Here is a 72,089-nt window from a genome sequence, read left to right as displayed (position 1 = left end):
GCCACTTAGTCCTTTTTATTGTACTAATACCGAACTCACAGAGCCTGGCTTTGAAGTCAATAGCTAAACATAACTTCTTCGTAGTTTATCACTCCCACAGGCCCTGGCATTCATGCCCTCTGCTCTAATCTGCACTGTTTTCCCCAGGAGAAACTCTGCCTTATACCTCTGTTCATAGCCCACCGGGAAACCTACAGCCCCCTTTCTCTTGCTGGGGTGCAGCCCCTTCCCCAAAGACCTCCCAAAGCACGGATCCCCTCTCGGAGCTGAACCGAATGCCGAGTTTCCACCTGCGCACCCCATTCCGCCAGCGCTTCCTACCCAGCTGCGGACATCCCCCTGCTCCGGGGGCCCGCCTGCCTTTCCGCTCTCCCCAAACCTGGCCCACCTTCCGCCTACATGCCGTGGGTCCCCTGGACGCCGCCCCGAAGGGCACACACGGCCGGCGTGCGGCAGCTCTGCCCGGCTGCTGGTGCCCACTTCCCATGGCTGCGCTGACCCCGTCTCAGCTCGCGGGACGCCCCGGGCAGAATCGCAAGGCGGCAGGTGTCTGTGCTCTGCCCGGCCCCACCGCCCCGGGGCCCCGCGCCTCAGCTGCCTGGGGGTGCAGACTCAGGCACGAGCGGGAAAGGAGACGGGGGCCCCAGGGTGCGGCGAGGCGGCGGGGCGGACGAGGCCCTGCTCCCCTCGGCCCAGGCCCCAGGGAGCCGGGTCTGGGGGCCAGAGCCCAGCGCACACGGCCGTCGGGGGTGATGCCGGGGTTCTTGTTCACGAAGCCGAAGAATGAGCTTCACAAACACTCAAGGTAGGAGAGCAAAGGACAGACTTTTATTTAGAAATAAAATGAGAGAATAGAGCTCCCCGCTCGCGCCAGGAGGGCACAAGAGAGCCCGTGACGGTGCGTTGTCCAGGGGGTTTACAGGCAGTTGAGGATTTTTCGAGAACATAAAAAAAAGGCTTAGGGGGTGTGGACTTGTACCACCTGCCCTGCCCTCAGAGTGGGCTGGGTCGCAGTCTGACTGCCGGGCTGACAGCGGGGTCACGGGGTGTGCTGATACCCTTGGGGACACTCACACATTCCAGGCCAGGTTGCTCCTGACCTTTTGACCTTTAACTGATCGCCCTGAAGATGTCTATCGTTACCCCAGAGAACTAGTGTGACCTTGACTTGGCATAATGCTTGGCACACGGCTTCAGTAGGGACTTCTTGGTCCATTGTCACACTGTTCTGACTGAATATTCCGCCCTGCTTTTCCCGAGGGCCTCCCCCTACTCCGACGACACCCTCGGTCCCGTCTCAGGGGGGCGGCAGGCCGCGCAGGAGCCCAGCCCCTCTGCTCCCCGTGCCCCCGGCCGCCCCGCGGAGGTGCGGGCTGCTCCTGGGCCTGCCTTTGGCTCATGGGCCCCGGCGGGTACGGGCTGGGCAGGAGCCGGAGGCAGGGGGGCAGTGCGGCGCCAGCAGATGGCCGGCAGGCCGCGGGCGCGCGGGCAGGACGGGCTGGTTGGTAGCGGGCGGCAGCGCCTGTGGTGCAGAGGGGGCGCGAGGAGCAGGAAGGACGCCCCCCATCTGCGCAGCCCCTTCGGGGGGGCAGGCCTGGTCCCAGCTGGGGAGAGGGAGGGGGCGGCCCAGAGCCCGGGGAGGGGCATGGGCGGCGGAGGGCCTGACGCACCTCTGCCACCTGGTCAGAGGTGGCTGCACCGTCGGGGGCCCACCACGCACCCGGGGCCGGTACCCAGGCCCAGGGCCCCCCACCCTGCACCGGAAGCCGGTCCCCCCGGGGCTCCCCCAGGCCCTCCTGAGGAGGTTCCCACAGTACAGGAGGCAGAGCAGCCCCCCCAGCCAGGAGCAGGGCCCTGCCCTCTGCAGCCCCAGGGCCCCAGATGTGACATGGCTGCACCGATGCGCTGGGCAGGGATGCTAATGGCCGAGGCAGCACCAAACGGCGAGGAGGCCCTGGAGAGGGCTGCTCACAGGGGCGGAGGCGGCACCAAGGCCGGGCGGATGGCTCCACGGCGGCGCGGGAGGCAGCGGGGCGGAGGGCGCAGCACCGCGAAGTTGGGCCGGTGGCCTGGCTGTGCGGGGAGGCGGCGGCGCCGAGTGAGAAGCCAGACTCAGGGGAGGGGAGGCTCACCTGCCCTCTGCATTTCTGCATTTCGTCTAATGACAAGAGTCCATTAATCTTGCTTTGCTGAGAGCTCACTGTGCGCAGCCCATTACTAAGGTCTCTTGCACACAGACCCTTGCCCCCCTTCTGCTCAGTGTCACTCTTCTCCTAGGAAGCTGTATAAACGGAACGTGTTCACCCTCTCGGCCTCCATATGACACATACACAGGTATCGCGTTTTGCCAGTTCTTCACTCACAATCCATCCCAAATTTGTTTCCTTTCATAAATTCCTTTCAATTACCACTACCATCATCTAAAATTAGTACTTTATTACCTTTTTACTGTGGTTCATGGACCACCACATATAATTAAATATGCATAAAATATCAACACAAATATATGTATATCACTATATGCTAAAGGAGTTTGAGGAAAATGTGTTCACATCTGCTTGAAAGGGGTGCTGGGGACAGCAGGAGCGGAGGAGGCTTTGGGTGAATCCCAGAATGTGGGTATTGCAGTCACTTCTGCGTTTCCAGTTTCTCTTTTCTCCAAGTCACCCTCCAATCTGCCATCTGATCAATCTTTGTGAAATATCGCTTTAGTTTTGCAAATCAAGACAAAGGGACAGATTGCTTTTTGCTAGATGCTAACTGAGGCATTTTTATTTTTATTTGAAAACAACCAGAGTCATTGTCAAAAAATAAATAGACATGAAACAGAAATGTTGAGTGAAAAGAACGTCTAGAAATCCAAAGATTTGCACCCTGCACTTGGATGACTTGAGTTTTCTGGAAGGAATAAATAAATATGTGTGTGTGATGATTAAATAAAAATGATTGCAATAATATCAATGTAGATTTTCTAATATAGAACCAATTCTGGACAAAACAGTGAATCAGTGAGCTTTATCTGTAACACCTTGAACTTGACTATTTGTTCCCACTTTGGGTGTCCCTATCCCAACTCAGCTACTGTGAATCTTCATATTTTACTATAACTCCCTTTAAAATCCTGTTCTCATGTGCTTTGGCCATGGTGAGGAGTCCTGGTGATATCAGTTCAAGTTAATGAACATCCTCCCAATAAAACTTGCTGGTGAATACATATAAAACCTTTTATTGGTGCTATCTTTGTATTTGTGGCAAAGATCCTGGCTTTCATTGAATGAGAAAATGCAGGAATAAAAGAATAAGAGAAAAATAAATGATTGGATGACAAGTATGAAGGAAAAACTAACAAACAAGATGAATAGAAAGACAGACTAAGGGGAAAAACAGAGAGTCCAACATTGAAATTTCTGGTATTGATCATTGAGTGAGGAAAGTTATGGAGGGGTAGATACTGGTGCCTTCAAATATCTATTTAACCATATGCATGGCCACAGGTCGTGATGATGGTTAAGCTGTAAAAGCAATAACGCATAGTAAAGGATTCAGGGAATAGCCCCGTGTTTTCTAGTTCTTTAATATTTTTGTGTGAGGCACCTATCTGTGAGATATTATAAAACAAGTCATCACCTAAAATTAGATGGCATTATCATTAATGCTGTTACAATTATGTACACATACTGATTATATAGCTATACCTATATACAACTGGAAGCAAATGATTGAATATAATAAAGGAACTAGACATTTTTACAACAGTTAAAAGTCCCTATTATAAGTCAATAGAATTCTGGGGGGGAAATCTTCTTGATTTAATTCCATCATTAAACAAATAAATTCTGAATTTTCAAAACGGAATGTATGTGATCACTGATAAATAATATTGGAATAAACAAGTATCCATTTTATCCACCTCATAATGAAGATGACTAAGTAACAAAGCAGGCTATACAACATGGAAAATTTTCTTCTACCTTTTGACTTAAATTCATCCAAAGACTTGCCTAGACTAGAAAAGCTATCTTTTTTTTTTAAAGCCTTCCTCCTCATGTCTTATTCAGCACAGCGCACACTTTAAGGACAGCTGGAGAAGTCCCTGATGAGTCACATTAATAACTGACGACGAAGAATGATGGGCGTTCCTAAAGGTGAGGGAGAGAAAGACTAAGAATATGCAGATGGTGCGTGCGGCCAGGGGTGAATTAGCACTGAGTGTGATGCAACTAAGGTCGGGATGAAGATGGGGCAGAACGCACGCCCGTGAAGGGGAGTCCTAGTGCATGAGCAGCCCTGACATCCTGGCGTGCCACTGCCCAGAAGCCCCAAAGCTTTCAGTTCAGTCACTCTACGTGGAGAAGAATGGAAGGAAAAACTCAAATTTACTCTTGTTTGTTTACCTCTAGGAGAACTGTGGTTAATAGGAAGCCTGTTTTATTTCACAAGTTGGGCAATTTAGAAGTCAGTGTTCATTATCTAAGAGAGCACATGCAGACGGTGAAAGAACTTAAAAGGAAAATGAACTTGATATTCCATGGAAATTGGGAAAGGAAAGCATATGAGCAAGGACTTCACTTAGATTTTCCACTGTAGTCAACATTTAATAAGAAAATGATAATCCCTTATTAAGTGATATAAAAAAATTCTGGTTGAATTCCAATCATTCATAATAATATTCCTGATTCACAAGCCCTCACAACAAGTGGGAAATCTGAAATCTGAAATATGTATCTGAAGACACCTACATTTTTGGTATGGAATAAAAGTGAATGGCTACCTACATATACAGTGTGGCAGAGCTGGGAATAATTTTTTACAATATACCATAAAATCATCATAAGCATAGACAATTGGCAAAAGATACATTAGTGCATTTCAGGAAGTCCTCAAGAATGTGATAAAGTCTTTCATGTGCTAGCTTGATCAGGAGATATTAGGAGTGGAATTTCACAATAACCAGATAATAATACGAATATGACAATAGGAGTAAAAGGAGAAAAATGTCACTTAGTGAAGGAGAGACTCAGGAATTTCTAATGAGAATTGAAAAGATGAAAGTTGGGAAACAAATGTTATCACAGATCTATAGACAAACATACCCAGGACAGATTACAAAGTAAAAAACAAAGGAAAGGAACCTCATTAGATGCCATTGGAGAGATGCAACTTGGATTTGAATAAAATAGACTAGTAGTGGAATCCATCACTAAAAAATATGCAATATTTAAAAATACCTCCTAATATCATCCTTTTCTACTATCTCAGTGAAGGACACCAACTCAACCCATTTATCAAGCTAGAACTTCAAAGCCCTCTTCAACAGCGCTATCTCCCTATTCCTTCCCATGCCTAATCTATTATAAAACTTGATTTTATTCCTTAAATATACCTTAAATCTCTCCAATTCTCTTCATATTCACAACTGCTTCTACAGTTCAAGCTTAAATGGTTATAAAGTATTCAACATGTATTACTAAGTTTCAGATAAGTAAAATACACACAATTTTTTAAAATAACATGAAATTATGTGCCATTTTCTTAATCTTAGGAAAAAAAGGTCTCTAGCAATGAGCTTCCCAAGTACAGTTTGTGGGAATATACCAAATTCAACCAAAGGCATCTTAGAGGACACTATGTAGTTAAAACAAACATATTAAACTGTATTTTATTAGAAAACTGAGCCTTCAGACAGGGTTTATTCTTGTGTTTGGTTGCCAAACATTTTCCTGTTACCTTGCTAGAGGTGGGGAAGAATTTGACTAGAAGAGGAATGCGGAAGAGAAGATATCAGTGAAGCTCCAATACGTATCTCTGATTCTGACAGTAATTTTTGGACATGTTCAGTTGCCATCTCAAGAGGTAAATGTATACTGAACCGAAGGAGAATGGATACTTTTTGAAGGAAATCCCATGAACAACATAATCCTTTCCTCATTAAATGGCATCATTCAATGCAAAAACAGGCAGCACAGACGTAACAGGCTCTGGCTTCTGCACTCCCCCAGACCACTGACCATTCAATAAAAACGAGTGATGTGGAGGCAAAGACCAGCCATAAGGCAAAAAATAGTGCCACCAGCTAGGAACACCCCATGTGAAAGCTGGCAGACTTGGTCTTTGGCACATGTGAAATATACCCTTGGCAGCCCCAAAGTGACAGATCCTTTTTGTAAAAGCCAAGGTAGATTGCTTCAAGAAGAAACAACCCTGAGTTCTCAGTGACCCAATAATAATGTTTTTTATTTTTTCATGATCATTCTACAAGCCTACGACTGTTGTCATCCTCCAGATGTGCAGGCTGAAGGAGCCTTTTGCCATTGCTGAAGCAGGAAGGGAAGATGACAAATAGTGCCCTGACTCTTAAAGTCTATTCCCAGAAATGACATGAATGATGTCTAGTCACATTGCACTTTCTAAAGAAAATCCCCACAACAGGAATGGGGAGATGTACTCCTACCTTGTGCCTGGAAGGAGGAGTATGGTGCACTTAGGGAGCAGGCTCCATGGCAACAGTAATGCCCGCCACAGCTGCACAGAACACTGGGGTCCGGGACCACATGCGGTGGCAACACCCTATGAAACACAGGGAGGGCGAGAGTTTACCCCGAGCGTTCTCCGGGTGCTGCCCACACACCAGGACCTGCTGCAGAGAAGGCAAGACCAGCATGCTGATAGCCTGAGCTATAACCACAATTGCTTGGTACCCATGAAATTAAAGCAATGGGACTTAGTCACATGGCTCAGCTATTCCGTGACTTTCAATGGTGACCTGGAGCATCTGGCGCGCTATGTCGCCAAGGATGTGACGAGCCAGCACTCGGCATTGTCTCCTGGGCCTTTTGTGCCTTCCTAGCCTGGCTTTGTGATTCTCTGTCTTCTGCAAGCTCAGTGTCTGGCCAAACTAGTTTCAGACCAGGGCCTTCCTTAGATACAAGAACTTAGTCCTTTGGGTCACCATCTGATGAGGCACGTCTGGGAACGGTTGTGTCTCCCTAAAATTCCTGCACGTTTTTTCCTCCGTAGTCCACATACTCGACTTTGAGTCATACTCAGGATTCAGGTCTGTTTCCCTCATTTCCCAGTGACTGAGGAGCGCCACATGATATTCTGCGGTTCTTTCTCCCTTGCGACTTTCCTCGGTCTCCTGTGACATCCGCCAGCATTGCGTATGCCGTTATTTGCCCCGTTTTTTAAAAGCTTCTGTTGATTCCCTGTCTCTCTCCATCTACTGCCCCACTTTTCAACTCCTTATCATAGCGAAAATCCTGTATTTCCTGTCTCCAGTCACTCTCATCTTGATGACACCAGCACCCTACTTGGAAGGGCCATCCAGGTGAATAGAGGGACAAACAATGAACATATGTAAAATACTAAGAACTATTCCGACGCGTGTAGAGCGTGTCATGGAAGGGCTCACCAGCATTATCGTGGACTAAAGCCGAGGCCGCCCAGAGGAAGAACACAAGTAAGTCATCCTGGGGAATCAAAAGGACTTCGGAAGGGAATCTGAGAAAGGTCCTGAGGAATAATTAGAAAACGGGCGGGACAGATTTAGGAGAAGGGGTGAGATGCATTATGGGTAGAAGACAGTGTGTGCAGAGGCAGATTTTATAATACAGTTTAAAGCAATAGTAATTCATCACAGAAATTTAGTGTAATTAGAAAGAGAGACACAGAAATAGAACACAGAAATTTAGTGTAAGAAGAAAGAGAGCAGGAAATTACACTGAGAAGCAGAGAGCAGATAGATGGAGCACATGATGGATGAGGCTAAGGAGAACAAATTTTATTTTTTTGGTAAAGGCACAGAAGGTGTCTGAGCAGGAGGCATGCATGTTGACTCAGTCAGTACTCAGTAAGTGTTTACTGGGCCTTTTAAGCCATGGGCATACGGAGGTTAGTAAGTGGGATCAGGTCCCTTTTGTTCAGAAATTTGCATTGTAGTGAGAGGCAGGCAATAAACAGTGTGCAAATACACTAAGGTGATTCTATATCATGTGATTAGGGAGCCTGGTACGGCGGAGTCATGGGACATTGGAACTTTCTGTATCCGGGGTCCGTCTGCCACGACCCGCTTCTCCTTTATTCTGTGTCGTGTTTGTGCTATGTTATTAGCAAACAGGTACTTCAGCATAGATGTGTCTTAGTCCATTTGAGCTATTCTAACAATTTACCATAGGCCAGGTGACTAATAAACACAAGAAATTTATTTCTCACAATTCTTGAAGCTGCAAGTCCAAGATCAGGGTACCAGCCTGTTGGACCCTGGTGAGAACCCCCTTCCTGGCACACACGCAGCTGTCATTTCACTGTGTTCTTACATGGTAGGAGAGAGCCTCTCTGGGGTCTTTTTAATAAGGGGCCTAATCCTGGGGCTCCACCCTCATCACTTAATCACTTCCCCAAGGCCCCATGTCCTGACGCCATCCTACTGGGGGTCAGCATTTTAAGACATGAAGTCTGCGGGGCACAAACTCAGTCTGCGTCAGAAGGCCTAAGGAGATGGTTGTCTCCTTTTTCTTCCTTGAAATCTCTAGAGGAGAAAGTGGAAACTAAAGAAAAATCCATTTATCTTCTGATGTCTCTTATCTACGCTGCTCCTATATCCCATTCCTATAGGCCCCTGCGTCAACGACACTCGGTTTTAGGAAGCCCCCCGAAACGCACCACAGTCAGCACACGCCCTACGTCCCACTCCAGGTCATCGTTAGGACTCTGTACGCAGACAAGAGGGAGAAGAGCATCTTTACTGGCTCAGGATTTCAGTTTTGAATGTTCATCACAAAAATTATCTGGATAGAAACACATATACTGTTAAAGCACAACTAGTGACTGTAGAGAATCAAAAATGTCTGGGGCCCAGTCACGTTCCTAAAATGTCCTACGCATATAAAATGCCCATGAGAGACCAAGCAACTGGACTTCAGTTCTTCTGTCACTCATGACAATTTAGCAGTTGGCTTGATTTTTAACACGTGTTTGAAAAGCGCAAGGTCAGGCCTATTTTAGAGCTGGTCTGCTTTTGGAAGACAAAGGGGCAGAGGAGTCTTGCAGCACGACCCCTTACCTGCTGAGTTTACAGGGTCTACTTCCTGCCTGGAACCGGAGAAAGGGCAGCTCTTGCGGTCAGGACGCGTCAGCACACCCCCTGCCCCACTGCCTTTGCGGCATTCAGCTAGCATTTATTGGGCACCTTTTACTCCTGGGGAAACCTAGTAAAAAGTTTTGCACAGGAGAATCTGAAGTAGAAACCCGCAGGTGTCCCTCTGGGTGCCTTTGTAGGATAGTTTCTGGGCTGCTGTAACTTTTCTTAGCAGAAGAGTTTCAGATCATTAAAAAGTTCTTGTTCACGTTGTATTGTTTGGAGACCCAATTTCTGAGTTTGCTACCGTGGGAGCTGCAATGACTTTTGGTGAAAACACCTGCCACCTTAGCTCTCAAGTGAAACATTTGAATCAGGGTTAGAAGTTGTTAAATATTGCTGACTGCTAGACCCGATTCAAATGTCTGGTCTACAGTTTGGGTGACTGTTTGCCAAGCAGCCTTTAAAAAATTAGTACTGTTGATGTCAATACAAAATTGTGACGTGAACATTGATATTTTGTCATGGTTTTATACCCCATAGTTTTGTCTCTCTAACGAGACTGTAAATACCAAATGTCCATTAAGCACAGGCCATGTCTGACTTACTAGAGCAGGGCTGGGCATGCAGGAAGCTGTCGACAGATGCATCCATCCATTGACAGACGAACCTCTAACACTCTAGTCCCACTTGTGTTGCTCTTCATTGTAGGCCTAAGTCTATACCCACATTGGAAACTCTTTGAAATATTTATCTTTTCTTTGACAAAGTGAGCACTTTGGTTTTGGACTTCAAAGCAGAACAATAAAGTACATCCAGCCTTACAGTCACCGTGTTCATAGAGTATCAACACTCTGCCACCAAAATCCTCGGGCAGTAACGACTGATAAGAAAGGCATTTCCTGGCAGCTAATGATTAGCATGGGGGGGGGGGGGCCTCTGCATGCAAAGCCAGCAGCCCCCAGCCCAGGGGCTACCATCTGAACCGGACATGCCAGGCCTCCCTCTGAGGTTACTGGGTATTTATTTGCAAACTGTTAGTATTGTAACAAGAAATGGAAAATGAAGTAATGTTTAGGTGCTGCAAAGTTCAAAGTATCTGCAGGTTTATTATGACACTTAGCTCTTGCAATTGTGTGGCCCAGATTTTTCTTCCTCTGGAAGGGTGATAGGATATCGAGTCAACATTTAGACCCTGGACATTACATGAAGTCTGCTCTGGAAGGCACACAGGAGCCATAACGCACTTAACAACAATAACAATAGAGCGCTTACTAGGCATTTACACAGGGCCAAGGTCTGCAGTAAGCACTTTATATGCATTAGATGATGAATCCTCAGAGTGACTGTGCAGGGGATCTGTTTGCACAGAGAGGAGAAAGCAGCCTGTTCCGAATCCATACGTAGGAAGTAGCAGAGCCTGGATTTAAGGCAATGAATCCACTCAGATTCCTTGGCGCTAACTGCTATTTTGTGTCGTCGCAGCCCCCACAATAGCAGAACAAAACAAGAATGCTTTTTTCTTATTATTAACAAATTGAGAACAAACAACAATCTTACATGCATTAGGTATATTGTTTATATATAAGACGGCCTCAAATGTTCCAACAGAAAAATATTTGCAAGTTATGAAAATGTTATCTTCCATTAACTGAGATAACACCAGACCAATGAGATAGAATAAACACATTTTAAATATTAAAAGTAAAAAGGGGCTATTTTCAGAGTCTGTGAAGATTCTGTAATTTGTATTTCGGTATCCTAATTCTTCCAGAAACTTACCACCAAGAATGAGACTTAGGGGGACACTGGGGAAGTTTTCTTTCCCAGAAACATGTCCCTTATTGCCTGAAAACTTCCCTCAGCCGTCTTCCTGCACCTTCTGTACTGACTGGCAGGCCCCCGGCATTGACCAGTCGCCACTGTTGAAATGCAAGTGTCCCTGGAGAGTGAAGTAGCCTCCTCATTAGGTACTCGTTATACCAAGGTAAAAATACCTCGGCGATCTTTCTCTTAATATCCAGCTTAATGTCTAGCCCTGGGGTGATCTGGGTTGTAAATGGTAGTTGGAAAGGGAGCTGAATTATTTTGGAACAGGAGAATCTGAGTGGGAGTGGCTGTTGTGAAAGACCCCACCCCAGGAGAGCCTCACGCAGCATCTGGGAGGCAGATGCGAACTAAGAAATGGAGATTGGAGGGAAGATTTCATCCTATTTGCAGCACTGTGACCTCCACGTACACTTAAAGCAACGGCTTACATCTAGTCCAGACGATCAGCACGGAGAGACAGGGGACAGCAGTGCCCAGGGCTGCGGAGGTCTACGCCTCAGTCTGGCCCTGTTGGAGTAGAGCCGAAGCCGGGTCTGCTTCTCTCCAGGACCATCCACAGTGCCCTCTGCCCCCCGCCACCTGCTGCAGCCCATCAGGTGTTCTCAGTCTGGATGCTTTCAAGGCCCAAAATAGCTGGCAGTGGAGTTCAGCACCTGAGAACGCTATCCCTCTTTCTCGGCATGTGGGGCTCACAAAATTCACAACAGTCTTACCTTGACTCAGAGCAGTCCGCAAGCGCTGCTCAGGGGGTTTTCTGAACCTTAAATGCGGCGCTGATAAAACGCAAGCACGCCGCATTCACTGGTGCCCGTAGCGCCAAGAAGGGCCTGTCCCCTTACTCGGTGTTTTAGCTACAGGGCCGCCACGCTCTGGTTCCTAATCTCCACTCTGTTGCCACATATGTGATGGACGAGGGTCCCAGGTGCATTCTCGCCCTATGGGCACACTGGACTCACAAACAAACCAAGCAAATGCATTCATACCAGAGGGAAAGTATGCCACCAAGGCAATCGTTGGTACTGGGATGGCAATTCCCTGGGCTGCAGCAGAGCCAGCCAAGAGCAGACTGCAGGCCACGCTCCTGTTCCTGGTCTGTCCCCCGCAAGGCCTGTGGGTGGGTTACAGGATCGAGCTCAGACCCTGTCCAACTTTACCTGTGTTACATGTTTATGAAACACGTTCATAGTGTGCCAGCCATTTAAATACTGTATTAAGTAGGTTCCACACCCCTCCCAAGGGACTGTCACTCATCAACCCGTCGTACTCATCATTTGAAATCACTGTGTTAACGGGTGGAAAGGCCAGAACCCACCTGGCGTACGGCCATCACCTGTCACCAAATCCGACGCCCATAACTTACCTAGTTCAGTAAAGTCAGTCCATTTGGAATGAATCTGGTGTGGCTGCTCATTTCTACGGGTCCTGATCCCCAGCACGTCAGAATGTAGCTATACTTGGAAATAGGGCCTCTAATACGATAATACAGGTGTGGGGGGGGCCCTATTTCAATGAGTGATATGAGTGGAGTTCTTGTAAGAGGCTACTGGGATGCACACAGCGACAGGGCCTCGTGAGAGCGCAGGGGAAGAGGACCGCCTACAAGCCAGGGGGAGGGGCCTCAGGGAGCCCCGCCCCGCTGCCTCTACACCTGCTGGTCCACCTCCCGGCCTGTGAGACAGGCTGCGTGTGAGCCGCTCCTTGGGTGGTTTTGCGAAGGCTGCCCTGAGACGACTCTGGTCATCCACTCTAAGTGACCTCATTTTCCTATTGCTGAATTTCTGTTCTAGATGTATCAGTTTTCCAGGGGGAAAAAAGTCTGGACTGGGAATCCAATAATGTGTGTTTTTACTCATAGTTGTCTATTGATTACCTCTAGTAAATGCAAAGCTTCTCTTGACCTAAATCACTCTTCTGTAAAAGTAGAGATTTGACAAGATTTGGACTCCCTTTTCTGCTCCAACCAGAACAACTTACTTTCATTAATATTTTATTTTATGGTCTTATGTAACATTTCATTTGAAAAAGATGATTTAAAATACTTAAGACATTTTTGAATGTCTGAACTACACTAAACACTCAACTCAAGCGTCCTCAGGCCACAGCCAAATCCTCTGATTCTAGGCGCCAACAGCTTCTCTGATTTCATTGCTGTGTGATAATTGTGAGTAATGTATTCTGAATCATATAGCATATGCTTTGGGGCAGGACGGGCATAAAGTTACTATTAACTTTAGTTAGTTGAGACGCTTACATCTACTTAGAGGACTTAATTTCTGAGATGGTCAACAGGTATCTTACAATTACCAAATAAATGGAAATAAGATTCTGTACTAGTTCTTCTTACCCTCATGACCAATTCAAGGGAAATCTGTAAGGCTGCCTTTGTTTTATTACATGCTTTTCACATATAAAAAATAACACGGAAGGCAAGGCTTATAGGAACACTTTATAATGAAAATTGTTGACTCTGTTGCTTTCTGGATTTAGGGGCCATCAGGCGAGATGCAGACGTGCGCCCCACCCCGTTGCTCTCATCCACTTCTGACAGCTGCGAATAGTCATCGAACCTAACAAATCATCATTGTGGACAAGTGGTCTTCTGAATCTCAGTCAGAAAGGTTAGGTGAACACGTCAGCCACGTAGCTGTGCTGTGGCACGAGGACTGGTTTTGAGGAGCCACATCATTATACTAAGTGGGTGATGGGGTGGGTGGAGAGGTTATGTAGGAAAGAGTGGAGGGTCAGCAAAGCACTTTCCCTTGGGGTGGAGTTAGGGGCAACAGACCAGGATGTTGGGGAGAAATGAAAATAGTACTGTGCGGACGTAAACCAGAGTATTCCACTCCCAGAGCGAACTGCCTTGGGTAATGTGTCCTGTGCTGAACTCTCCACGGAGCAAGGAGCACCTAGATTCCAGAGAAGGTGCAGGGTGTGCATCCCTCCTTGAACAAACCCTCCTTAAACCAAGTTCTCCCAAAAGGAAGCTTATTTTAGAGGTTTTAACGGTGCTACCGTTCCAGCCATCAGGGACTGCTGAGATGCAGGTACATCCTATCGAGGACTCCAGAGATGTTTTTAATTATTAATGCACACATACATTTCCCTTTAATTTCTTTTCAAGTTTTTCAAAATGCTAGACATCTGGCAATTCTAGAACAAATCAAAATTCCCTTTTGGAGGGAAACATGACTTGCTGATTGAGATGAAACAAGTATCCCCAGTGAGCATGGAGAGGGGCAAACAGGACACTCCCTATGGTGCTGTTAACCCCTCTCTGCAGCCCAGGTCGGCACAGGTCCCCCTCAACACCCACACCCGCGTCCATCACTCTGGATGCAAACTCGCAGGTGAGAGGGGTAAGGATTCTCGCCTCCCCCCGGGGCGCCTAGGGGTCCCACCCGTCGCAGGTGGTTCCCTTTCCCCTCTCAGCTCTGCTCCTCTTCCCTCACATGCTTGTGGCCCATCTTCTTCTCCTCCATCTTCTGTGAACCCGTCTAGAATCCCAGCCGATCAGCAAAGCTGCCGCAGGGCGGTGGGCCTTGGAGGGGCTCCTGCATGGGCCCAGGAGGGGCGCCCGTCAGCCTGTGGGGTGGCCACGAGCGCTGGGACTCGGCGGAGGTGGCGCCCTGCTCCCCCCACCCGCTACCTGCCCGCCCGCCTGGCTGCGTCCCGCCCTCCGCGACGGCGCCAGGATAGCCCCAAGAGGGAGCCAGTGCTTGGCGGCCCCGGGCCTGCAGGAATCAGAGCGGCTGGACGGTCACAGGCTCGGTGGCCAGGAAAGCTACGGCCCTGGTCCCATTATGCAAACGCTGTTATGATGAGAGATTTTTATTTTTTAACCTCATAATTTTAATCCCCAGGCCAGCGCTCAGACGGCTGGACCTGCTACGTCCCATTCATCTAAGACGTGCTGATGTCCTTACATAGTTTACAGTGTATTTATCGAGCCCCTGCGCCGTCACGACTCAGCAGTACTCCCCGCGACCCCGAGAACTGGGCTCGCACTGCCCGGAGTCGGTCCGCGGCACACGGGCTGCGGGCCCCGGACCCCGGGGTGCTGCCTCCCGGCCGGCCTCTAAGGCCCCGTGGGCTCTTGCCGACCCGTGCTCGGTCTAGTGCTCTCCCCCGTCCTCACTTGGTGGGCGCCTTTGGGAGGGTGGGGAAAGGTTGACCCTGTTATGTCTCAGGCCATTTGGAGACTTGGAAGAGATGGCTTCCACTTAGGGTACATCTTCTCGGTAAAAATTTTAATCACTTAATCCCTTTGTCAAAACACTTAGATTAACTTCTCGATTTGCAAAATGAGAGCCTTTGCAGTTCAATTAGGAATTGAACAGGTTTTCATTTATTTATTCACTGGCATGTTTTAATTACATGCTAATTTAGATGACACTTTTTTATTGATGGTTAACATTACACATAAATTAAAAAGCTACAGAAGGATATCCTGTGGGAAGATGTGTTACTTATTCCTCAAGTAGAAAATGTTATAAAACCATACAGCCCTATTTCATCTCTATCGGCTTACCCATGTCCTAATGAATTATCCAAAATATTTAAAATGTAATAACTAAATCTTATTTATTTATATATTATAAAAGGAGATATGAACTCAGAATTTTGTTCATTGAAACTCAGTACATATTACCTTACAAATAAAAATTTTTGAAATATTTTTTCAACACTTAATCATAAAAACTATAGTATATAGTTTAATGTAATGTTTGCAATCACATAGTCAATATAGGAAATATTCCTTAAATGATGTTCCTATGATTTGTATTGCTTCTTGAAAAATTAAAGAAAATAATACCTTGTATATATGTCTACGAAAAAGATGTTGTAATAACTGATTTCAATTTGTTAGTACAGATGTTGTAGTTTAAGATAAATAACCTTCTTGGAAATAAAAAAATAAAATTAATTAAATATATTCTCTTATCCAAGTAGTCCACTGCCAATCTGCTAGATCAATGTGATTTTATTGCAGTTATACACCAAAAGACATTCATTTTCATAATGCAGTGAACTTTTAGCAGCAGAATTTCATTTTAAAGTTAACCTACCAAAAATACCATGTAGTTCCCATGCCCCAATTTCTATCAACTCCAACTAATACTTACTGAGTTTCCATTGCATACGTGACTCTGCCAATTTCTGGAGGAATACTCAGAAAAGAAATGGACAATGATCTCGCTCAAAGTTCTTGTAATTTGGTAGTTAAGGTGTGTCCATACTTAACCTTAATGCAAATTAGAAAGTCGCAGCTGTCAGTAAGGTTCTGCCGGCATTAAATGGGCGCCAGAGGCAGAGCCTGGGGAGGCTGTGAAGGAAGGCCTGTCTGAGAAGGTGGTCCCTGCAGTGGGACTTCCCATCTGTACAAGCAGAGCTAGAAACAAGAACGTGGTTCAGAAAAAACATCAGCAAAGTCAAAAAGAAGGGGAAAGCTTGTGTCATATGGAAGAAATTATAAATAATTCATTTGGCTGTGGTTCATGAAGAAGAGGCGTGGAAAATGCCGCTGGAAGGCCTGCAGCCTGGGATGCAGGGGCTCTCGTGCCTCGCTGATGTATGTGGACTCTGATGACTTGTGTGCCAGCGGGATGAGACACCAACTCGTCCCTTCAGCTTGCAGTGTCCTACAAGACGGCCTTGGCTGGCTCCTCCAACAGCTCCTGGTCACTCAGTTAATTTCAGTTGATTTGCACTGAAAATAATCCCCAACTGGGCATTCCCACGTTCCCTCCAGCTTTGGTGTGTTATGCATCGCTTAGCTTTTCCCACGCGTAGCCTGAGAGCTCCAGTTCTCCGTCTTTGCTCACAGTCCATTCCAGTCCTGCGTCCTGTCCATCTTACTGGCTAACATGCCTTTCTCCCCATCACCCACGGTTCATCACCCAACTAGAAATAAACCCTGACTTCTTTGTGTTGTCAAGCATTTTTCCTAAAACATTGGTACAGTAACTTAAATAGGTTTTTTACTTTTCTATAGGATTATAAATCCTTAAAATGCAAAAAGGAAGCTTTAGTGGAATTGCACCGGCTGTTACCGACTGAGTCCCTGGGAGTCCGGAGTGACTGATGAGGCCGGTGGGAGATGAAGAGCACAGACACTCCAGCACCAGGCAGCCGGACAAGTGCCCCGACCTCTCAAGGACCGGCAGGCGCGGTAAACGTAGAGGAAAAGCTCCGGTGCGTTTTAAACAGTCTCAAGAACTAAAACTTGCACTACAGAAACATAAGGATTCTATAAAAGAATCCCAAAACTATTAGGCAGCTCCTCCCCACAGGAGGAGCAAAGGTGATTAAAGAAATAAATTCTACAACGTGGCTACTTAACCTTGTCTAAGGCTAGTGGGTGAGGAGTTACTTGCAAGTCTGCTCCATGAACCCGTTTTCCCTGTGATATTTTTTCATTGTCTGTGCCAGGAAACTGGGAAAACTTTGAACTTACTACAACTGATTGCTCCAAAAGTGTGGCAAGGGTCCTGCTATCCAAAAATACCAGGTGAAATAGTATTTTTGCCAGACACACACAGCTGGGTGTGTTTCGCCTCGTCTGGGTCATCCAAGTTTACCACATGTCAGTTCAGCAATTTTGGGTGGCTTGGAGAGAATCCAGTAGAAAGAAAGGGAAAGTTGTGTCGGCTGCAGTTGGCAGAAGTTCTCCTTGCGTTCTTAATTCCTCTTTTTCGCAGATGTTTGCAGTGTGTCTTTTCAGCTGTGGCAGTGGTTTATACTGTGGATGGGAAAATAATCTGTCCAACCTGGGAAGATCTTTTAGAGTTGGGAGTTTATTGAATGTTAATCTGCAGGTGCCCAAATATTAGCTATTCCAAAATCTGTGTCCCCGTCACATAAACTCTTAAGATTTGCATCCATCAGTGAGATTTGCCAGGTCTTTTTTTTTTTTCTCAATCCTTTACTACCCACTCAGAGTGGCTAAATTTAGATTTGTTCCACTGTCTGCTCTACTCATTTAAATAACTGCTCTTGCAACTTAGCCTACAAAAGAAAGACCCACAATACGGTGCTTATTTAGATCAAGCTATCTTAAACGTGTACAAGTAACATGAGTATTCTAAGGGCAAGGTGGAATTTGTGGGGCAAGGGGGTGACTCCATCTGCTGTCATCCCAGGCCTGGATGTTTCTACCTCCTTACAATTCCTCCACTGTAATATTAGTCAATTTCACTGGGTAGTTAATCTCTTTTTCTAATTGAAACAAACCATCATTTTTTGCTCCATTGCTTTTTAGCGTTTATCCCTCCCTCCCTCCCTTCCTCCCTCCCTCCCTCCCTCAAAAATAAAAATCCAATATTGCCTCTTTCTATTCTCTCCTGAGAGGTATAAACATCAAACAAACAGTCATGCTTCTATGTAGCTGTGAGACTGAAGCTCAGAGTAGCCTCTTTGCTGTTGTGCCAGGGCCGCAGATGCGGGCATGGGGCTGGGGGCGAGCCCCAGACCGGGAGCCCACTTCTGTCGCTGTCTTGCCTTGAGCCAAGCATGCAGACTTGGACACGTCACCTCCATGGGGTTACAGACCTCTTATGATCTAGCCATTTTCCTCATTTTCCCTGACAACAGAGCCAGAGAGGTATAGTCCTACTTTTGACACTTTCCATATATAAAAAGTAAAGGAATGTCCAAAGAGTTATGAAACTTATAATACAGATTAATGTTTATACTTAAAAATTCTAACACACATATAAAAAATGTACTGACTCTTTGTATAACTTCTTTTGGAAATAACACACAAAGTCCCAAAATGTTGGCTCTTTGTGAAGGTGAGACTAGGACAAATGGCTCTACCCTGTACCTCAGTCTGGGCGCCCCTCGCACGGACCCCATTGTCCTCATCTAGGTGATGCTGATCTGTGACCGTACCACCTGTCTGTAGTCTTCTCAAGGCTGCATCCAAAAGGCTCACCTCCTATCAACAGGTTTGACATTCCCCATCTTTTGCCTACAGCCCAGTCATGATAAACTGCCTGCTATCGTTTCTGGAGCACCTTGTTCTTTCATATATATGTCTTTGAACAAGTTACTTCCTCTCCCTAGAATGTTCTCCATCAGATAACTCCCTCTGTTGGAGACTTAAGACATCAAGGGCTAGAGGACCCTTCCTTAGCACACCATCCTTAGCAAGGCCAGGTGTCTGTCCTCTGAAAGTAATCTAAAGGCGGCGTGCAGGCAAACGGCACTATGCTGGTCACCCTGAATCGCAGTGACTGGCCATGCGTTTGTCTTCACACTCTGACCCCCCTTGGATAGAGACCTGGTCTTCAATCTCTGCAGCCCGAACTTGTTTCCATCATTAATGGAAGCACTGAGCAAAAATCAATGATTTACAGTCATTCTGAGACACCTCAAGAATGCAGTTGACTCTCTCTCCTACCAACCCCAAAATACCTTGGAGAAAAGGGAGGGATTGGAAATTGTGTAGTGTAGGATGTGGTTATGGGCTAAATTCATGAAACATTTTATTCCAGTTGTCTCCTCAGCCTCACTTCGGCATTTTTTTTTATGTGTGATTCACACTCTAAATGCTACATATGAAATTAAATCTCATTTGTATTTTATCATGTAGATTCTGTTTAAATCCCTTCTGAGAAAGAAGAGAAGCTCTCTGAAGCCTGGCTTTACACACCACACACCCTGTGTAATATCAGGAGTTTTTGATTAGTACAGGTATCTTATATCCCAGGATAAAATGCCTTTGGTAAATCTACAGCTAACTTATGATCTAATCAGATGCATACATTATATATATATAAGTGCTAAGAATTCAATGATCATATTTTTCACATTTTACAATATTTAAGTCACAACCAATATGCTTTTCACTATTGGTATTTGTGAAAATGATTTGGTGTCTAAGGAGAAAAATCAAATTAGACAAACAATAGGATGAAACAGATGATTATTCATAAATTAAATTATATGGCAAGCAGAATCTTACTGAAACATGTCATTTCCCCAAGCCCAACTCATGCACAGGCCTTTGGGGGATTTCTTTAGCTCCCGGGAAGCCCATCCACTCCGGAAGCTGACTCCAAAGATCAGAAATCCATTCCAATCCATTCCAGGGGCAGGGAACCGAATGAGGACCCAGCGGACCGCTAGTCCCTGCCGGAGAGGAGGTCACGTGTCAGCAGAGCTCAACAGGGCTCAACATTTTAAGCTGAATTTAGGAATCCGGGAACAAAGGGTAGCATTTTAAGCATTAGAGAATCAAGAGGGAAAAGTGTGTGCGTGTGTGTGTGTCTGTGCAAGCACCAGCCCTTCTCAGCAGTCTATGATGGTTCAAGGGACGTTTTAAATTTTGCCCATGTAACGCTGGATCTATGAAGATTCTACTTTGGCAAATTAGAACTGAATCTCTTTGAGGACCTAGACTAAGTCTCTAACTCCCTCAAAGTCTCCAGTGTTGCTTGGTACATAAACATTCAATAAAACCATTGGGTAAGCAAATTAATAAATATTACTACCTACTACAACAGCATTGGTCAACAAAAAGGTCGTACTCTAATGTTGAAAAGTTTTCCCAAATTATAAGCCCCCCTTTTTTTTTTCTCTTACTGAGAGAAGATTCAAAAGCTACAGACAGAATCACATAAACTTTTATGGCTTCTTTTCAACTTTCAGCACTACGGGTCAGAGTGACCCAGTGCTGTGACTGGACCGTGACCCTCAGCGTCGGCTCATCTCAAGATCCTCACAAACACTGTCGATTTGTGTACAGTGTCCACATCGTGTACGTTTAAAGCCCCCTCAATCAAACTTAAATAGGACTGGCTACCTTAAGATCCAGTTTTTATTTCAACAGCCAAAGGCAAGCCAAAAAGTTAAAAAGAGAGAGGGTGATAGAATAGAAATATTTTTTTAAATTTTTGTGAATTATGACACTGCATTCTGGCAGGACCAATCTTTATTTTACAATAACAGGAGATGCTCTGTAGTATTCCAAGTTGGCTCTGCGACAATACATCCTCGACGTTAATATGTCATTTGGGAACGTCTGAGTTGATATTTCCCACATTGGCTGTCATGTCGCTCACCCACGCCTCCATGACTGTAAAATAATCTGACACGTACAGGGAAACAGGCAACAAAAGTTTTAGATGCCACGACCAACATGAAAAGCCTCCCCGGCCCTGGCCGTGGGTGGGAACAGCAGCCTCACGCTTCCCTAGAGCAGTTCAGACCACGGCCGGACGAGAGGGGGTGTGAGGAGCAGCAGAAGCCAACGGTGTGCGAAGAACTGAGAGATGAGGCGGATGCCAGGAAAATACAAGCACAGGATACTACTTCGTGCTTTATGGAGTCGTAAAAGCTTTATTCTGGAAAGTTCAAAGCCCCTGACAGACATTTCATTATTCCTCCCTCTTTCTTTTGAGGCACACAGGTGGCAAGTGTAATTATTGTCATTTTTATGAATGGGAGAAAAATGAGGCTCGACACAGAAACACACTCAAAGTCACTTATAAAAATCACATACACAGACGGCACCAGCTCCTTCCCCGAGGCTTCCTTAAATGCCTTTTGACCTGTGCACCGTGTTAGCCTCATATCATGCTTCTCCAAAAAGAAACAGCCTTAAAAGACCTCTTCTATGAATGAATATATGCTATTTCTAAAAGTTTTATTTCGAAAGGGGGGAAGGGGAGTTTTAAAATCTCAAACAGCCAGATGCTGCTGATATACTGGTATATCAAATTTATTTTATTTTTAAGAAACCTTACAGTTTCTTAGTGCCACTACTTCATCTAAAATCTGTATTGCCGGGTCATATCCCCTGATTCTAACATCTATATGTTAGAGTTAACTCTTCACAACACTGCTAAGCATCTTAGAAAAGATGAGCCGTACAACAGGCTGTAAAAAGAGAATGACCCTCCCTTCTTCTTGACAACTGCAGGGAACCGCCAGGGGCGATGCTGGAACCGTGCACTGGCGCTCTACCGCCGTGTCCTGAAAAGACATCTTTGCTGGGCAGCTCTTCCAGTTGAAACATAAGAAAAATAAACAGTAATAGCAACCAAATGGAAAAAGTTGGAAATTACTAGAGAAGAGGAAAATTTTAACTTCTAAGAAGGTATTAGAAAGTGGAAACTTTTCAAAAACACTCTTCTCCAATGAGGTTCTTCAAAAATCAGCCAAATTTATTATAGAATAATAACCAGATTTGTGCATGAATCAGTGATGATGTAAAACTGTACAGTGCGTGAGCATTACTAAAGTTTTGTTTTTCTATTTAATTTACCTTCAAAGTAAGTCTTCAAGATGAGGTACTCCACTGCATTTTATTATATAATGCCATGTTGACTTGACATATTACCTCAGAGGTGAATCTAATGTAGTTGGATTTGTTATGAAACTAAAATGAAACATACCAATTTTTTCTTCAGGCTTCTTCTCTACAAGCAGCAGGTATAATAAATAACCAATTTAAATATGGTAAGAGTGTTGAGTTTGAGCTTTAGAGATACTGTGGAGAATATGATTTTTATCTACTATGTGCGATTTATTTAGGAGAAATATCACACAGCCAAACTCGTGTCTCTATTAATGCTGAGATATCAGAGCTGAACACTAAACCCTGGGCTGCCTCAGGAGGGTAAGTTGATGGAATTTATTCTGCCCAGTAACATGGAGGGCTTTTTCTCATCCACCTTCGTAAATGTACAAAATGGAAACCATTAGACAAAAAAAAATTGGTTTAGCTTTATCCCATAGGTTACTAATTGCTCTCATACCAATATATGACCATATTTATGTGTAGAAATACCACATTTCCCCTTTGTCTTTGATATGCTAAAATAAACACAGATTTCTAGAAATTAACTTTGAAGCTAGTCTCAGACTATTGAAATGGCTGTCAAATGTGATATTGATCTATTAATAACTCCCATATGTTAAAAACAATGTTTTCCAGGCCTTTAACATATTCCAATTGTTACAGCCAATTTTTGTGTTGAAATAATGCTCTTGATCATTCTTACTTAATTCTTCTGTATATGACTGTACTTACTTATTTTACTTCTTAACAATTCACATTGCTTTGGAGTTCATTTTTTTCTGCAAGAAAATGCTTTATTCCTGTGGGTGGAAAACACCAAACTTATATATAACACAGCTGTGAAGCAAATGTAGAACTCGATGCTCTCTTGTAAAGAGACCATCTAAAATCTAATATCCTGGGCCGATAGTGAATAATATCTATTTCTGTGCTTAACAGTCTTGCAAAATACTTTCTTTTCCCTAACAAAAACGTCTCAGTTTTGGCACGTGTTATGAAACACTCAGCATATTACCAGTTTCCAGTATGTGATTCATAGCAGTGGTAATGTGTTTTGTATTTTTGTTACCATTATGACTACTATTACTATTTATAATAAAAAAAAGTTGTATTTCATGAACAACACAGTTTAGAAATTTAGCTTCAGATGACTGACAGGTGGAAGTACTTAACCATCTTTAACTCAACCTCAACAGCCTGGAAATAGCATTTTGACTTGTCTTCTGTCCCTCTTTTCTTTCTGATATTCCTAAATATACAGCCTGAGAAGGAACTATTTTCCTCATCCCCCACTATTAACTCTCTTTCCCTGGAGTATGTTAAAAGTATCTCTTCAATTCCAAGGTTTTTCACAATGCATGTCTTCCCACATGTGGTCATTTCCTTCTCACATTCTGGTGTTCTAGAAAGACACTTATTTTTTATTTTTATTTTTTTGCCTTATCTGAATTTTCTTGACATCATTGTCTAAATTCCAGAAATCAATTTTCTACTGCTCCTATGAGGTTCATTCCTCATTCACTTCTTATGTAATATTTCTAATACTGTGAAATTTATTAGGGGAACTCAAAATTATTTCAAAAATAACTAGATTTTGAGTCATAGGATAGAAGAAGATACATGTCAAGTATCTCAGGAATGTAGTCTCTGGTGCCCTCCTGCTATGTCACGAGCCCCCATGAGTAAGAGCAATAATAAAAATAATGATAATACTATCTAATACGTAACATGCATAACATGTGTTTTACACTTTGTGACGTGTTTTCATGGAAGCCTTACAAAGTCCTTACAGCAGTACTTCATTTATGGGGTAGAGAATAATGTTATTCCTCACATTTCAGATGTGGAAACTGACGCTTAGAGCCAGTAAGCAGCGCCCTGAGGTGCTTGGACTCCATCACGCATCTGATGAGTCTGATCTTGATCCTGTGCCCGAATCACTATAAATTGTCAGAGATTTTGATTAATTGCTTAACATACTTCTATGGAGTCCTACGTCCCCAACACATTTGCTCTGCTTATTAATTCTCATCATTAACTTTTATCCAGCAATGAACTATCCAAAGGAAGGATGGCAAATGCGTTATATTTTTCTTGCTGACTCCACTTCATTGTCAAAAGACGACCATGAAACTGCGGAAGAATTCTGAGGTTATGCAGAATGTCTGAGGAAAAGGCACTATTGGTTCAGAAAAAGGAAGAGCCAACTCTGTGCCTCTCTCATCGAGATGGAACTTTATTTTCTAGTTAATAAAACCTCATAGATCTGCCTTCAGTAGAAGCTGGAATATCAATACATGTTGAATTGCAAACAAATTCCATCAGCCAAGAGAAAATGTGTTACATCAACATCTCTACTAAACAGTCATATAAAATAAATATATTTTCTAAGGTAAAATTTATAGCTGCAGAGAAGCAAGAGGAAAAGATGTGGTTTGCCCGCTCTCTCTAAAAAGAACTAATAAAATTACCATCAGTTTCTGACCTTTGAATTTCCAAGGACATATTTTTATACTTAATAAACATGTGAGACATCGGTGCAGATGTTGAATGTGAATATTTTCTGCTATCACTCCAATAAAATGTGCCTAATAATCTGGCTTACTGGGAGATAATTCAAAACCTAAAGCGCATCAGTGATGCTGTTGAAAGCATATTGAACATGACGTGTTCTCTGATTCAGGATATACTTCATGACTTCGCAGTGCCATCGGGTCATGCGTATGAACACTGACTATAAAATCTGTCCTGGACCTGAACAGAGGCTGCATGCATGGTGGGGAAGCTGGAGCCCCAGTCCTGGGCTGGCGTCCTTGCTCCAGCATTCCCACCAGCTCTGCACCTCGGCTTCCTCTTCAACTGAGAAATGGGGGTGATGACAGCATGACCTGTGGCTCTTCAGACGCCGTCTAGCATACAGCAAGCGCTCCTTGAGTAGCAGTTATTGTTGTCGCTGTAGTTTTTATTGTTTATTAGTAGTTATTATTATTTGTGTGTTACAAAATAGAACATTGACTGGAGTTCATTTTGTAACTGGAAGACAAACTCTGAAGTTTTGTTGGTGTGTGTCTGTTCTGGTGGCAGTGTATGTGTGCCTATGTGTTTATTTTGACAAATCCATATTTTTGCCTATTTTCTTGTCATGTTCTTCTTATGACAAAAAAATAACTGTCCTTCATGCACCAAATATAGATATTTGTACTTCTTGACATTTGAGCTGTTATCAATATTTTACCGTTTAGTTTGATTTACATGTTACGGACTGAATGTTTGTGTTCCATCACAGCCCGTGCAATGCTATTAGGACCTTGGGCCTTTGGGGGAGAATTAGGACTCGCTAACTTCAGGAGAGGGGGCCCTCACGGATGGGGTCAGGGCCTTCACGTGAGTCATGAGAAAGCTCGCTGTCCATCTCCACTTCCCACCACAGGCAGACACCACGAGGAGCTGGCGGCGTGCACTGTGGACGCGAGCCCTCACCAGGACCTGCCCAAGCGGGAAGCCCGAGCTCAGACTTCCAGCCTCCAGAACTACGAGAAATAAAATTTCTTTTGCTCTTAACCCACTAAGCCTATGGCACTTCGTTAGAGCAGTCCAAACCAAGATACAGTATCTTCATGAACACTCTCAGGAGACAAATAACTGTTAAGTCATATCACACCTCTGGCAGACACTCTCCACCATTAATAAAGGAGGGAGTTTTGGAATGACATTCACTGAATTTTATAAAGAAAATTCTTTTTAAAAATATCAACTAATGGTCACTGATACATGAAAAGATGCTCAATATTATTAATCATCAAGGAAATGCAAACCAAAACCACAACAAGATACCACCTCACACTTTTAGAATGGCTAGTATCAAAAAGAGAGGAGATAACAAGGGTTGGTAAGGATGTGGAGGGAAGGAGCCCCACTACATTGCTGGTGGGAATGTGAATTGGTACAGCTACTACGGGAAACAGTATCGAGTTTCCTCAAAAAATTAAAAATAGAAATACCGTATGATCCAGCAATCCCACTTCTGGTTATTTACCTGAAGAAAACAATAACACTAACTTAAAAGACATCTACATCCCCACCCTCCTGTGTTCGGTACAGTATTATTTACAATACCCATGATATGGAAATCATGTGAGTGTCTAACAACGCATGAATGGATAAGAAATTGTGGTGTAGATATACAGTGGAATATTATTCAAGAAATATTGCCACTTATGACAACTTGGACGGACTTCAGGGGCATTACACTAAGTGAAAAAGTCGGACAGAGGAAGACAAATACCATAGGATCTCTCTTACAGATATTCAAACAAGAGAGAGACAAGTTCACAGACACAAAGGACAGACTGGTGGCTGTGGTGGGGAGGGGCTGGGGAGGCACGGGAGGGGGAGAAATGAGTGAAAGGGGTCAAAAGGTAAAAAGAAGAAAACTGTGGAGAGGTGAGAGGTGTCAATACATGAAACAAGACCAGCCATCAGTTATTTAAAGAAGTTGAGTGATATTAAATTGGGTTTCTTGTACTATTCTTAGAAAAAAACGTTAGTTGTTCTCCTGTCTTAAACTCTAAAGGATATAATATTTCCATGCTACCTTCCTCAGTGAGATACTGTTTATATGATTTCCTTCCAGAGAGGAGGATTTTTATTTTCAATCTGTAAGTGCATCTGTAAGCCAAGTGGCAGCTGTTCCCGGGCTCGGCTCTTCGCTGAAGGATGCTGAGAATGAGACTCGCCTCAAGTCCTCGGCGCCTAATGAGGAGCAGATCGTGAGATAAAAATGGACTTCAGTGTCTGATTAACTCTGACCCCAGACCACAGAAAGGAACAAGGATCGTGGTTATAGGTGAGTGTCTGCTTAGGATGAACAAATTAGAACTTAAATAATAACCACTGACTCCAAATATCCAAACCAAGTTCTGAAAAGAAATACATTATTTAAGGATGAAGATATTTGGCTTTTTTTTTTTTCTCTTGCCAGTGGTTTTTCTCGTACGTGTCAGGACTCACGGGCTGACCGGCTCTAACAGCCTCCAAGCCCGTGGGAGCTTACAGGCACTAACTATATTTATAACTTTAGATAAGTAGGTTTAGATGAGGTTTTGGTAAGCTTTCAAACATTTTGTAGATTAACCACATCAATCTGAGCTACAAATTCAGCCAATCACTAATGATCCCCAGGAACTGGGATGAGGTCCTTAGATGCAAATGCACAGCGGTTTAAGGGTTTAGGGCCCAACCCAGGGGCCTTGAAGGTAAAGGTCAAAGGCCGCCTCAGCTGGCCCTCAGGTTGGTTCAGGTCAGGTCATCATTACGGAGCCCCGGGAACTTGTCCGCAGCCCTCCCAAGGCAGGCCAGGCTCCCCTTACAGCGAGCCCGCAGCTGCAGCAGCAAGGAGAAGGGGGGCTCGTTCGTGCTCAGGGGTAGCGCCGTGGGACTCCCCTGGGCCCGTCCAAAGGCCTTTGGTGTTGGATCATTGAGGTCCTAGGCGCACTTCACCTCTGGGGCTGGTTCTGGCCACGCCGAGGAAATGCACGGATGAGGCAGTGAGACTCCCGGGGTGCTTCCCCGAGAATCTGCGCCCTGGGGAGGGGTCTGAACATCCCCACGGGATGGGCCCTGGGGAGCCCTTCCAGCTAGAGGCGCCCAGAAACCCGCAGCCCCAGGCAGCAGGGCCTGTAAAGGGACCCTAGCCGTGGGGTTCCCAAGCTCCCACCTCTGCAGTCAGAAAACTGGGCATCTGTGTAGGAAAAATAATGGACTGTGGGTGAAAAGTTCTGACTTGTACTTTAAATGTTTTCCTGATTAGGATATAAAGGCAGCTCCTCTCGATCTTTAATCCCACGACAAGCCTGTAAAGATGGAGAAGCCGGGCCGTGAGCTGACCTTGCCTTCGTGGGAGCAGAAGCGTCTGACCTTGATTCCGGCTGTGTCTGAAACCAGTTATGAACATTATTCAAGTACAACTTCTTTGGGTGATCCTTTGAATGTCATGTGTTAGTAAGATTATAAAATATGCTTTAAAAGATTTTCTGCCACAAATTAAGAAATTGATATTTAAGAACTAAGCATATGTGATACATATCAATGAAGTGAAGCTCAGAACATTCGGGGAGCATTAGTTCTGAATGACTGCGAGGTCAAGAGTATAAGGGAAGCATATTCATGCCTTCGCGATTTATTCTGAATCCCAGAAAAAACGGGCTACAGACACCGAGGGCTTTGGCGTGTCACTGACTTTCTGTAACCCAGCCATTTTTAAAACTTCTGGTTTGCTTTAAATAAAGCAGTGCCCACTGTCAGTGCCTTTTATTCCTCAGGTTTTCAAAGAAATTCTATGCTTTCCCACTAAACAGTCCCCAACCCTGAGTGTGCAGTCTTCCTGCAAGGACATGACCTTTCTCCCAAAAATACCTGAAAGACATGAATGCTGTGGGACTTTTTCAGCAGAAACAAAGCCCTGACCATCACAAAAACACGCGCTCAGCGGAGCCAGGATCAATAGCAGCTGCCCAGGGGCGGGTGGATTCATCAGAACCAGGAATCGCTCCCCCCACACCTCCAGGAGGGAGTATCTTCCATTTCGGCCAAATTTAAACAATTTGCCTAAAATAGGAGGGCATCTAAATGGAATATCCTTAACATTGAGAAAACATTCCCTTTACAGAGATGATTTTGCTTTGCCTGTGTGCTTAAACATTCTTATTTAAATTTACTACTAAACTTTCTCTTCCAATCGTCCACTGAATTATTTAGTAGATGCATTAACCTGTGCTTCTGCCAGTTCTCTAATGCTTTTCCGATGCGCTCCGCCTCCACAGATGCCTTTTTAAAAGCTGCACGGTGAGCACCTCTGAGTCAGCAGCCAGAACCGGATGGGGGTCATGGTGGAGTGACATGGAGCTGTTCACTGTCTCAGTGGGAAAAAACTAGCTTCGGTGTTAACCCCGTGCTTTCCCTGCCAATAACTTAAATGCTTTGGTGACACGTGATGGTGATGGTGACAGTGACATTAGGGGGCCCAGATTCCTCTTTCCAAGGACAACTACTATACCCTCTAACCGACCTCCATTATTGTTCTTGGACTCGTGGTCTTACTGCTCCTTCCTTTTCAACCAGAAGCCCCACGAAGCTCAGGGTACGAAAATCCCCCTGTGGCTGGAGATGGAGGATCCAGCTTTTTATATCCCCCCAGCCTCCCGGGCCGCGGCCAAGACCGTCCCCGTGCGCAGCCATTCCTCAGACTGTGGGTGTGAACAACGATCTTTAAAAGACTAACGGAGTCTCCAGACAAAACCAGCATTGGGGGCCAGGTTCTAGCCCTAGGATTTGGGTAGACGGTACCTCCTTTTCTATATCCAGCCAGGGAGTCAATCATGAAAATATTTTTACAATTGCACTTATGTGATCCATTTTAAGGATATATCTGATGCTCCTTTCCAAGCAGATATGTTACTGGTCTATGCCACCAACTGAAGCCCCAAACTGGGCATTAACCCTGAGTTGCCCCCCTCAGCACTTCCCCCCTGTCTTCATGGACCTGAATGCGTGTTTCTGTTTATCTCACCCTCTCTTGTCCTTTCTTCTAGTTATTCACCTTATTTTTCTCCTGAGGTCATTCTCCTCGCCTGTGTCCTGGCATCTCACTTGAAGGTGCATGTGGACTGCCCGCTACCATGCTTCCCAGTGACTTCCATACAGTACTCGTTTGCTCACAAGCCGGCGGCCAGTGGCACCTGGAGACTCACATGTCTAAGTCCCTGGCCACCCGGATTCTGTAGCCCAGTGGACACCGAGTTTAGAGATGCACAGCCGTGACATTGCCTCCGAAGTTCCTCTCTAGAACATCCAAGAAACCTCTTTCACTGGACGTCCTAAGGCAAAAAGGCAGGATTGCCAGTAGAATTACCTGGGCCTGTGAGGTCCCGTGCAGTACACGCAAGTCCTGGTCCACATTTACAGACGGGTCACCCGGAGTCTGAGGGCGCAGAGGCCATCCCTCCTCTGTGCACACCATGGATGTTTCCCTTCTGGGGACAGGACTGCCATTCTTGTGGCTCTGCCCTTCCACATGCGTCACCTGTTCTTGTAAGTCGCTCTGACCACCCTGGTCAGATCTCCTGTATCTCTGGTTTACAAATAAATGTTTCTTGCTTACCTAGTTGTTCCTGCTCCCTCATTATTCAAAGTAATGCTGCTCAAAGGTTGTTGGTGCTCTTTTAGCCTCGACGTGCCGCTCCTGGTGGGGGTGGGAGGCACCCTGTGCGCCGTGCCAGCCATGTTTACATGTGCGGCCCCGCGGCGGTGAACTGCCAGCAAGATCTTCGTCAGCCCAGCTGCCTCCCGGAGCACTGCTGTGGCTGCGTCTGTCTCGTCGTGGGCTGTTGAACGTGACATCATGATTATATTCCGAAAGCTGCTCAAGAAACAGTACGTGCTCCCCATTGTCAAGCACCGCTTCGTGGGACGCGAGCTGGATGGCCAGTCAACACCCACTGGTGTCTAGTCTCCTTCGTGCCGCCTCTTAGGAAATGGTCCCCGGATTCTTCACCTGCGCACGTGTGCTAGTGTTCTTCCAAACCTGTGGAGTCTGTTACTTGCAGATTCTTCTGGACGTTTGGTTGAAGCTGTGAGTTAAGACCCCTGTCATGGGCTGTACTGCCTTTGAAGCGACTCCAGGCACAGGGTGTTCCCCACGGAGCGGGGAGCAGAGCGGAGACAGAGAGTCCACAGTCTGCCACACGTGGGTTTCTTTTTTCCAACGGTGCACAGGCCTTTTATGATTTCCTAATCCCCAGACCTTTACAGGATGCTGCACGCACGCTTCCTCAAGACACAAAGGTCTTAAGAGAGCCGGAGGTTTATGGCAGACACATTCTCCCAGGTGCCTTCTTTACCTTAACCATGATTCTGTAAAATAATTGGATAAATAGGTAACGGTGTGATTTTATAGACTCTTTCTAGTTCCTCATATGGCATGATGATGGATATTCATCTTTAAGCCAAGTGTGTACCAGCTCCTGGGAAATAGAGGAACTGAGCCGCTGTGATTTAGCCTCACCTTGATGGATGGAAAAAAGTTTCATGAGAACATGACTGAGCTGAGTGGACTGAGAGGTGGGAGGCCAGAGGGCAGAGGAAGACAGGGGAGGTCAGAGGGAGATGGGGGAGGGCAGAGGTCAGAGGAGACAAGGGAGGGCAGAGGTCAGAGGGAGATGGGGAGGTCAGAAGAAGATGGGGGAGGGCAGAGGGGAGGGAAATGCAGTCACAGGGAACAAGTGTAAAAGCTCAGACATCTGACTCAGCAGGACGTGTGTGAAGAAATACAAACAGTAGTCATTCTATTTATTGATTGCATATTATGTGCTAAATTCTGTTATAGTTACATTATTACTATTACTCCTCACTAAAATTCTTTGTGGGATGATTTGGAATTTCAATAGGTAGAGAGATGGATGTGTAGATAGGTAAGTGGATATTAATAGTGTGTTCTGTTTCACTTTCACAAGATCCTTACAATGTGGATGAAATCATCTCCATTTTTCAGGTAATAAAACTGAGAATCCGAGCTACTGAAACACATCTATCACACGTCACAACTGCCTCCGAGGTCCGTGCCCTTGCCCCCAGCCCCCACCGCGCTCCTGTCAGTATTCGCGGCTCATGGGAAGGCAAAGCAAGTCATAGCTTCTTCAGAGGCAGGAACCGCACCTGTGCCTCCCTTCAGTTCTCAGTGACCGAAACAGCACACAGTTAATACATTTTCAAAACTGTGTCTCAACTCTGAATCAAGTAAGTGACTTAAACATGTTAAGTAAGTCTTTTGGTCAGAAGCTTTTTGCTGATCCAGTGATCTTCCCTCCACCCCACCCCCAATCTAGATGAATGGCTTTTATAGTTGGGAAAAATTTGGAAAACAAGGTAAGAAAATTAAAATGTACTAAAAAATATATACCATGGCCATGTGATAAGTGAATTCCCTTGTTAAAAAAAAACAACAACTGGAATAATACATTGGTAATAAATTCAAATACTTCCTGATATAATATCAAAATACAAAGGGACCATTTACTTCCTTTCTCAGAAATTCATTTTAAGAATATGCCTCTTACAAAAAAAAACCTTATCATTTATAATATTCAAATATTATACATAAATTAAATGTTTAAACAATGAGTCAACAATTAAATAACTGACCCTCCCATACAATTTGTCCCTCTTCTAGAGTTTGCTGTCTCAGCTTTTACAAAAACATAGTATCTGGAACTTAGTAATAAAGGAAAAACATCCTATCCTTTCAGTGTGATCTCAGAGTATGGGACAGACTCACCAAGGAAGTACCTTTCCATGATCCATGTATGTTATTTATCAAAGGCTCACATTCTGCTAAAGTACATGTTCCCTTGAAGATATTTGTCACATCGAGATGCAAATGGAAATAGTTAGGATTTTATTGAACTGTAGGCCGTGAATGAGTTTGGTATCTAACAAACTATCTATCCCACACCTACACGGTTTGGCCTCCTGTGGACCCTGACCTCATGTCACACCTCTCTCTCATTGGATCAGCGCAATCTACTTGGGCTGGCTTCCTTGAGGTTTCTCCAACCTTTAAGCATGATATCTCAAGGCAAATTTGTATTTTCTGCAAGAGTTTTCTATAATTCGCTTTCACATTCTTTTATGTCTCTCTGTGCATGTCTCTACCTTAGAGATATCTTCCTGACCATCTTATCTAACATAGCCTCCCACCTACTGACTTTTCTATCCCTTCTCTCAATTCACTTTTTTTCTTCAAAACACTCATCACTTATCATCGTATTACATATTTATTGATTGTCTGTGTCTACCATTAAAATGTAAGCTCTATGAGAACAGAACTTCAAGGCTTGCATTCCCTGCTCCACGCCCAGTTCCTAGAACAAGCCTGGAATGTGGTGAGTATTAAATAAATATTTGTTGAAGAAACGAATGATTTGGTTTAACCAGATGACAGAATATTTTGCAGCCCTTAAAAAGTTTGAAGATGAAATGAAAACACGTATGTTTTAAGTGAAAACGTACTAAAAATGTGCAAAGATCATATTACAAATAACTTGAACATCTTATGCTTGCAAAAACAAATATAAAGAAAAATGTAAAAATGAAAATTGCTTTGTAAGAATAGCAGTATAGGTAATTCCCACTGTTTCCTGAACTTTATTGCTCTAGTGATTTTGTTTTGTTTAAATACCCTCAGTAAATCATTAAATAATATTTTGAAAAGAAGAAGGAAATGTCCGTATTATAGTTTCACACTCTGAAGCTTTTCTGCCTGTTCGTTTCCCTCTGGTTCCGGGTGTGGGGCGCCTGAGGCTCTCTGCCCTCCTACCCGGCACTGCCCCTGGCAAAGTTGTGAATCAGGGTAAATTTCTTCACCCCCCTCTTTCCGTTTCTTTCCCAGGCTGAGGCCCTGTTTCCTTGGTCCTGCCCAGGAGCGATTTATCCCTGCTTTTACTAAGGACTGCATTCCAGTAATACTAAAAACTTTAATTTCTAAACACTAAAAAACTTAATTAATACTAAAAAACTTAATGTTTCCTAATGATATATATATATATTTACTTTAAGGAAAAATCCAAATCTTAAAGGGTTGACTTTAAAAAGGTGGAATGTGAGCATTTTGGCTTTTAGTGAGAGAGAGAGCTTGATCTCTAAGCTGCAGTCGCACCTCAAGGCCACTGCCCTGCTCCTGGCCCTGAGGGCAGAGCCTTCTCCCCCATGGAGAGTCAGTCACCCTGGCTTGGCCCCAAATGTAAGCGTGTAATCTAAATTACCACTTTAGTCTCAAATTCAGTTGAGAAGAGGGCAAGCTGAGCATTTTTAGTAGCCACAGCTAGTCTCCCAATTTGTGAGCCACATGGAGCTTACACTTCAGGCATGAAAAGCATGTCAAAATATTTTATCTTTGACAAGCAATGCTTTCCAGAACAATGCCTCATTCTAGCCAGACAGTGTGGTCTTGAACTGTAGTGTCATTTCTGGCAAGAACTTTCAAGTCTGCTTAATGTTAACATCCACAGGCGTGATGCACTCTGACACTCTTGGGGATTTTCTGCTGGGTGATCTGACCTCTCTCAAGTCAAAACCAAGGCATCCGAGAATACCTCAGGAATTGAGAAGTTCAAGTATAATCTTGAGCCTGCTGGATCCATACCTTGGTTACATATACTCTACAGTCAATATTGTGTAAAAAACCTATGGCTCAAATATTTTCAGGCCCACAATTTTGGGGAGGGTCTGATGTTTTAAAAAAGATTTTGGGTTGTTTGTTCCATTGTATCTCACTTTCTAAATTCTCCGTTCCTGTTTGACATAAAGAAGGGTATGAATAAGTGCATAGATGCTCTACTTTCTGTTTCTTTTCTACATGTTCACTTCAAATCTTTTTTTTTCAAATCCAAGGGTGAAGAGATTGAGACCCTTATTCTGATCTGCTCTGATCCAAAAGTTATGGGCTGATAGTCTCTATGGTGCGGATGTTTCTTCAGTGAAGCAGCTACTAGTTCTAAGCACACCTCTTCTGCAGGTGATAAGATGCTTGTATGAGTTCATAAGATAATAGAAAAATAAAGTCGGCCTGTCCATGAGACAATTTTGAGAGGAAGTGAAGTGTGAGCACAAGCGTCAGAATGGTTATTTCACTGATTTATGCACCTGCTTCTTATTTAAATACAAGAAAAGCCCCACTTGACTCAGACAGCCTACAAGCATCTACACAAACCACCCGTGAATGTCCTGAAGCCCAACTCCATCCAAATGTGGGAAGACAAATCTTAGGACCACAGTCCTTTCCACCTCTATGAATAAGTATTTTGTAGACATAATGAATATTTATTGGATTCATTAAATTTAACAAGATGGGACTGGACTCTGTTTTCAGGGAATCACTTCTAATTTTCATATTCAACATTGAGGTGAATAAAACCTGCACAATTTCTAGCTCAGGCCTCTCCCCTGAACATCAAGTCATGCTGCTGCCCTTCCCACGCATCCCAGCCTAGGATGGCCGATCCCAGGCAGGTGTGTGGAGCTGACAGGATGGGGAGAAAAGAGCGGGGAGAGACTGCAGAACAAGCCCCGGGCAGTCTACCTGCTTCCTGACTGCTGTCCCGTTTTCTTCTGCTAAAACAGCTGCAAGTGTATGTTGAGATTTAGGGGCTGGTTTTTAGCCCCATCTGGCCTTGATTCAGCCTGTACGATTGTACATCAAGAACTGGCCTATACTGCTGGTTTATGTAGCTGTTTCTATTTGATCTGAAAATGAAATTTTACTCTGCACCAAATGAACAAGTTGGCTGTTCATTATTTTAACATGAAACAGATAAAATTTTAAACCTTTAAGATTATGTCTGAAATAAAAGAAGATTGTCTCTGGACACAATGAATCATTATCTTTTAACCTGTATCCACCACAGGATTTTATTGAGATCAGTTTTTCCTGTTTCATTTATTATTAAATGTAGCAGTATTAATATTTATCAAATACCTAGGGAGTGCCTGGAACAATTCAGAGCACATGAAAGAGGTGATCCCTAATCCCAAAAATCTTACAAAGTTGCTATATGCCATTGTGCTGAGTCACATGCTGGCCAGAGAGGAAACATTTTTATCATGACTCTTCAGAGCTGTTGTATTTTGGTATTTTTTTTTTTTTGTCACATTGTATCCATCTCACAAGCGTAACTCTAGTTAAATGCTACAAAATCTGCAGTGAATTATTTTGAAGGTGCCTATCTACAACCCAACAGTCATTTTTTTCTTCAAAACGAAATTAAATTTTTAAAAAAAAGAAAAAGAAAAGAAAGAAACTATAAGTCAGATAACAATAGCTGGAAAGAAATGAATCGCAGACCCCCTCCTGCTCTGGAAATGGCGCAGAGAACGTAATCACAGTGAACAGACTCATAAGTGTAGATAATGTCGGTGACTTTCTTCTTTCATCTTATGTAGCACAAGAGGCTTTGGTGAAAGTTAAAGGAAAATGAATCCAGCACAGACATGAGGAAACACTTTCTCATTGCGTAAGTAATAAATGTTTGGACTGGCCTTCTGGGTGGGGTCTTTGAGGTGAGGGACACAGAGGTCATTCAACAATTGGAGCACTTGCTATAGTGAATTCTAATCTGCTAAATAGGTTTTTTTTCTTATTTCTTATGTTGTTCTGCATTTACAATCAAACAACAATTTTCAGTCCCTAATTAGAGCCAAACCTACACAAATAATGTTGCAAAAAAGTTATGGGGCAGATGGCAGGAAATAAAATAAACTGTAAATGCACGCCTGAAGTCAAATCTGTGCTCTTCAATTCTCAGTTATTAGGAAGGATAGATACTAGTTCATTAATTTTAAGTACCACTAGAGAAATTACAAGTGTACTGACTTTTCACCATTCGGTCTATGGCTCTAATACACTTTTTAGGTCTTGGTAAATTGGTAATTGTACTGATGCTAAGGAGATCTAGCTATCTATTTCCTTACTTGTTAAATTATTTATATATAATTCAGTATATATACCGAAATTAACAATGAACAATTTAAATGCCTGTGGAAAAAGAATTAATGGGACAACAGAGTTGAAACAAGTCGCCAGAGGTCATATGTGCTTTGCAGAGTCACGACCCCTAACCCAACACACACACACACACAGATCAGAACTGCATCACACAACCTAAGTAGTGCTTACTCTTTGGTTAAAAATCAAAATAGAGAAGTTTTCATCCCTATACTTCTGCGTATTCAAGCCCACACCATATGCAACAGCAGGTCCTGCTTATCCACAATGCCCTGATGATGTAGCTTAGCTTCATTTGGTTCTGGAAATTTCTTCTAGGCCTAAGTAGTAAAGCTTTCATTCATTCATTCATTCATCCAATCTTCCCATCCATACATTCTTAATAAACATTAACATGCTAGATAGCAGGGATATAAAAATGATCAGAAAAACCACCGTTGACCTTTAGGAGTTTAACTGGCAATAAACACAAGTAAGACAGTGAAGAGAGATAAATAAAAATGATAGTACAGCGAGATAGTGAAATGATGATTCTATCACAGAGGTTGACGCACATCCCATGGGAGGACCAAGGAGGGGCACGTAAAGCGTTCTGGGGGCTCCAGACAAGGATTCCTAGCAGGGAAAATGCTTATGATGAGTTTTAAAGGACGACTAGGAACTCACTGAACAGAGACTTAGCCAAGGGCATTTGCAGCAGAGGGAGCACCGTGTGAAAGAACCGCTGTGGTGCATTTGGCAAACTCAGCATTCGGAAAACAGCAGGTGCGAAGAATCCACACAGGACAGTGGCTAGAGGGACGCAGTCTGACAATGAAGGGCATAATGGGACAGTTTTGACTTGACCTTTCTCCTGGAGACCCAGGGAGTCACTGAAGGACATGAAACACACCACACCAAGGTGGGAGTTTGTCTGACAAACAAAGGATAGCTTGAAGGAACGCTGGTACAAGTCAAGGCGGTTGTATCTATGAGCGATAGACTCATCATGAGAATTCTGAAGAGCGGGTCTTTCTGGGAACAGAGAGGCACAGACAGATCTCAGCTGTTATCTATGAAACTTGGTGGTTAACTGCTCATGTAGTTTACATGGGAAGGGGCGATCTGGTATCACTCTCAGTCCTCCTGGGTGAGAAATACAGGAGCGGTATAGGTTTGGGGGGAGAAATACACATTTCCTGTTCCACTTAACATTTCTACGGCATATTCAGATACAGATCACCTGTGAACTGGTAAATGTGAGGCAGAGTGAAGAGCGGGAAGTGAACGAGAGTCAGCGTCATGGCTTTGGAAGGGAGAGTGTTAGAGATGAGATGGACTCAAGGCTGAGGATGGACGGCTGTGGGCAAGGCTGTAATGCGTCAATTTGGTACACTGCTTCGCAGTAAAAAAATAAATATTTCTATACATGCATCCCAAAATTGAAGATCTTAGTCAAAGGAGAGCGTATAGCCTCTCATTAATACATACTGATACAGTTTTATAATTATATCATTTACAAATGGATTCTCTTCCAGCCTCCTCACAAAGCCTGCCCTGGAAGGGTTTCTGGGACATCTAAAATGGAAAAAAAAATTTGCCTGGTGGGCGTAGGGCACGCTGAGTCTGACTTTCTAACTAGATGGAAACTACTCACAATCCCTTGAAGGCAGTAAAACTGAAGAGGCTTGTAGTTCTCAAGGATTAAGGATGGTCACTAAGTGCTTCTGCTTTCCTGGTTCCATATTTCTACGGAATGATGACCTTTAGGATTCAAGACTTCAAGGGTGCCGTGTGTAGACCACTACCGGAACACCTACGCTCTCTCTGCAGTAATGGTCAAACCTAATGACGGGAGAGGGAGAAGGACCTGACACTGTGAACAGGAGCATCCCTGGCTCAGAGGACAGCAAGGGCTCTGGGTGCAGCATGCTCAATGTGTTTGAGAAACACCAAGTCAGGGATAAGTGACTTCAAGAATTCCGTGATTAGTGGGGAGGATGGCATGAGATGCTGGCCAGAATCCATATCATGGAAGCCTTTAGGAGATGTGGGGAAGATCTTAGCCTTACCAAGCAGATGGGACATCTTTGGGGGACTGAGTTCAGAAGAACTGATTTTATTTATGTCACTCTGGCTGCTATGTGCAGAACAGACTTCAGACAGCCGAGAGTAGAAACAAGAAAAATAGTTATCTGTTCTATTAGTCCATATAAGTGATTAAATATCCTGAACTTAGTAGCAGGTGCAATTAACAAGAATAAGTGGGGTTCAAGATACATATTGAAGATAGAAGTGACTGGCTAGATGATGAGTTGGTACAGAGTAGGAGAGAAAGATAGGGAACAGTTTACCAATTTAGGTTTTTTAAATTACACAACTATCTCAGAGCCTGGAGGAGTGGCGGTGGGCCATGGTATAAACTAAGTCATTTTCTATCATAACAGACATAAATAATGACTAATAGTTGATAAATCAAAGAAAGGCAGTACAAGAAAACATGGATATAACTTCCAGGAGAAACAGCCAGAAAATTTTTTTAAATATTTATCTCTGGCAAGTGGGAATAGATAGATTGGGGGTGGGAGAGGATTTTTAAGCCAGTGAAAATACTGCTTGATGTTATGATAGATGCACGATACAGACTTCTCCAAACCCATAGAATGTGCAATGCCAAGAGGGAACCCTCGAAGAACCATGAATTTTGAGTGATCACGATGTGTTAATGTAGGTTCCTGCTTTGTGAAAAATGTACCATTCTGGTGAGTGATGTTGATAATAAGGGAGGCCATGCATGAAATATCCTATCTCCCTCTTAATTCTATTGCAAACCTTAAAATGCTCTAAGAAAAAAGGGTATTAAAAAGAAGAAGCTAGGGTGGGCATAACATGTCTGTTTGTACTAAATCTGAAAGTGTTTGAAGATTTTCAAGAGTTCTAAGAGGGAGTTTTCATACCCCATCCTCTTCTGAGTTTAGAATGGGAAGACAATAAGTTTAGACTAAACCAGAAACATCATTGATGAAGTTTAAGCTGTTCACTGTATCACTGGTTAGAGCTGGATTGCAAAACTGTGTACCAGCCATACTTAAATCTCTGTTAACACACTACTCATGTCTAAACCTTGAGGAAAAAAACACCTGTTAGCCCCAATCTGCTGACTCCCATGGAGAAGACCAAACCAAGTCGGCCTCTGGACCTGCTTGTAGAAGGTAATCTTCACCCCGACTCTTGCCTGCTTACCGTCTCACACCTGAAGCAAAACCACACACCCTGCTTCTGCAGGCAGGCATTTAAGAAGATGGAAAACTCAGAATAATGAAGACATGCCTCACCATTTCTTTCTCCCAATCTTAATGAACAATGTGAGTCAAGATTTCTATTAATTTTCAGATTAAATAAAAATGACAGTGAGATCTTTTCACAAAAAATATGGATCACAAGACACACAATGAAAATAACATACACACCGAAGGAACTATTTGACGTTTCCTTTGAGAATGACTCTGTGGCCATCTTCTGTAGCTAACTCTCCCATGTGAACCAGGCAAGAAAGCTGTTCATACAGAAAAAGAAATCTTCAAAACGCTTGCATTTGTAGGAATAGCATTGTTTTTAAAATATGCCACACAATCCTTTCCTGCCTCAGCAAGTGGTGCGTGGCTCCCTGGGACCTGAGGGGTCAGCAGTCACGATGCGCCCCACCTTCCCTTATTTATCAAACCTCACAGCTGTGCAAAACTGAGGGGGCCTGCCCAGCGCTCGCTCCGTTGGGTCTCCAGAACTGGCTTCACTTGTCATCTCGTGACTTGTTATGTGAATGTCATTTTCAAGAAATGCAGGAAACTACATTTAACTAGCCACATTATTCAAGTGCTCATGAAAGCTTGCCTCGCTGAATATGGTTAGGTGCTCATGGACCCCAAAGGGGAGCTCTGAAATGTGTTAAGTCCAGGATTTTCTGATACTTGGCTTTCGTTTATTATACAATGAAGTAAGGCATGTTATCCTGATAAATTAACTAAGTTTTGGGATTAATCAACAATATTGATTACATAGGTAAAAGAAAATATGTTGATTACTCTGCATAAAAATCTGATCTAAGCAATCAAGGCCAAGGAGCAATGGGAACAGAGTGGCACTGAGAGAGTTTCACCAGGAAGGAGGGTGCTTGAAACAGGGCGAGTGCCCCGTCCAGGAGGGCACAGGCTGCGGAGTCAGACCACAAGCTGTAGACGACAGAGATGATTCACACAGGTGTGAACTGTGAACACCTCGGAAGTCCGACAGAAGATTTGAAACCCCTTCCAGGAAAATATACAAAAAATGCATATAATTACCTATTCATAAATTTTGCTGTAGGCTCCTAACAGGGAGCGGGCAGTGCCCTTATCCAGGGCATGGCCATAAAGTGTGCATCTTAGAGACAAAGCAAGAGCCAGAATAGGTGCAGAACAGCAGCGCTTCAAAGGGCACATTCACGGAGGCAGACATTAAGCTGTGATTCCTTTCTGATCCAAGGGTAAAAGGTGATGAAAAATACAGTCTTATTCCCTGAAATGCACCTGAATGTGATGCTTCCGGACAAGTGCCTACAGGCTAGACGGGTTCCCGCTTCCAGAAATTGAACAAGTTGTCTGGAGGGCTCTGCCCAAGCCAGTCCCATTTGCTGTGTCGTCTGCTGCACAGAGGTGCCCTGAGGTGGTAGGCGTCCTTGTGGTCAGCTGCATGACGTGGCATTGCCCCATGTGACCGAGTGTCATTACCTTCCTAATATTTCTGTCTTTGGGTAAATGTTAGCATACAGCCCGGGTGACCTGTTTCTGGGTAAATGAACAGGCAGGCACAAATAGATACTCACAGAGATGCCCATTCTTATTTAAGTGACAATACATTTCAGAGCCCAGTTTGGTGCTGAACACTAAGGATTTATGACTTCTTTTTTCCTAGTTGGCTGGTATATTCTCGGTAGTGTCTAGAAGGAATTATACAATTTGAAAAGTCAGTCCTTAGCAAATTTATGTGCATCTTGTAAGAATATCACACTTAGACTTTTACAGCAAGTTCTAGCACACCAAGGTGTAGGCAGTCTGCTCAGAAAGCTGGTTGCCAAGGAAACGGCACCCTCAGGCCATCTAGAGCCGACGGGCTCTTCCACGAGCCTCTCAGGAGGGAAAGATGCAGTCACGCCCCGCCCCGCGCCTCCTGTTGACACCGCCCCGTGCGCATCCCCTTCTATCTGTAGATGGTGGTATTAGTGTCTGTATCAATGTGACTCCACAAATCAGTAAAGAAATGCTTTTCCCCATTTAATCATGAATAGGAGACAAAACTGAAGTGGCCCCAGGTCCTCATAGCTCATCTTACATTGCATGGCTTTCCTCGGAGCACCGTTACTGAGCATGTGTTAGAGAAAGGTCACAAGACTCAAACAGAAAAAGAGGATCTAAGACTATCTGACTTCCTGGCTACCGAGTCATAAAGCCGGAGCGCAGGGCTCCCCGGGCCCCTGTTCTCCTTGGCCGGCTCGCACGGCCCGGTGGGCGCTGAGATGGCATGACAGGAGCATCATGGGGCGAAGCAGCCCTGGAGATACCCTGGAACAGCACGAGGTATGCCTTTGTGTGCTTAAGCCTCCCTTTTCTTCTCTGAAAAGGGAAAATAATGAATATTTCATCCCAGTAATTGAGAAAACAAGTAAGATAGTGTAATGAGATCGTGTTTCATGAATCACAGGGGACAAGAGGCAACTGATGGGAGGTGCGGGGAAGGCAGAGTGGCCTGGTGGTGAGGAGGGCGCATGCGGGAGCCCGACAGACGTGGGCAGAAGCCCTGAGCCCCCCACTTCTTGACTGCAGGGCCTGAGGCAAATTTCCCTCTGTGACCTTATCTGGACGATGTGCCTCAATGATCTTATCTGCACAGTGGGCACAATATATACAGGTGTCCAGGGGACAGCATCTGAAACTGCATTAGTAATGCCTAAAGTACCCATCACCATTAGAAACAGAAAGATACCTTAATCTTTACATCCAAACAGGTGAAACAGCTCTGTGTTGCGGCAAAGAACAATGACGCATCTCAGAGGTGCAATGAGAAGCGAGTTGGTTCATTTTGAGGGAAAAAATTGAGTCTAAGTAGAAGTCATAATAGGTGAAAGCTCTTAAAATAGCAGCTGAAGCCTTGAAGGAAAGGGTGCTTTTTCGTATTATTTGTCAGGTAGGAAAAGCTGCTGCCCTGCCCTCGGCCGCAGCAGTCGTCCTGTGACCCTGATGGCTCTGCATGGACATCGCAAGAGGATTTGTACTTTCTGCTTCCTGGCATTTACCTGCCGCCATCCGATTTCAAAGCCAGAATTGTTGCATTATCTTCCTTGCTGTTCTCTCCCGCGTAATCAACCTTGCAAATGGTTATGCTATTAACATTACTAAAATAACATTTTTGACCATGGATCCCCCAGGAAAAGGAGGAGGTTTACTCTGTGTCCCGTTACAATCCAAAGCCGCCACAAACACATTTAGCCCGTCTTTATAACTCTGTCTCCTGCTTTCATCTGTCAAGAAGCCCCTACCTCATTCAAATTTCCTCAACCTGCCATTAACACACTTCGCTACTTTCACCCCTTTTCCTCCTGTATTCAAATAGCATTCATTCTTTTAAAGCTCCACCCAAGTTCTGCCTGTTTATTAAATGCTTCCTTGGCCACAACAGCCCCTTCGTGACCTCACCACCCTTTGACTTCCTAAGTGACTAGTATCTCCCTCTCACCAGGCACTTGGTTGTGTATTGTCTTTCTTTAAAAATGTTTTTGCCAAATCGCTCCAACTAGAGCCAGTAATGATCTATTATATTTTTAAAAAATCCTCTCTCCTAGCACAATACCTGGTACACGATATGTATTCAAAATATATAAGTGGACACAACTCAAGCTGAGGAAAACAGCCTCGTGCGTTGTTTACATTCCACCTATGTTACATTTTCAAATAAATAGAATTCATTCTCCTCCCACACCAAAATTAACTGAAACACTCCAGAAGTGTCTGCACAGCAGACACTATGCTTTGAGACTCAGCTGTCGACTCTTATTTTTGAGGAGCTACGTAAGCAAATGACCTGACGTTTCTAAAATTTCAGTACATATCCTACTTTTTCTAGTACAAGAATAGGTCTGTTAACCTAAAATTCCTAGCTGTGAAATCCCTGTTTTGCCTTTCAGCTCAAGTTTTCAATGAATGAGATGTCATCTCCCACACATTTAACCAAAGAATAGGAAAGCACGTTAGAAGCAAGGTGAAGAGACAGTCTTTTCATTGATGAGAGGAGAGGGAACTTCAAGGCCTTTCGTGGTAAGCATGGCTTCCAGCAGGACTGTGGAACCAGATGATTCTTAGTCCCTTACACAGGTCTTGTTTGATCAATGGGTTGTTCCATTTTCTCACAGGTAAAACGGTGGCCATCACGATCTGAAACAATCCCTCACTTCTCAGCATTCCTTGGTTCTATTCAGTGCGTTCCAGAGGGAATCATTGTCGGGTTTTCTTCTTCACCTTGTAAAAATTTAGATTTATAATCAAGATTTATTCAGTTTCTATACAGTTCTCCCAGATTTCTGATACAATCTAAAATGTGGGCCTTCAAAGACCCATTAGTCTAACGTTGGCACAGGTTAAATGGCATAAAAGAATATGTTGGGTACAAGAAAGAAAATGCAAGCTGGTGTGGACCAAAACCCTCTGAATGTCAAGTCCACGTTTACCGGGGCCGCTGTAGACGGAGACGCTCCGAATTCCACACAGCATTCACATAAAACATGGGATTTGCCGAGCGCCTTTATTTATCCTGTTTTGATCCTCACACAGACCTTGTGAGGAAAGCCAGGCTACGGCCATATTCTCCCCACCCACCCCACACTCCCAGGTTTTCGTAAGCATCTGAAGAAAATTGTGGTACAGAGAGGTGAGATGGTTTTTCCAGAAACACGGTGTCATTAGCAGCTGGGGCAAGGCCAGCTCACGGATGGCACCCCATGATTCAAGTGATTCTCGCGAGGAGGCTGCAGAGTCAGACTGACTGAGCCACACTGTCTGCCCCCTCCAGGGAGAAAGCCCCTCCCTGCCTGCCGTGCTTGCCCTCCGGCCCCCCAAGAGTCCACTGCTTAAAGGAGGCCTGGTTTACACGTGAAGGGCGTATCTGCCTTCCCACCTCAAAATTCCCAGAAGCAGGAAGAAAAACAGCCTTCCTATGAATTCAATAAAATGTCATGTCCATGTCTAGATGTTTCTAGCAGTTTTATGCAATAAGGTCATGACTCTAGAGCAGAAAACAGCAATAAGGGAGGGTAGAACTTACATGGTGCTGTGATTAGCAGGGCCCTGCTCCAGATGGGGCCCCCGTGCAGAGCCCCCTGCTGTCCTCTCCCTACAGCCTTTCTCACGGTGACAGGGTAGGCACAGAGCAGGCTTCTGGGGCCAACAGGGTCCACATAAAGAAATCTTTTCATTCCTAAGAGGGGGAGGACATCTGAAGGGTATTTACCTTCAGGGACTTTAGGAAACAAAGTCAACCACTGGATGGTTTATGTGGACGCTTTTTAGGAACATCCAAGAATTGGTCCCTGGCTTTTGTTTCTGCTTGGAATTTATTTTCATCTCTAGTGAAATTTAGAAGCTAGTCATTTTTTAAAAAATGACACTGACACTCCCAAGAACAAGACACTTTGCCAAGTCAGCATAACAATGGGAATGCAGTTTTTTAAAGAAGGGATCTGAGCATCTTTCTTCAGCTCCCACAGCCCAGAACAACTCTGCTCAGTGCCGTGGGGATTCGGTGGCGGCCACGCTGAGCAGATGACCGACTGCCGACCTTACACCCTGACTGTGTGTCTGCGTGCTGGGCACGGCCCTGCAGCCAGTCCTGCGCGGGTGCCAGTTCACCTATCCTCACCAGGTGATGAGGACAGACTTAGGAAGTGACTCAGTCAGAACTCCAACCCCGGTGGTCCTTCCCCAAGCATCCCTCTCTCTAACTGACCATTCCTTCCACCAGCCAGGCTTCTGTGGTACCTCTTGCTCTGTGAAAGTTTTGTTGAGACTGTAGGAGGGAGACAAGGAAAAAGCAGACGCCTTAGCAGTAGCCATCTCCCGCGGATGGGCTCAGCCTGTCTCTGCTACACCCACTAGGGACTGAGAAAGCAGGCACCACCCCGAGGGCTTGGAAAACCAGCTCAGACCCGGAGACGCCACGTCCGCAGGACCTGCTGAAGGTGTGAGATGGAAGCAAATGGGCTTTTCCCCCCACCCTTCATTTTTAATTTTTTATCTTATAAAATGAAAGGAAAGCAGATGATACTTGATTTTCTGTAACAAGCCATGTTGTGTTGTATATCCAGCAAAGACAATTCACCTTCATCCTTGCACTGTACGTGAAAACACTGCAAAATCCTCATAGAAAACAAGTAACAAGAAACTCTAAGGCCACAGCTAGTATTTTGCAAAGACGCTTGTAACACAAGTACACCAGAATAACTAATTCATATTTCACTGTGCTGCACACCTGAACATTCTCATTAAAAACAGCATTTCCTGAAGTGCCGCCAGGATATATTGACTGTCAGAGTGGCACTTCCTGATTGCCCACTGAAGCCCAAGAAAAGTATTTATTATGCTGTTATATTGAAGTCTTTTTTCCCCCCACAGTATAATGAAAGCACATTAGTTCGCAGTAGCAGCCTTGATTCCTCCCCATTATATTTGTTCTCATAATCACTAGTCTGCCCAATTTAATAGTTTCCTAGGCACTCCAAAAATGTATTCTGAATTTAAGTGGGAATCTGGATAAGTTGGCTCTTCATGCTTCAGGGGAATGAGTAGATGTATGTCTGAATTTCAAGGAAGAATTTGTGATGTCTCTACATTTTTGTAATTTGATGTGAGACCTTATTGTTTCCACCATAATATGATTTAAAATAATAATTATGCTGATGTTTCCTGAGCATGTTCTATGTACCAGGCACTGCTCTCAGGGTCCTCACATGAGCCCCATCTAGTCAGTAGGCACCCCTGTTATGCTCATAGTTTTGACGATCAGTGAGTAAACAGCACATTTAAGATTCAAATTCAGACAGTTTGCTTCTTAAATGGGTTTCTGCATCTCAGTATTATTAACACTAACACCCGATCTTCCTGGTGGAAGCTGTCCTGGGCCACGTAAGGTGCTCAGCAGCATCCCTGCCTCTTCCCACCAGCTGCCCTGACGTTCCTCTTTGGTCCCCTTCCTGCACTTGTGACAAGTAGAAAATGTCTACAGACTTGGCAGCACTTCCCTGGACGGTAGAAATGCCCCTGCTGAGAGCCCGGCTCTGGGGGACACATTCTCAGAAGGGGACAAGATCGCCCCCAACAGGGCTAGATTTGGTTCTGGGGATGCAAAAAAGTTCGATATACGTATATCTAATGCACACAAGTGCATGTCTGTGTGTGCGCATGCGTGTGTGAATGCAGTGCATGAGCAGATGTACAGTATGTTTGTAGCAACAGAATTCCATGGAAGGGACAAGAGGAAACTGTGTCTAAAAAGGCTCTTCAGGAAAGAAATGAAATACCCTGAGAAACAATGGGCTACAGGGCATTCTTCATGTCTGTGTTACGCACAGTGATGGGCCAGATGTGCAGTCTGCTCTCTGAGATGAAAGATGAACCCTTACTTCAATGACTCCCCCACACCGATCGAGGAGATGCTCCGACTTCCTCCGGCAGGAAGCCACCACCTGCCCCTTCCTGAGGGCCGGCAGCTGCACCTGGGCTCTGGGCATCGGACAGATCGGGCACTTAGAGATCCGGGTTCAACAAAACACTTGTGACTATTTTTCAAACATTTTCATTCTAGCAAAAATTACAAAACTGTATTTGCCAAGAGCTATTTTTCTTAAACTTTTTAATCCTGGGTGTATTTCAAAGGGAATTTATCCATATGGTTCTCATTCATTTACTCTTAATTCATCAAGAGGGTGTTTTGTAAAAGCCAGTTGGCAACCAGAGAGCCATATGCCTGGCTTTTTAACTGGAACCAGGAAGCCGGGCTTTGGTTATGCTAAATAGAATTTAAAACCCCTTTAAGTTTTTCTGTACTTGGCTAAATGTACTTTTCCTTCTTTATGAATCATTATTTTGGAGTCTACCTTTTTGATATAAAATGTTTTATGTTAGAAGAAGTAAGAGAGCAAAAACAAAAAAAAAATTTGCACTTCACTAAGAGAGAGACTTGAAAAACTGGAACATAAGAACAAGGATGTGGCCAGAAATTGTATGTTTGTAGAGTCCATCGCTTCTGTACTCTGACTTGCAGTAGGTTATGCTTAGTAATATAAGAACTATAGATATTACCTCTTTTAGAAGGCGGGGTTGGAATTGCCGAGTATTTTTATGTTTGGAATATTACTGCATATTCGGGAGACTTGCTAGAAGCCCCTTCTCCTTATCCCCACCCCTGCCCACCAGCGACCTTCCAGCTTTGCAGCGTCCCTGCTTTCTTTTTAACGTATCCCCCCTGTCATCACAAGAACAGACAACGGACTTCATTAAGAAGTGCTAAATAGAGTTGTACAGAAGGAACAGCGTGAAAATCAAACCTGCGTCTTGAAAGGTGCTTTCTATATCGCATGAAACAAATTGTTTGACACTGACACTAAATGCAAATTTTAAACCTTAGACATGGGAAGAGAGATGTACTGTTTCCCTATGATAGGAGACAATGGGATGGCTTCCCCTTTCTGTTTCCATCAGTAATCTAGCTTCTGTAGGTTTGGCCAATGCATTAATATCAGCAAAATGACAAAATCAGGGAATAAATAGTAAAAACTCAAAGATATTTTAATGCAATAGAAGGATGTAGAATTAGGCACAAAAGACTGATTTAGAGATAATTTCCAAATCATCTTGTCACATACACATTTCTAAGTTAAGAAATAGGTATACTGGTCTCCTCTCTTAATCAGCTGAATGAAATCTCTATGAGAGGGGTCCAGGCATCTGTATTTTACAAGCTCCCCGACTAATGTTCGTGCATGGTAGCGTTTGATACTCACCGATTAGGTAACAATAGTAAATGATTATTGGACTGACACAAAGAATTCAGTTATCAAATGAGACTTAGGTAAGACTCACATCTTACCCAGTATCAGCTTTACTAAATTATTACAAGGATACAGACATTGAAAAAACTTAGAACAAAGAGCAGTCAGTGATGTTGAGGACAATTCCCCAGATCCTTTCTCACAATGGCCATGCCCCTCTGGACCCCAAATAGATGGGGTGTCTAAAGCAGGGCCAGAGGGTTGCTCACATACTGGTGGCTTTTCAACTAGAAAACATGTACACTGCACCTCCCAGAGCTCTAGGGACCATGTGGCTTTTGCCTGGAGCCATGTCCGGGCTCTGCTTACTCTGCAGTCCTTGGCTGAGGACATTTTCACAGACAAGGACTGTCTCTCCTGGCAAATACTATCAGTGTATTCGCCCAGAGTCCATCTGAAGAGGAGAAACAGCCCTTTGATTTCCCGTGGGACTGCACCCTGCTAAAAGGATGAGTGGATCGCAGCTGCCTGCTTTAGCTCCCTCCTCCCAAGAATAAGTGTGATGAGCGTCCTACAGCCCTGGGCAATCACGCCTTCATGATGCGGAGCAGGGGACAGGCCCACGGAAGTCATCCAGTAGGGTGGGCGCTTCCCCACGCTCAGGGTCGGCCTCTCCTGCCTGTTCCACTCTGGTTGCGTCACCAGAACTCACCCAGAGATTCATGGACCTAAATCGTATTAGGTAACTCACACCTTCTCTGACATTATTTCTAACATTTAGTTAAGGGTTAATTTTTCTCCTAAAGTCTAATTGTTTCTGATCAATGGCCCCTTCCATTTATTGATATAACATCCAAGTTGATAAAAATATCATTTTAAGATTTTGGTGACAAGAGGTAAATATTGTTGCTCTTCCAGAGTTTAACTCAAAACATGATAGATTTTTCTTGGTATGTGTATAAGATAATTAAAGGCAAATACATTTTCTAAATAATTTTGAAAACTTTCCTCTTAAAATGAAAATACCACTCTCTCACTGAATAGATCAAATTAGGTTACTATGGTGTAAATCCAACTTGTTCATTATAAAATGCTTCAGGTTTCAAGATTGGAAGAGGTCCATTTCAAACTTTCTGTATTTTGAAGATTCAAAATGCCAAACGCATTGGTTTTAAGGTGGATAAACTCTACCTAAAACTAAGTTTGCCACGGTAGCTACAGGAAGTCGTTGGAAGCCATCATGATGATTCCGATCAATTTTTCAGTGACAAGCATGAGCCCTGTGCTTTTCCCGGTGCAGGTGGTAAGAGCTCTACTCAGCTGCTAGGCAGAGCAGTGCCGGCGACCTCTTGGAAAAGTGTTTGGCTGTAGTGTAGTCAGCCTCCCAGGACAGACTCCCAACAGGCAGTTACCGTGTGGACCTCCCAGGGGTTCAGTGGTCAGCATCACGTAGAACGCGCACGACACCTGGTGTCTTCGATTAAACAGGACATCATTGTTCAGATGAACGTGTAAAGTGGTAGATACTAAAACATTAGACGGCACTATATTAAAGCACAAAATTTTATGGTAGAGACTTGCTGGAGAAGATGGAAGAAGGGTGAATTCGGGGGAGTTGGGGAGAGGAATGGGCTAAGGCTGCACGAAGGCCAGGCTATGAGAGGCCATTCAGACATTCTGCTCTTTTTTTTTCTCACACGCCAATTCATTTTTCTTCTAGCCGGATGATTCAAGAGATGGGACTACTGTGGATATCCAGCTTCATGTCTTTGAATTTTTGGCTTGAATGTTCGCCATATGGAATGTTTACTAGAGAAATATATTACCTTCTTGAGATCAGGTTTTGGAACACAGTAATTCACATAACCTCAAGCTTTCTATCAGAGATGTTGCTGTTACCTAAGGGGGCCATCGGGTGCAGACTTTTAGCTCCCCTGAGACCCTACAAGGGAAATTTAAGAAAAGGTAATGACAGAGGGTTGCTGTTTTTCAGTTTTTATCTCAAACTGTCAGGGAGACTTATGGTCAAGAAAAAGAAATGACAGATGTTTACTAGCCCTGATAGAATTACTTAACTAGAGTATCTTAGGTCTGCTTCTGGGAAAATTAGAGCTGAGTGTGATTCATTGAGCAGAACTGAGGTAACGATTTTCAGTACTGACTCTGAATCTTTGTCTTTCTACCTGAGAAAAGGGGAACTGAAACATAATTCATCATTATTTCTGTAAAGGAAACCCCACAGGGGCTTTCCTTCCAAAGGAATCTAAAGATGAATCTTGAATAAAATGAGTATTTTTAATACTGAATTGAAGAAAGTACTAATGTTCTCTTTATAATTGCACAGCCATAAAGAAAAAGTTAAGAATATCTGAATAGAGAAAACGTGTTTTTTCAAGGTGCTTTTCTTTAGACCTTGCCTGTGTGTGTACCTAAATATAGGAAGGAAGACTCACTTGGAAGCTATTAAGGTGATCCAAGTAAGAGCTGGCGGTAGCTTGGGCCAGGCTGGCACAGCGGGGCCGGCAGAGGGGTCCGTCAGGCCCTGCACAGACGTGGCTTTCTGCCCCTGCAGTCTCTTCTCAGCATAGCAGTTTCAGTGATTTTGTTAAAACTAAGTTGGATCCTGTTTCTCCCGCGATGAAAACCCTCCAATGGCTTCCCATTTATCCAAGCAAAAAATAGGATCCTTACAAAAAATAGAGTGACTCTGTATTTACTATTCAAACCAGAGCACCGCTGATGCGACAGGCTGACTACTAGTAATGGCACCAGGGCCATGAGCTTAAGTTCCATCTTTTCCAGACAGAGTGACAGAACCCTATACAGTCAGGACCTTCAGTGCCTCTGACCTCATCTACCACTTCCTCCCTCGACAGCAAACCATGCCCGGCCCCTGCATTTGCCCTCTGCTGGGCACGCTTTTACTCCACAGATCCAGTGGTTCACTACCTCCTTCTGCAGATTTTGTTTCTAAGTCGCCTCAATACAGAGTTCCCTGGACAACTTATTTCATAAAGGGATCCTAATTCTCTATCTTCTTTATTGCTGGCTTCTCCCCACAGTACTTTCTGCCAGCTAACACACCGTGTCTTTTCCTTCATCTTTTCTTTCGCCTGTCTCCTCTACCAGGACGGAAGGGCTAGAAGAGCAGGCTTTTGTTTTCTTTGTTCACTACTGAATCCCCACAGGCTGGAAAAATAGATGATACCTAAAAGGCACTTAAGAAGTATTCATTAAAAGAATGTATGAATAACCGAGTGGGAAATTTTGCTGCTCTCTCCCTGAGCAGTATGTGTATCTTTTAAGATAGGATGGCCAATCTTCCAATCATAAGCTTAGATTTATATCTTTCAGCCATAAAATTTTACATATTAACATATTCCAGCATTGGACTGGTATACATAATTATACAGAAATTAAATATCCTGACAGAAACAAACTATATAGAAAAGACAAGGAACTGGTTTATTTCCAAAGCACACATGCCCCTCCGTACATTCTGATAGATTCTCCTGGGTAACGAAGGCCATTTCCCTCTGCAAACTCTCAAATAGATAACAGCATGTCAATAATATCAATAACAAAAACCTCTGGCAGTCGAGGTAAAATGGTCATAGAATCTTCATACTTTAAATCTGCAGTGGTTGACTTGACCCAATACGTTCTTTTCTCTTGATGATATGTACATTTAAGTTAATACATTTCCCTCTAAATATCATTTAGTTGCATTCCACAAATTTGAAAATGTATTCCTTTAACTGCTGTTCAATTTTTATATATCTTCATAATATCTGTATTGTTCTTTAATTTTTTATGCTTTATTTTTCATCTATTCATTTTGTCTATACTTTTTGTTATTGGTTCCCAATTTTAATATGTTATGTCCTAAAATAGTTTTCAATTAGTTTTATAATTCAACTGTTTCAATTAGTTTTATAATTGTTGAGTTCTTTTGTGGCCTATGACTGATTTTTTTTAAATATTCTATTTGGGTTGGAAAGCATTCATGTTTCTGAACATTTGTTACTTCAAACTTTTTAACTTCATTGTTCAGTAATCTACATTGTGATTGATTTTTCTCTAATCTATCCATGTCTGACAGAGCTGTGCAAAATAACTTAGTGATTTATTGGTCTACTATTATCTTGTCTGTCAATATTTCTTTTAAATTCTTAGCGTTTTCAGGTAAGGAGCTGGCCAGTTGTCAATTCACTGCTTCTCCACTCCAAACCTGCCCTGCCCGGTCTGCTTGGGATTCTGGAGCACTTCCCCCCTGCCTGATGGCCTGAGGCCGAGCCTCATCAGCAGAGGGCACTGGAGAAAGAGCGGAGCTCATTTTGCTGGTCCCCTGTGTCCCTCTGCTTTTTGCTCCTGTGGCACTGAGCTGAGCAGAGGACACTCAGTGAAGTCACTCTTCACCCCTGGTGAGTTCAGCCCGCCGACCACAGATGGATCCCCAGCAGCGAGTGGCATCCCTCAGGACAGTTTCTGGCTCGTTCTCTGGGCGCCCGGGCACGTTTTCCGGCAGCTTTCCAGGGAGAGCCTCCCAGTGCGTTGAGTGGCACGTACCACCTCCACCGCCAGCAGCTTTCCAGAAAGTACAGCCATCGCCCCAGCTGACTTCCCAGCAAATTTAACAGCATCCCTCCCCGCAGCAGACATCCTCACAGTGAATTCTGTGGTCCTGCCCCAACAGGCAGCTCTCTGCCCACCAGCTGTGGTTGTCTGACTTTGGGCCAGTCCGGGATCAACCCAGGTAACTTCTCCAACACCCTGGGGGCCGTAGCCTTGCTCATGCGTGAAGTCCAGATCTCAGCCACAGGTCAGCCCCCTGCCCTTCTCCCACGGTTGCTCTGCCTTGAGCATTCTCCATCAGTCCTAGGGTATCCTTTAAAGGGAATTGTATCTGTTCCCTCTTGGTTAACACTGTGTAAACAGTAATTAATTTTTATAATAAATCTTCCCTGTTAAAATTACTGTGTGATTTGTCTCCTCAGTAGATCCTGACCGATGCAGATATATATGTTAATATTGAGATAGATTCCTGTTGAGTTGTTACTTTTATTATTAACTAATGACCTTATTTATAATGTAGTTTTTGTTTGAAATAAAATTTATCGTATGTGTTACTAAGCGAGGTTTCTTTCGGATAGTTTTCTTAGTACAATTTCCCATCCCTTTTCTTTTACTTCTCTGTCATATATTATTAATATAAAATATATTATTTTAGGATATATTCTGAATCTCTACCTTATAACAGATGAACTTAATCTATTTATATTTATTGTGATTGCTAATCTCTTTGTCATATTTTATGAAATTGGGAGGCACATTTTATTTCTTCCTCTCCTTTTTAAAAATATCATACTGTTTTCTTCACCATCCCCCCCACCCCCTATGAATAGGGAAGTAATACTTTATTTTTAATCTTTTCATTGAAACTTCAAATTATCAATACACACAGTTAACAAAGACCAAGGTTAATCTCTATCCTTATCTTCCTTCCTAATATGATGACTTTAGATTATTTTAATAGTGATTTCCCATTCTTTCCTATATCCAGTTGGCATTTTCACTTCAGAGAAGCCTTCACTTCTAACATTTTTACCTCTTTCCCTATGGCTGAATTTCCACTTAAAATCCACTTATTTAGGTTGTCAAGTATGTCTACCAATCCTGCCCCATCCCCAACCACTGGGCCCATTACTTCTTATAACATATGCTATTTCTTTCTGTTGGGTGCAATTTTATTCTTATTAAAGCACACCCCTTTGGGAAAAGTCTATGAGTAGGAAATACTTTTAGCTTTTTCATTTATTTTGTCTCTACTCTTGAATGATTCATTTCCCTAGTTTAGAATGCTGGGTCTGCTTTTGATCTAACTGTTTTTCCTTTTAAAGTAATGTGTTTTCGAAAGTGACATCAGCAAGAAAGCAAACCTGGAAACCCCAGAACTTGCTCTCCCACAGCAACACCAACTCAACAACAATATATGGTCCAAAAAGCATTACGAGAATACCACAAACCAGGTAGGAAGCTGCAGTACCCCAAGTGAGCTCAAAACCAAACCAAGAGCAGCATTGGAAAAGGTAAGACAAGCCAGTCAATCTCATCCATTTCAGCCCCTCCCTCAAGTCAGCATGGTTCCTGATCGGAAGGGAAAGCCCATCACACAACTTCTCCCCTACAGGGTAAGAAGAGAGGGGACCCTCAACAGCCCAGCTTTCACAGGGGCGTCATGAGGCACTGGCTTCCGTCTTACCTGATGTGGGCACTGACAGAGAACCAGCATACTTTGGGTGCCCGGGCACCACGCAGAACAGAAGAGGGCTCAGCAGCTTGTGGCAGAGCCAGAATACTTGTAACACTGCAGCAGAGGCCAACACGGCTCACTGCAGCCGGGAGAAAGTGCCCGGCCTCTGGCTCCTCTCATGAAGTGCGAGGCTAGACCAGCCACCTGGTGTTTCAGCATCTCAGAGGGCTGCCTGAGGGACGGGCTTGTGCCCTGCCTGACTTAGAGTGCTGATGAGGAACTGCCATTCTGGATGCCTGGGGCCACAGGGGACAAAAGAAAGGTCAGTGGCTGTGGGAGCACATAGAAAACCTTCAGTACTGCAACACGCACTGGAGTAAACCCTGGACTACAAGGTCCTGGAAAAAGAAACCAGGAAACCTCTCTAATTGAGCAATTACACACATAAGCCCAGAGAGGATGTATGCCTGTAAAAAGTTTGGGAGGCTCCCAGATCCACCTGAGCTAACTGGTGAAGGTCTTCCCCTAGACAAAGCCAGTCCATAAAGACTGGGAGAGATGGCTTTTTTTTTTAATATGAAAAGCACAACAAAAAATTAGGCACAAAGTTAGAGGGAAATGTGGCCCAATCAAAGCAACAAAATACATCTCCAAAAATTGATCCTAAAGGAATAGAGATCTATGAATACCTCACAAAGAATTCAAAATAATCATCTTACAGAAATTTGATATACTAAAAGAGAACACATACAGACAACTAAATGAAATCAGGAAAATAATGCATGGCCAAGATGAAAATATCAATAAAAAGATAGAAACTATAAAAAAGATCTGAAAAGAAATTTTGGAGCTGAAGAACAGAATAACTGGAAGCAGTAAGAAAAAAGCAACTTGTCATGTACAAGGGGCTCCCATAGAGTTAACAGTAGATTTCTTGGCAGAGATATTACAGGCCAATAGGGATAAGGATAATGCATTCAAAGCACTGAAAGAAGAAAACCTCCAACCAAGAATATTATGTCTGGCAAAACTATCCTTCCGAAATGAAGGAAAAATAAAGACCTTCCCATATAAACAAAAGCTGATTGATCTCATTACAGCTAGACTTGCCTTAGAAGAATGTAAAGAGCATCCTTCAAGTCAAAATGAAGAGAGAAACACGAAAGCATATGAAGTTCTGTGGTGAAGGTAAATAATACAGACAAATACAGAATCCTGTAATACTTCATAGTGGTGCCTCAATCACTTTAATTCAGGTATAGAATTAAAATGATAAAACCCATAAAAATAACTACAACTATAAAGCTATGTTAAAGGTTGTAAAATGTAAAAAGAATGTAATTTGGGACATAAGTAACAACATGGGCAGGGGGATGTAAAGGAGCATTTGTAGGCAATTGAAATTATCATCAGTTACTTATAAGATGTTTTATGTAATTCCCATGGTAACCACATAAAAAGCACCTAGAGAGAAGATGCACAAAAGAAAATGGGAAAGAAATCAAAGCATGTAACCAAAAACATTAGTGAGACACGAGAGAGGTATCAGGAGAGGGAAAGTGGAGCAAAGTATGTATCAGACATACAGAAAACAAGTGACAAAATGACAAGAGTAAGTGCTTCCTTATCAGTAATTACTTTAAATGTAAATAGATTATATGTCCCAATCAAAAGACATCAAGTGGTTGAATAGCTTTTTTAAAAAAAAGGTCCAAATACAGTAACCCCCCCTTACCCGTGTCTTGTTTTCTGTGGTCTCAGTCACCCATCGCCTGGTGCAGTCTGGAAGCATTCTCCTTTTGACATATTGTTGAAGGTTCTCCTTTTGACATATTGTTGAAGGTCAGTAGTAACCTAATGCTGTGTCACAATGCCTGTGCCATTCACCTCACTTCATATCATCATGTAGGCATTTTATCATCTCACATCAGCACAGGAAGAAAATGTTAAGTATAATAATAAGATATTTTGAGAGAAAGAGAACTCACATTCACATAACTTTTATTACCACATATTGTTATAATTGATCTGCTTTATTATTAGTTGTTGTTATTAATCTCCTACTGTGCCTAATTTATAAATTCAACTTCACCATAGGTATGTATGTATAGGAAAAGCCATGGTATATACGTAGGGTTCAGTACAATCTGTGGTTTCAGGCACCCACCAGGGGTCTTGGAAAATCTCCCGTGAAAAGGAGGAGCCTACGGTGCATGCTGTCTGCAAGACACTCCCTTCAGACATAAGGACATACACAGGCTGAAAGTAAGAGGATAGGGAAAAAAAGATCCTCTGTGAAAATGACACCAAAAGACAGCAGGAGTGGCCATACTTATATCAGATAAAATACTTTTATACAAAAAGCTTACAAGAGACAAAGAAGGACATTATATAATGATGAGAGTTAATTCACCAGGAAGATATAATGATTTTATATGTGCATGTGTATATATATATATATATATACACACACACACACATATATATATATATTTATATATATCCCGAGAGTATATGAAACATTTACTGAATTGAAGGGAGAAACAGACAGTAAAATAATAATAGCAATAGTTTGCAATACTGTATTTTTAATAAGGGATGGATCATCCAGACAGAAAATCAACAAGGAAACAGACTAACACTATAGACCAATTGAACCTCATAAGCATATACAGAGTACCACCCCCCCAACAAAAAACTCCAAAATACTCATCGGTTTCAACAGCACAGCAAACACCCTTAGGGATAGACCACATGTTAGGCCACAAGACAAATTTTAACAAATTTAAGATTGAAATCATACCAAGTATATTTTCCAACCACAATGGATGAAACTTGAAGTCAACAGCAAAAGCAAAACTGGAAATTAAACAATATACTTTTGAACAACCAAAGGGAAATTAGAAAATATCTTGAGACTAATGGACCAAACTCTAAATATCAAAAGTTATGATATGCAGCAAAAGCAGTCCTAAGAGAGACGTTTATAGCAGTAAACACCTTCATTACAAACGAAGAAAGACCTCAAATCAATACCTAATTTTACACCTCAAGGAACCAGAAAAAGAACAAATAAACCCAAATTAGCAGAAGAAGGAAGGAATAATCAATATTAAGTCAGAAATAAAACAGAGAATAGAGAGATAATAGAAATAAATTCACAACACTAAGAGTTGGTTCTCTGAAAAGATCAACAAAATTAACAATCCCTTGGCTAGACCAACTAGGAAAAAAAAGAGGGGAGTCAACAAAAATCAGAAATTAAAGACAAAACTTTACAATTGTTGCCACATAAATAAAGAAGATCATAAGACCACTATGAACAATTATACATGAACAGATTGGATAACCTAGGGGAAAAAATGGTACATTTATGGAAACACAACTACCAAGACAGGATGGTGAAGAAATAGAAGATCTGGACACACCCATCACTAGAAAGGAGATCAATGATCAAAATCAGAAAATCAATAATCAGTGTATCAGTAATCAAAACACCTCCAAGGAAAATCCCAGGACCAGAGATGGCTTCACTGGAGGATTATGCTAAACATTTAAAGAATTATCACTGATCTTTCTCAAACTCTCTTTAAAAACTGAAATAAGGGAAGACTTCCAAACTCATTTCATGAGGCCAGCATTACCCAAACACCCAAGTCAGATATTCGACATTATTAAGCATCAAGGAAGCGCAAATCAAAGCCACAATGAGATATGCTGAGTTCTGACATTTGTGATCCCCCACATTTATATGTTGAAGTCCTAGCCCACTAGGTGATGATATTAGGAGAACGGGCCTTTGGAAGGTGATTAGACCACAACTGGGATTAGGGCCCATATAAAAAAAGACCGCCGCGAGCTAGCTTGTCCCACCCACCATGTGAGGTCACAGTGCCATCAGTGGGGAAATGGGTCTTCACCAGCCACCGAATCTCCCAGCACCTTCACCTTGGACTCCCACCCTCAGGAACTGTGAAAAATACATTTTTGTTGTTTAGAAGCTATGTAGTTTATGGATTTTTGGTTATAGCATCCTGAACATACTAAGACAAGATATCACCTCATACCTGTTAAGATAGCCATTGTGAAAAACACAGAAAATAAAATGTTGGAGAGGATGTAGAGAAATTGGAACCCTACTGCACTGTTGGTAGGATTGCAAAATGGTGCAACTACTATGAGACACACTATGGAGGGTCCTCAAAAAATAAAAATATAAATATCATATGATTCAGCAATCCCACTCCTAAGTATATATCGAGAAAATTGAAAACCAGATCTCAAAGAGATACATGCACACCCATCTTCACTGCAACATTATTCACAATAGCCAACAGGTGAAAGCAACCTAAATGCCCATCAACAGATTCATGAATAAAGAGACTGTGGTATTTACATTCAATACAATATTATTCAACCTTAAAAAGGAAGGAAATCCCATCATATGCTACAACATGGATATACATTGAGGATATTATGCTAAGTGAAATAAGCCAGCCACAAAAAGACAAATCTGGCATGATTCCACTGATATGAGATATCTAAAATAGACAAATTCTTAGAAACAGAATGTAGAACAGTGGTGGCTAGGATTTGAGGGGCTTGGAGTAAAAGGGGAGTTATTCAATGAATATTAGTCTTTCATTCTGATTTTCCTGACCTTTATCTCTCTGTCTTAATTCTGGGTGGTTCTCTCATAGACTTACTCCTACATGCAGCAAAATTACAAGCTATGTTTAACCTGCTCTTAAATACACATTGTATGCTTTAAATTTTGGTAACTATATTTTTCTTTTCCACGGTTCTTTTTTTTTTTAATTTTCATTCTGTCCAACTTTATTGTTACCTTTTCAAGCCACTGTTTGATCTTTTTAATTACTTTTAAGCATTATAATTTTATTTTAAAATCTTTATAAGTTTGTCCATTATTTCAAGTCCTTGAGGTCCTGATAAATACACTTACTCTCCCTCACAGGTGATTTTTTCCTACATATAAGGTTGTTAAATTATTTTATGTTCAACAGTTTTTTTGGTTTGTTTTTTTGTTTTGTTTCATTTTCTTTTGCTTTCTCTCCTGGAGTTTGGTGTTTCATAGATTTCACATATGTCTTTGCTTTAACCTAGTGGTTTTGAAAGCCCTGAATGAGACTGTGTTTTCATGTTTCATTTAAAGTTCCGATACTTTAGGAACAGGATGCCACAAAGGAAGTGTGCATTGAGAACCCACATTCACATAGTTCTAAAGGTTTCATTTTTTTACAGGTGACATTTATTTTCCCCAATTCCTATGAACTAAACAGATTCTCCTTTGCTGTTTTTCTAGGCAGAAGATAAAATTTTCCTTATTCCTTTCTGATGATTTGGCAGCACATTGGATTTTGCACAGAGGCATGAGTTACAGATTTCTATCAGCTTTGCCTCAAAGCGTGTCTTCCAGGCTTAGTGCCCACCCCAGAGTGTCTAAATTTCCATCTAAATGTTCATGGGCCACTGTAGTTTCAGCTTCTGTTTACCACATTTCTGACTGAGTTACTTTTAATTCAACTAATAATTTTTCTTTCTTTTTGTTATGTGTAATAGATACATATACATACATATACATATATGTATACATATACATACAACTAGCTACCTAGATATTCCAAAATTTTTGAATATCTTGGGATAAGGAATTCTTTATAAACTTCATTTTCCAGATTGCTAAAAGCAAACCCAACACATTCATCTGTAGTAGTGAAAACTAAGACACAGAATTATTAAGTGGCTTGTCCAGTTAATTAGTGGAAAAATCTGATTTCAGATATCACACTCCTGACACCTGATGGAGTTTCTCTTTGCTTTTCCTACCTAACGGTGGCTGAGACATACGTCTTACAATGTGTCAAAACCAAAGTTGATGGACTCTTATCCACAAACTTTTAAAACTTGGATGATAAAGACTCCAGAATGTACATGAAAATACAACATGAAATCCTTCCCTGAGAATCCAAATCTTTGTTTTTAATGATCAAAAATATTTACCGTATGTATATCTTTGTATATATATAAAATAATGCATGCATATACATGCATGTGACATAGATCACCAGCATTTGAGTGCTAACCACATGCCAGACATTTTTTAGTTGCTTAACCTGTAAAATCACATACAGTTCTCATGCTGACCTTTGGCAATTAATGCTGAGCATGATTTGGAAGGAAAGTGATTCACTCTGCCATTAATGCAGTTGTAAAACGACATGAACCCCAGTCTTACCTCCAACCCGGAGGTTCATGGGGCTCACAGAAGAGAGCTCTCACAGTGTCGTGACACATAAAACAGAAAACAGAACAGTCATGAGAAGAAAAATTATCTTACCATACAGAAGAAAATCTAGTTTCCTCAGCACCCATCCAGCCTTGGCTCCTGGAGTAGGAAATGGAATGGGCTGTGGCCTTGTTGCAGCACCTAATTGACAAGCAAAAAAGAAAAATTTATGACCTTTCACCCTCACCTGTTTTTCCTCAAAGCTGCTAGGATTTCTAGAAATTTTAATGATCTTAAAAATAATTGCAGACATCTAAACAATAACATTTAAATTCTCTCCATCTCTGCTAACGTTTATATCCCATCTTCTTCATTTGAAAATACTTAACACACTGAACGACGTGGTCTCACGATGTTATCCTTATTAAACCGAATCCTAAGAACTATGGGAGCCGTTACCCGAGAGCGCGGGGGAACCTTTGGGAGTGACCTGAGTCTCACGTCCATACTTCTAGGTGACCTTGATGACTAACAAGGGGCACTTATGTGATGAAAGAATATTTCTTATTACACAGCACATGGCATAATATTAACTGTAAAATCTAACACTTCTGTTACTTTTCTTAGGCATCAAAATCATGATCAGATATAAAAGCTGAGGGTCTGGAACACTGCACAAGAATAACACAAGAGTGATTATGTGTTGGTACTTAATAAAACACACATACACCTGACTTTTTTTCCTGTAAAGGGTATTAAAATAGTAGTCTTCTCTATTACCATTTATTGACTTATGACCATTTGACAGGAAGTTTACCTTTTTACTGTATGATTTTTCCTTCTTACTATGTGTCAGAAGCTTAATTTAATTTCATAACTCTATAAGGCTGGATAATTACTTTATCCTGCATTCTTTGTATATGAGAAAACTCTTAAAAAAGAGAGAGAAGAACAGATCAGAAGCTCATCCAAGTCTGCATGGCTTGTAAGTGATAGACTCAGGCTTTGAATCTGATCAGTCTGACTTCAAAGCCTCAAAGATACATCAGATAAATTAAATATGCATGTTGTATGACTTCATCAAGATACTGGATATAATATTTTGTGTAAGCTTATAAACTCCATGGAGATAGAGTTAAAACTTCATAAGTAATCATAACCGAAGAGTTCTAATTCAATATCCATTCAATACAGAGTTTTTGAGCATCTGTTAGGGACTGAGAAGACAGCAGGAGATAAAGAGAAAAGGTCCCTACCCTCATGAAGTTGTTCAGCAGAGGGACACAGCCCCAGAAATAGTAGTGAGAGTATGTAACACAAGAATAGTAGCATTTATGTGTCATATTTATGAAATATGTATACTTAATTTATCTGGTTGGTTAACATTATGTATCATTGAGGCTTAAAGGCAGGCTGAGTAGATTCAAGGCCTGACCCTGTCACTTACAAAGGAGTACGGGGGTGGGGGGCTGGGCAGACTGTCATTTTTAGAAGCGCATTCAAGGAAGGCCCTGCTGGGGTGACATCTGAGGAAAGGTCTGAAGGCAATGAGGGAAAGAGCCACATCTATCAGGGCAAATTTGAGGATGGATTCAATAATTTGGATGAGAATACTGATGACCTGTGGATCATACACGTAGCCAATATAAAGTGGGAGAAATTCCTGGTATGTTGTTTGAGGACATAAAGGATCTCAGCATTTGAAGAAACCAGATTTGACTCAGCAAAGTAGGACGAATGAACATACAGCCCTTGACTTGGGTAAGAAAGCTAGTAACTACCCAGGCAGAGAGACACAGTTTACCAGTGACACACTTAGGAAATACTTAGCATCTGCAGTCTAAGTTTGAGCTACTTGGTACTGGGATGTGATTGCCAGGAAAAGGCTAACTGGTTACTAGTCATTACGAACAAAGGTGATATCGAGTAACAGCAGATTGGACCTGCATCTCTTGGAATCATGCTTTAAAAAACACACACCTACAGTGTCATCTTCCAACCACCTGCTGCTCACTGCTGTCAACGAGGATGTAACAGCTAAGACAAACAATAATATACTAAAATAAGACAATACATTAGATTGAAATAAAAGCGTATTCAGAATAAAAAATACTCTAAGTTCCACTTCCTCTTTTTTGCTATGTAAACTTGGGCAAGTTATTTAAGAATCCTTCTTTCTCCTTAGTCTTGTCTTTTTAAAAAGAAAAATTCTATGGAGGTACAATAAAATGCACAAATCTTAGTGTTCAGCTTTATGAATTTAAACATGTGCGTACACCCGTGTAACCACCATCCGGGTCAAGAGATCAAACACTCTCACTAATTTTGTTCTCCCTTCACCTGTTTCACCCATCCCCCCACCCTGCTCCTACAGCAACCGCCAGCTTGTTCTCTGAGTTTATGGGTCTGTTTCATTTTTTTTCATTCGTTTTTTGTTTTGTTTTTGTTTCTGTTTTTAGAATCCACATCTAAGTGAATCCTACAGCCCTTGTCTCTCTCTGACTTGTTTTGCTTAGCATAATACTCTCTAGGCCCATCCACCCTGTCACCAATGGCTAGATTTCATTTTTTTATGACTAATATTCCATTGTATATATGTACCATATCTTTTTTATCCATTCATCTATCAATGGATATTTATGTTTCCATATTTTGGCTATTGTAAATAATGCTGCACTAAAAATAGGAATTTATTTATTCAGATTAGTGATTTTGTTCTGATAAATTCCCAGAAATGGATTTGTTAGGTCACATGGCATTTCTATTTTTAGTTTTGTGAGAATCTTTTTTTTTATTTTGGTGTCATTAATATAAAATCATATGAGCAACATTGTAGTTACTAGATTCCCCCCATTATTAAGTCCCCACCACATACCCCATTACAGTCACTGTCCATCAGCGTAGTAAGATGCTAATGAGTAATTACTTGTCTTCTCTGTGCTGTACTGCCTTCCCCGTGCCCCCCCTACATTATGTGTGCTAATTGTAATGCCCCTTATTCCCCTTCTCCCTCCCTTCCCACCCACCCCTCACCCCCAGTCCCTTTCCCTTCAGTAACTGTCAGTCCCTTCTTGGAGTCTGTGAGTCTGCTGCTGTTTTGTTCCTTCAGTTTTTGCTTTGTTCTTATGCTCCACAGATGAGTGAAATCATTTGGTACTTGTCTTTCTCCGCCTGGCTTATTTCACTGAGCATAATACCCTCTAGCTCCATCCATGTTGTTGCAAAAGGTAGGATTTGTTTTCTTCTTATGGCTGAGTAATATTCCATTGTGTGTATGTACCACAGCTTCTTTATCCATTCATCTGCTGATGGACACTTAGGTTGCTTCCGTTTCTTGGCTGTTGTAAATAGTGCTGTGATAAACATAGGGGTGCATATGTCTTTTTCAAACTGGGCTCCTGCATTCTTACGGTAAATTCCTAGGAGTGGAATTCCTGGGGCAAATGGTATTTCCATTTTTGGCTTTTTGAGGAACCTCCATACTGCTTTCCACAATGGTTGAACTAGTTTACATTCTCAAGTTTTGTGAGAATCTTTATCTCAATTTCCTCATTTGTACTATGAAAATAAAAATAATACCTACATCAAAAGACTGTTGTGAGGCTTGAGGAGATAATCTACAAAGCCTTAGACTCCTGTTTTGCTGATAGAAAATAATCAGTAAATGCTAGCACACAGTCCATTATTGCAGTTTTAGTCTGTTTTTAAAAATACCACAAAGCATCTAAAGAACAACTGAAATGTGATATATAGATAGAACAATAATCAGGTGATTAAAGCAAGAGAATGAAACAAATTTTTTAAAAAATAGGAAAACAAATACTAAGATAAAAGCAAAAAGTGAAAGAAGCTAAGAAAAATTAAGAGACCAATTAAAAAATATACTCTTGAGTTAAAATTATGGGAAAAACAACCTAAAATGCTAATATGTCAGATTACAACTGCAACAAGCTCAAAGCGGGTTGAAATAAGCAAAAGTACTGTTCCAGTACTTTACACCCTCCTCAGAGCTCTGAGAGCTGGGATGTCTCCCACAGCTTGTGGCCCCTCTTTTAAATAACAATGACTTGACCTGTGTGTTTGAAAACCAACAACAAAAATAACAATAATAATGGCAGCTCACACATTAAGTTCTTACTATGTGAGAGGCAGTATTCTAAATTTACATCACCTCACCTAATTCTCACAACAACATGAAGGATCTATTATTAGTATCTCTGTTTTACAGATATGGAAATTGAGGAAGTTAATGAACTTGCCCAGTGTCAGACAGGATAGAATCAATGGTCAAGTTCAAGATAAAGGAAAAAGAGGCATGTGGATATGCGGGTGCTGAAAAACAGAACTTCAAAGGAAAGGGACAGGAATTTAAAGAGATTTTTTGAAATCTTTATGATTTGCCAGGTAAACACCCTTACCATTGCTCCAAGAAACCTATTGTAGAGATGCATGTCCCTTTTCAAGGGCTTTGCATCAGATTTGTGGCTCTGGTTTGATTTGATGTGGTTTGGGGTGACTGGGAATGTTCAGACTGGTCTTTAAATAACTGAGATGACTCCGCAAGACCTATTACATGAGGTCACACCAAGATTAATGAAGGTTGTCAGAGCCTAACCACATATTAAAACCAAGACGTTTGCACACATTTTCCACCTCTCCCTCTTTTTAAATTAATCTCTGTTTTAGAGTGAATAAAACTATGCAAGTAAACATGACATGTTCTATGATTTCATCAATAATGTACAGCAAATCCCTTTGCTGTATGTTAAGCTCTAAACAAAGAGAAAGAAGGTCAAGGAGAGGAGAAGCTGCAGAGCTGATTTCTTTCCTTTCTGGAATGAATCATGAGCAGAAGTTGCGAAGATAGGTGAGAAAGAGTTTTGTCAAAGCATTTCTGTGTATCTGCAGTCTCCCTGTCACATTTTGTGTAGAACAATGATAACAACAACGCTACTCACATTTGATAAACAAATATAAAAAAAGAATCTTCAAATTAAAATGCAAGATATTTCCTTCTAGGAACAGGCTGTTCATCCATTAATTTAGGGAGCTTTGTATCATCATGCAATCAAAATGTCTTTGGTAAAGTAAATCGTATCCTTAGGCAAGATCCTATTCTCTATTTCGCCAAGAGTTATAACTATAAGAAAGGATTTGCTTTGCCTTAATACAGGGTCATGCAATCAATAACACAAGTCAGTAAAAGACCACAGTGTTTCCTCTCCTTAAACTCTTCTTCATAATTATTTCTTATTTCTGTTTTTGAAGTCAGTATTTGAAAGACAAAATGAAAAGAGGGAGACTAAGATCATTTGATTTGGGGACCTGTCATGTAAGTGAACCTTTTCCGGGTTTGCAAAATAATGTCCTACTATTGTAATTAGGACTTGGAAAGCTAAATCAGAGAGTAACATCAAACTTAACCTTTTCCTGAACCGAACTGAACCTTTCGGGGTTCATAGGAATTCAGTTCATTTCTTCTTGGAACCTTGAAAAAACTGCTGTTTTTAATTATAATGACTATCAGAAATAGTTCACTGTCATCATTCTATATTAACCAGGCATGTGTCAGATCAGCGCAGTCCGATGCGATATTTCATGCTTCTTGCCTTTTGACCTCCATCAATCCCCTCATGCTCGGTGTCTATAGGTGATTAACTGATACAACAATAGGAGTGATGAATATAAATAACAACAATAAGATATGAAAGGTTAAGAACTTAAAAGAATGTTTTTAATTAAGGAGAAAAATAAGTTCATACGACCTACAAGAGGCCGAGAGTACTCAAAGTAGTGGACATGCTTCCCCACCCCTGGGGTGGCTGGGTGGCTGGGTGGCTCATGGCTGGGTGGCTGGTGGCTGGGTGGCTGGTGGCTGGTGGCTGGGTGGCTGGTGGCTGGGTGGCTGGTGGCTGGGTGGCTGGTGGCTGGGTGGCTGGGTGGCTGGTGGCTGGGTGGCTGGTGGCTGGGTGGCTGGGTGGCTAGGTGGCTCATGGCTGGGTGGCTGGTGGCTGGGTGGCTGGGTGGCTGGTGGCGGAGGCACGCTTGCTTGTGTCTGTTCATTTCTGACTGCATGATTCCAGTGGCTTTGATTTCCAGTCTGGGATTTACTCCCAAGACCACATTCTAAATAGTCTAATTCAAAAGCAGTCCTACTTCTGAAATCCCTCTAATGATTTCAACTTTTTCCTGTCCATTTCTCCCATATTCTCATTAAAATTTGTTTCTTAAATCCTATCATTCTCTCCGGTTGTTTGACCTATCCAGCTATTCTAGTTAATAAGATAATGGCGACTCTTATAAGAATGTTATATATAGTCCCTTACTTAACATTCAAAGTAAAGTATTTAAATTTTCCCATTGGACAAACAGGGAAACATTGGCTTAGCCAAGCTATTTAAACTGATGGGTCACGCTCTCCCTGTGGGTCAGGTCCGACTACAAAGCTCATGTTCTTCCTCACCACGAAATATGCCTTCCGTCTTCTTCCCTGTCCCTTCCCATGTTCAACGGCACAATCAGTTCACCAACGCAATCCATAATATCTTCAAATTTCATTTTCCCTTCACCTTCTGAAGGGCCAGTATTACACTACTCTGAAATCCTAGATCAACCCATTTGTTTTCTCTGCCTTTCCTGTCAGCTTCTGAGAAATGTTAGAGAGAATTTAAGTTCCTGTGTTCAAAGGCTGTAATATTATAAAAATATTATTTCAAACTTCAGTTCAGGCCTTAAATACATTCAGCAACATCTTCATTCATTTTATTTCCCTTTTTCATGCGCTACCCCAGCTGCCCCAGATCCACACAACTCTCTCCAGGCTTCCAATTCTGCACAAACCTTTCTTATTCCCAGAAAAACTTGGCTTCCTACTTCAAACAATGAAATGAAAAAGAAAAAGAAAAGAAAGAAATGCATTTAAATTAGGAAGTCCATAAACTTTCTTCTTCTAAACCTCAAAATAGATGATACTGAGAATTCTTAACCCCTGCTTCAGGGATTTCTTTTGACTTACTGAGTTGTAAGCAAATACAATTTGGGTTTATATACAGTTTTTCTAAAGGACAATGATATTTATTAGGTTCTCCAAAGGAATCTGTTATCCAACAAAGGTTAAGCAGATTTGACCTAAATTTTCACTTTTCTTAACCTTTCTACAGCCTCAGAAGCTATAGTAAAGTAGAAAAATCCCAAATTCTAATTGTTATATCTTCCTGGTAAATTGAAGATTTTTATCATTCTGAAATGTCTGTTTTTAACTTTAGTATTGCTTCTTGGTCTATATATATATGTATGTATATACACACACACACACACACACACATATATATCTATATACAAATATATACATATTTGTTTAATGCAGGTATACCAGGATCCTTTGGTCAGTGTTTACATGGATAACTTTTCCATTCAATTATATTCAACATGTAATAAAAGTACGTAGCATGAGCTGAGTTTTGAATTTTTGAGTCTCTCAATCTTTGTCTTCATTTGAAGCATTAACATAATATCTAAAATATTTACACGTAGATCTGCCACTTACATTTTCTGTTTGTCCCATCTGTTTTTTCTCCTCCTCTCTCTTGCCTTCTTTGGGAGTATGTGATTATTCATTCTAATTGTCTTCTCTACTGTTTTGTTACACACTTTTTAAAAATTCTTTTTGGGCTCTAATGGAGATTTCAGTACACATTCTTTACTTATTAAAGTCTAATACAAATAGTACTTTTCCACTTCTCAGACAATGGAAGGGTCTTAGGTAATCATTTAACTCTATTTCAACTTGCTATGCATTGTTTTCTTGAAATGCCCTAGACATATTTTTTTATATTCATTTAGATCTAGTCATCTATTCACTATTTGCACTATTCTTGAGGTCTTCCCATACCTCTGAGCATTCATCTGGGATCCTTTTCTATGTGGAAACACTTTTTGGTGTTTCTATATTGCACATCAGCCGCTGATAATTTCTTTTTGTTTTTATTGCCTGAAAATGCCTTTATTTTACATTCATTTTTGAGATACATTTTTATGTGGAATTCTACATTAACAAATCTTATTGACCACTACTTTTTTCCAGCCCTTTAAAATTATCATTCTCTTGGTCACTGGCTTCCCTTGGTCCTGTTGAGAAGTCAACCCTTGCTATTTTGAAGATAATGTTTTTTCTTCTCTTTCAGCTTTTAACTTTTTCTTTGTCTTTAGTTTTTGACAATTGCATTTGGACAGAGGTGTGGTGTTTTCTAATCTGATGAAAGACATCAAGCTATAGATTCAAGAGGGCTGTGACCTGCAATAGTACAAATGCAAAGGTTGTCACTTTACCCTTGGGCAGCTTGTCAGCAGGAGGTTTGTTCTGAGCCCCTAGACAGCCAAGAGTAGCAAGAACTTGTCCCGGCATGAATCTTGCCATCTATTCTTCTCATTCAGTCGAGATTCTGGCATTTCTTCCTCCACTTCATCCTTTGCTCAGGCTTTAACCACACGCAGTTCTCTCCCATGGGAAAAATATTCTAAAGTGCTACATTATCAAAGTCACCTAAGTCTTCCCTGATAATTATTGATCCAGGAGCCTTGTTTCAGTCTATAGTCAAGTGAACTTCTCTGTGTGATTTGATGCTATTGATCCACCTTTCATTCGTTAGACTCATCGATCCCTTGGTTTCTCTGTCTCGACTTGTCCTTGTTCCTGTCCTCACCGTTCTAAGTGCCCTCTGTCACCTCTGTCATCTCCCATCCCTGTACTTAGTTCCAAAGTTTGGTTTTCTTATGGTTCTTTCCTCCATCACCCTAACTTCTTACTATATCCTTCTCTGCTAAATGACTACAGCTTCACATGTAACTTCTAAATGAAGGATTTTTATTTCCTGTCCAGTTCTTTCTTCTGTGTTACACATCTCAAATTTCCAACTAATTCATTTAAGCTCCAGTTCAGTCATTAGTTCTCATGTTAAAAAGTCCCCAAAAGGATATACTTTCATCTGTTACTTCCACCAAACCAGTTGTACATATCATGTCTGCAATTTCCCACACCTCATTTCACGTCACAGTAAATCGAGTCCCCACATGTACATTCATCTGTAACAGCTCTTCCTTCTCTTTACTTTTCTTTTGTCACATCCTGTTTCTGCCCACTACGGAACTCAAAAAGTCGTATCTTAATATCCCTTCTTACTTTCTTAACCCTAATGAATAAAAAAATACAGCATTTTACATTTAGGGAGTGCTTATTGACTTCCAAACATTCCATAACTGATCCTTCATTTAATCCTTATGACAAGCAAGTGAGATAAATGTTCCCATCCTCACTTTAGAGATGGGGAAATTGAGATGAGCAGAGATGAAGTATCTACCAAAGCCACACAGCTAAAAAATGAACCGCTGGATTTTGCACACAGGGAGTCTTGGCTGTTAGCAACTGTGTATATTACCCATGCTTTATGGCTTGATTTTTGCAATGGTTTCAAAAGTGGCTCCACATCTCCATACAACCCTTTCCAATCACACCGCCTGGTTCTCAGTAGGGTTATTTTTCTGAAGATAAATCTGATCATATTCCACTTTGCTAAAACGTGTTATGATGGCTCTGCATTGTTCTCAGGGCAGAATGACATTCTGACACTGTCGGGTCTTGGCCAGTTTAACTCTATTTTGCTGCACTCCTCCCCTGCCAATATGCCCTATAATCCTCTTTTTTATCTCCTAATCTGGCTTTTCATCTGTCCTTTATTCACCTTCCCCTTCACCCTTTTCTCTGCCTGTCTCTTAGTTACGTATCTCGGCTCAAATACTGATTCCTCTCTGAATATCTCCTCCTGTTTCCCTCCATTTTCTCAAAATATTATGAATACAGTCTCACCATTTATTATGGTTGGTTGTGCATACATGTCTGTTTAATGCCACCTCTGTATAGTATAATAACACTGCAGTTTTTAAGTTATATCCATTAAGGAGCAATGCATATACGTCAGTGAGAATTCAGAATGGACTTTTTGTTTACTCTGGCTGGTGAGCATTACTAGAACAACGCAAATACAGTTCTCCATCCCACAATAGCTGAATGTGCTCTGTACCTTGATCATCTCATCAGACTTGGAAATCTCTTTAAGCCAGTATTTTGTGTTCTTATGGAGAGTTTTTAGCTACTATCATTGACAGAATAATAATTCTAGGCTTGCCAAAAATAAACAAAGGGAGAGGCCCATCTTGGACATTAAAACTTTTTCAGAAATTGAGTTTTCCTCAAGGCTATGATCTAAGAAAGTTCTAAGAGGTTACAGCATGGAAATCTTGCATATTATGGAAAGGATCGTCAATATAACTCCATCCTGAGAGAATATGCATCGTAGTCAGATTAACGACTAGAGATATGTGAAGACTTCAGAATATTTTAAGAGACTTTTGAAAATGACACAATTCTTCATGACAAGAATGCCCTTCCGCGGGGAAGAGACAGCAGTGACCCTAATGAGTTAGGTGAGGAACCATGCTTTGCTCATATTTATTTTTCAGAGTTTAGCATAGTATATGGCACGAGAGGAGCAGATATTCTTAAAGTCGACTGGGATTAGCTCTCTCATCATGCAAGGGGTGCAGACCACCCAGGGGGTTTATGAGAAGAGAAGAAGGGGGGGATGCATGGTCATGAGCATGTGGTTTCTGGATTCAAACTACCTGGTGCCCATCCCAGCCCTACCACCCATTAGCTCTGAGAACTTGCCTACATTTTCTCTTCTTCAGTATCTTGTTTTAGACATTAGAAGACTCACAGT

This window comes from Manis javanica, chromosome 11 (genome assembly GCF_040802235.1).
Source record: "Manis javanica isolate MJ-LG chromosome 11, MJ_LKY, whole genome shotgun sequence".
NCBI classification, from domain to species: domain Eukaryota; kingdom Metazoa; phylum Chordata; class Mammalia; order Pholidota; family Manidae; genus Manis; species Manis javanica.
This window is presented reverse-complemented; position numbering follows the sequence as displayed.